This window comes from Ursus maritimus, unplaced genomic scaffold (assembly GCF_017311325.1).
Source record: "Ursus maritimus isolate PB19 unplaced genomic scaffold, ASM1731132v1 scaffold_4, whole genome shotgun sequence".
Taxonomy (NCBI): Eukaryota; Metazoa; Chordata; class Mammalia; order Carnivora; family Ursidae; genus Ursus; species Ursus maritimus.
The window spans coordinates 49,843,024-49,915,112 of NW_024426552.1; positions in this window are offsets into that span (position 1 = coordinate 49,843,024).

Genomic DNA, 72,089 nt, shown 5'->3' on the forward strand with positions numbered 1-72,089 from the left:
CTTAGCCAGGGAAAGAGTTTTTATAACTTGCCATAAAACCAATTTCTGGTTAACAAAATTTAAAATGGAAACATTTGGAAAATGTATAATAAAAAATAACTATTTTAACAAATGTTAATTCATAGAAAAAAATAATAGAAAGGCCCAGATTATCTAAACTATACATTGGATGCCAGGTAATTGCGGTTCCTGGCATTAAAAAAAAAAAAAAAATATATATATATATATATATTCCAATCAAAAATTGGCCCAACTTTTGAACACAAAGTTTCTGGAAATATATTGCATATTCATAGGACTGTCCAAAGGAAAATTAGACCTTTTCAGACAACATGCCAAAAGTGGAAGTGAGATTATTCTCTAATTTTTACATGATCTGTCCCAAACATACATTGAATAAAATTGTTAGTTAGATTCTTCTTGTTCAGCTAACTCTTATAGTCTAAACATTATTTTTAATTCAAAACTTTATAAACATAATCATAAGTTTAGTTCTAAATAACCAAGCACACTGAGGAATGAGCAGTGTTCTATAAACATTGAACATAAGCCTAAATATGTAGAAAAAAAATAGAAACATCACTACAGTGTGATTCTCATGCTAACTACAAATCACTTTTCCCTGGGCTTTGGTGGGAACCATTTGTCATGAGTGTCTGAGAAAGTCCTTTGTCCCTACCTTGCCAAGATGGTCTTCCTTTATTATCGTGATTGTGTTTCATTTGCTTTTATATACATTGATTCATGTTGGATGATAGCAGACCTCTTGCTTTCTTTATTCAGAGCCAGTATATTAATTTAAAAAATTATCTTTCTTCTGTCTGAAACTGAAGTTCAAAGTAGAAGAAATAGGGGCACCTGGGTTGCTCAGTCGTTAAGCGTCTGCCTTTGGCTCAGGGTGTGATCCCGGCGTTCTGGGATCGAGCCCCACATCAGGCTCCTCTGCTATGAGCCTGCTTCTTCCTCTCCCACTCCCCCTGCTTGTGTTTCCTCTCTCGCTGGCTGTCTCTCTCTGTCTAATAAATAAATAAATCTTTAAAAAAAAAAAAAGAATAAATTTAAAAATTACAAAGATGTAAACATTCTGAACACCACAATGAACAAAAAATGGAAATAAGAAGGAAATAACATTTAAAAATACTAGAGGGGCGCCTGGGTGGCACAGCGGTTAAGCGTCTGCCTTCGGCTCAGGGCGTGATCCCGGCGTTCTGGGATCGAGCCCCACGTCAGGCTCTTCCACTGGGAGCCTGCTTCTTCCTCTCCCACTCCCCCTGCTTGTGTTCCCTCTCTCGCTGGCTGTCTCTCTCTCTCTCTCTCTCAAATGAATAAATAAAATCTTTAAAAAAAAAAACAAAGTAGAAGAAATAGTTGATTACATAGATTTCATCAATCATTTCTCTTCTTCAAGCTATATTTATTACAATTTATATTTCTTACACCTGTGAAATGGCAAAGGTAGGGAAAGAAAATCTGTCAATATATTTTCAGAAGACCTTTTCAACAGAATGTCTTCCACAAAGCACTGTCTGTAAATTGTCTGTTTCATCTGTGGTGGGAATGAGTTTGTTTCCTTCCTTCTTTGTGGGAAAATATATCTTAGATGTTAAATGTTGCTTGCAACAATCACCTATGTTTCTCATCCTCTTTTCCCTTTCTGGTTAGGGAAATTCCAACTTCATTCCACCAAAACAGTGGCTGGGACTTCACCTTATCTGTCTGCTGTCTTCCAGGAGTTACTGTTAAAGTGTTTAATGCTCACCTACACATGGATTAAACAAACGCCTTTTCTCTCATGGACATACCACGCGTATCATCTGGTTGTCACCACATAATCTCCACAACTGGCATCTAGGAAAAGCAGTGAGGTAAAAACTCAGGGAAGAATATCTTACCAGGATTTTGAACCTGCCAATTTAGTTCTTTCAACCATGTCTCAGCAATGACTGTGGAAACACTCATTATAGGGTTTCTTTAGTGTGAAGGAAAAAAATGATTCTGTGTCATAAAGCCCTTGGCTTTCCCTCCTAAATTTTGCAAAGGAGACGTTCTCGTTTGGCTGCCATCATCTCCTGTGGATTGCAATTTGCCACATTGCAAAAGTACATTGTGACTTCTTGAAAGGCTTGTGCTTTCCCATGCTGTTCTGTGAATGGGTTCTCAACTATCAGCCTTGTACATGTGTGCTGATTTCACACCATGCACTACAAAAACCTTGTTACAAGTCACATCTTCAGGGATTTTGTGCAGTGTGTTTAGAGATGGTCTCATGGAGGAATAGGATCAATCTTTAAGTCAAAGAAAAGAAGGGCTATGGAGATTTTCTTTCGTACAATGCTAGCTTTGTGTGAAACAAATAGGCATAAGAATTTTATGAAATCTGGGTTACTGATTTGAAAGATTTTTTAGCATTGGTTTAAACTATAAAACTTGTGATGGTTTATTAAGGAAAGAAACTCTAAGATTGTTCCTCTTATATATTCTCATAACCTCAGTCAAGAAAACCAGCCACTTATTTTCTGGTATCTGTTCGTATTTAACAGTAATATATAATATATATGAATGTTTATACATGACATATATTAAATTTATGTAATATATAATATATTTCATATTTATATATTATATAGATATAAAATTTTTATCATATACTAATTATTGTAAAATTATTATACAAAATAAAATATAATATATAATATATAAAAATAATGTATAGTTCACTATTTCTTTGAACTACCCTTGGTGGAGGCATAATCTCAGCATTAAACCTGCTCATACCTGAAAAGGACTTCAATATTTTTCTTAACTTGAAAGGAAGTGCTGAATAATCAGCTGACTAAAGCTCATTTAGCAAATCCAATACCTGCATGATTTTACAACCCCTTGCACCAAATGCATGAATGTCCAGGCCATGCTATATATATATATATATATATATATATATATACACACACAAATATGCATATTTTAAGTAGGTTCCACTTAAACCCTTCCACTGAAGCCCAGCATGGAGCCCAACATAGAGCTTGAACTTACGACCCTGAGATCAAGACCTAGCTGAGATAGAGTGGGAAGCCCAACCTACTGAGCCACCCAGATGCCCCTCCATATATTTTTTTGAAAGAGTTAAAGTACAAAGCTGGAAAGTATAACTATATTAAAGTATATATCATGTTATGAATTTTCTGTACGAGACAGCTTCTATGAATGTCACTTGGGGGAGTGGGACAACCTTTCACACAGTCAGATTATTTTAAAAAAATGTGAATCTGAAGTAACATTTCCTATCAGAGACTGTAGATCCTGAGAAAAGCCAAGAAGAACACAGGGTGATGAGGAGGGTAATGTGGGGGGCAGTACAGGGAACAGTAGCAATTAAATCATGATGTAGGTATATGCCATGATAAAAACCTGTTAGAAAGTAGCTCCCAGAAGACCATCAGGATGAGAGCAATGGTAGACAAGATGTGTGGAGTCTAAAACTTCTCTGGTTACCTGAATAAAGGGTAAGGAAAGGATCACTAACTATCTACAATTGAAAAAAGGAAAGAAATAAAAATAATGGAGAATGGAAGAAGGATGATAAGTAGACTGGGGGGGAGGGGGACAAAACATTATAAAGTAAGAAGGAAAAAGAAAGAAAAAAGGTGCTATTTGCCAGGTTTCTTCCTTAAAAGACCATGCAGATGAGATTTGCCAAGGGGAACAGAGGAAAGTAAACTGCACAGAACCCTGATGGAAGAGGAGAGCAGAGATACTCCTGTGCAGGAAGACATTGTCAGTGCCATTTTTATAAATCTTAGCAATTTCCCAGGAAGAAACAATGTACTGTGTCACAAATATTCAATTTTAATGAATCTGAAACTGCTTCTACTAACACTATTCAATTGCTTAAGGGGTTAATGAAAGATTCATATTAGGAAACAAAAAAATCAAATAAAAATTTTATGATCGAAAAAAGGACTAGCTCACTATTAAGATTCAACTTAGTAAATCAAAATAAAAAAATGTTTCTTTTTTGTAATGAGACAGTGGACACAGGAAAGGTTGTGAACTAGTTTAGGCAAATTGGGATAAAAAATAATTACATATGAAAAATAATAATTACTAATGAGAGCATTTATTTACTAAGTGTTAATAATGTGTCAGACATTCAGCAAAGTGTTACAAATATCATTGCATTCACACTCGCACATACACAAGTTGTCATATGTACTAATAACATTACAAATGAAAAAACACAAGCTGAGAAAGGATAAATGAATTTCCTTGAGACCCCAACTCTGTAAGTGGGAAAACGTGGATTACAAATGAAGTTTGAATCCAAAGCCGGTGCTCTTAATACTCATTTAAACTGAATCTCAGTTCTTCCTCTCAAATTGGAAATGTCTGTAACTTTTGTGATTAAAAAAATATAGCTATTCACCTTACCCCAGAATCTCTCTTAATAAAGCTGGGTGGGCCAAGGGTGGCTAGTTTCCCTGGCTCAAGGAAAAAAACACACAGTAAATTTCTCAGTTCCTATCATCTGCAGGGAAGTCTTTGGGGGCTCTAGAAGATAAAGGAAATAAGAGAGGTTTTAAAAACAGATGTGAAAAATCAAGAAGATGGCTTTCATGTTGTGATGCGAAAAGATAAGAGACACCATGTAAAGCCGCTGAGCGCAAACTAGAGGTGCGGCAGGAAGAAGACAGCTCTTGCCGAGTAAGTGAGCTGGAGCATGTTTAATTTTGAGCGCTCAACTTTGTGTGAAGTCTAACTATGAGGGGAAAGGGGAATGGAGAAAGAAGACATTAATACAAACAAAGGGAAGATAAGCCAAAGAAAATGAAATGGGGGTCAACCAGAGATCGAAGCCGAGTTTCTGACACAGAATAAGAAACATAACTCAGAAATCGGGTAATAGAAAACAGCCACATTTGGAGAGCTGCAGGTGAAAAAGAACAGTCAGAAAACTACACGAAGTCACACACTTACAGGTCAAGTAGTTCTCGAAGTAGGATCATGTAACCTAAGCAACATAACCACAGAGAAGGCACACAGTTTATGGTGCTCTAAGAAAGGGAAAAAATAAAATGTCAGTACAAGAAAAATTCATATGAAAGAAAATACTATAAAGGAAGGAACTAATTTTGGAGTTCTTCAGAATGGTTAGTAAAGAGAAACACAAGCATAAAAAAGGGAAAATGGCATTTTACAACAATTGCTTGAATTAAATTTATCCCACAATGTGAATTTGTTAGAATGAGTATATTCATAACTATCACTAGCATGTTTTCCCAACCTATATATCACCCTAAATGAATGTTAAAGTGAAAATTTCTTAGAATAGGTTTTTTTTTGTGCACCTGTATAAGACATATGAATTGGGACATATTCAAACAGAAATTTAAAAAATGACTAGACTAAAAGTGACCTATGGAGAAATTATTTGATACCAGTTTCAATATAAATAAGTTAATAATTTACATGTTTGTCCATTCATTTATTTGATATAATTTCAAAAGCAATCTATATCCATTGTTAAAATTTTAGAAACCCTCTTCACGACAGCAGTGCAAGCCTACAGGTGTGACATGGTGTTCTCCGGACCATCTCTGCAAGTATCTCTATATATCCTTGCACACACTTTCAGTAGTTTGTCAAAATGGTGAGGATGCCCTTTTGGGTCATCATTTTGGGGAGGTGAACTAAATGCCTGTAGATCAATTTGCAGAAAATCCATTCACCAATAGCCATTCATCATAAGACCAATTTGCTGCATGACCAATTTGGCAAATTATTAACTCCCCCAAAATGTGTATCTACTCACTAGTTATGAAGCTGATAGCAATCTCTATTTCACCAAGACCACTCAATTTTCAATGTCAGTTTAGGTATTGCAATTTCTTTTGGACTTTGAATTTTAGATATAGAAGATACCATTTGTTTCTAAGAATTTTAAAGCTATAGATTGGGTCTCTTACAAAACATTTGCAATCAAGTCTACAACGAGTGAATGTAGAGACAGTGTCTGGGGAATTGTGAATCTTTATGTTATGTTCAGATAGCCATAAGAACTTAAACTAGATTCATATAAATGATAAAACTGATTTAAAATAAATTTATTTAAAATAAATCACAACCCAAAAGGAAATAGTCTATAAACATAAGGTTCCAGGCTCCTCGAGACATAGGAAACTAATGCTGTATATGTATTGTTATTCCTGCAACTAGAACTGTTTGATTTATATATATTTCCAAAAAATAGGAGTAATTGAGTTACATCAATTAGTAGTTATTTTTGGCAATAGTTGTCTACACAGAGAAAAGATATAGGGGTTGTACAATTCAAATTCTTGAGTACTCTTTAAATGTTTAGTGTTTTATATACAAACGGGTAGCTTTTCCCATAATTGCAATTTAGACTGACAAGGATATGTGAAAGTAGACACTCAGATGACATTTCAACTTGGTAGCTTAAAAAATAGTCTCTGTGCCCATCTTTCTTATTGTGTGTACTATTAAGTATGCACACATGAGGCACATTATTACTTATTGGCTCAGTAGTATTAACAAATTTCTATTATACATTGGATTTATTAGATCACATAGTTAGGGACTATTTTTAGAAAAAATATGGACAAATTGAGTATAATTATTAAAAATCTTTCAAATTTAAAAGTAACTATCATTATTTTGGAGGAAGGAGCAGAAATAGAGTAAGCACATAGTGGTTTTCGTCTCTCATCTTTCATAGCTTTATAAAGTCTCAATGAACTTTATAATTTTTTTAAATTATAAAGATAACTACACACAAAAACAAAAACAAAAAATTGAGAGTATAGAGCCCCTGAGAGCTGCAGACATTCAGATACAAGCCAGATATTGGGACTACCAGTCAGGGATTTAAAAACAACTATAATTAACATGGTAAAGGCTGTAGCAGAGAAAATGGGCAACACACATGAACAAATGGGGAATTTTAGCAAAAAGGAGGAAACTATAAGAAGTAACGAGAGAGAGAGAGAGACTTTTAAACTGGCTCATCAGTAGACTCAACGCCATCAAGAAAAGGGTCACTAAAGATTAGTAGAGATTATCCAAACTGAAAAAAAGGATAAAATGAGTTAAAAAGGAACAGAATATTCAAGACATGTGGGACAATATCAAAAGAGCTCACACACGTGTAACTGGGATCCCATAGTACAGAAAGAGAGAATGGGAAAGAAGAAATATTTCAGAAAAAAAAATTCCAAAAGCAATGGAAAATATCACACCACAGATCTAAGAAGCTCAGAGAATCTTAAAAAGGTAAATACTGTGCCCAAAAACTGTGTGTGTGTGCGTGTATGTAACCTTAACAGTTCTATACATCTGAAGATACCAAATTTAGAGTTAAAAACCTTACAACAACACCAAAACTCTAGGCGCATATGCTTCCCTGGCAAATCCTAACAAATACTTAAAAAGAAGAAAGTATACCAATTCTATACAAACTCTTCCAGTTTTTAAGTGGTAACATGTCCTAACTCCTGTAGTGAGGCAAAAATTGTTTTGATATCAACCAAAAACAAACGCTGCAAGAAAACTACAGTCCAAAATCCCTCTTGAACAAACGTGCTAAAGTCCTCAATAAAATATTAGCAGATCTAATCCAGCAATACAGAAAAAGATAAATATATCATGATCAAATGGGTAAATCCCAGAAATGCAGGGCTGGTCCAACATTCTAAAATCAGTCAATATATTTTCCCATTTCAATAGGTAAGGGAGCAAACCATCCCTATATGTGTAGATATAGATAATTATGAATATGAACAGTCTTTTACAAAACCCAAATAACTATATCCAACTTTCTATACCTTGCCTTTTTCTAATCATACATCTTAAAAATTGTTTCATAACATAACATGAATTTCTCTAAGAGCTACAGTGTATGTCATTGTTTAAATACACCATATAATTTTGCCTGATAAAATAATGTTTTTTAAACTTAGCTGATCAAATTAAAGTCATTTAATAAATGTAGCTGGTCAAACAAAAGTCATTTTGATCAATTTTAATAATTTGTTGTTAAAATTATGTAATCATTTTAGGATATCAGTTGCTCCAAAAATGCTATATAACAGACCACCTCCAAACCCAAAAGCCTAAAACAATGATTATTTAATACTGCTTATGAAAATATAGTTTAGATGAGCCAGTCTTCCAGCCTTGGCTAACCTCACTCACCTGTCTGCAATCAGTTGCAAGTTGAGGAGGCTGTTTTGTTCTTGTCTGAGTCCTCTGGTATGTTCTATGTGTCTGAGAGTTGGCGAGACTTTGTCTCATCTAATGTCCTTTGACTAGAATAGCTGGGATGACAGCAAAGATAAGGAAGTTCTCAACTTTCCTTCATGTGTCTCTCACACCACTTTCCATATTAAACAGTTTTACTTTTATGCAGTAAAGACCTATTGAATGTACTGGGGGACATTAATTGGAATTTGTTTTTATGTTTATAGTTACATTACCTTTTTCCCTACAGTCCATCCTTTGCTCATATTGGTGCTTTGCTTTTATGCTAGTGGTTTACTTAAAAGGCTGTGTCCTTGGTTATTCAGTTGCATTTATTAACCAAGGATTCTGTTAAAATAGGTAGCTGACAAAGGTTAATATTAGACAGGTTACAGGAGTGCTTTCCAAGCGAACATCTCTCTTGGATGAAGTGTGAACTACTTGTTTGTAACTGGAGCTGATATTTCAACGGGCAGTATTCACAAACCGGAATATGGGAGAAAACAAGCACAGTGAACATAGTATCTGACTGCCAACTAAATGAAGCTTTACTCTACAAAGATGAAACGATTCAGTTTATTCTATTGCTCTGCAAAATTGTCTCCCCTATTTTCCCACGTGTTTTTTCCTCCTTCTCTGTTGAAGCGTTTCAGTTGGTACCTTACTGTGTACACTGCTCTCTTAGGACACACACCTTCCTCATTTCCCATCTGTCTACTTATCTATCAAGTCATTGAACAATAGTCCCAAGGTTTGGGCCATGGGCAAGACTTACTGCTGTATTTACAGAGAGTAAAACAAAAGCCAAGTTATTTTAGTACAGTTCTTCAATGAATTAATCTGATGCTTCCCTTCTCTGCTACTTTTCACATTCTGCTTTGTTGACTCTTGACTTAAAAGTTCTCTGAGCTTCCTTGAGAAAAGCCTCACTTAACCTCCAAAGACTCAGGCCATTATTTCCTTTGCTCTGAGTCTCCCCTAACATTTATCTGCTATCAGTATTGCTAGAATCATGCAAAATTTCCTATGGCAATCTTTCTTATACTCTAATACTGCTATAGTTGAAATACTTTTATAATTGTAAGTAACACCATCTTTATGTAATTTCCATAATGATTTAGGATTGAGAGATGTTCTTGCTTTACCCTCAGGAGTTAGAAATATCTAATGAAATGATTTGAAGAGCAAAAAGGTTAATATAAAAGGAAACTTTTTTTTTTTAAGATTTTATTTATCTATTTGACAGAGAGAGAGAGAGACAGCCAGCAAGAGAGGGAACCACAAGTAGGGGAAGTGGGAGGGGAAGAAGCAGGTTCCCAGTGGAGCCTGAGGCGAGGTTCGATCCCAGAACCCTGGGATCACGCCCTGAGCCACCCAGGCGGCCCTATAAAAGGAAACTCTTACTGATTCCATGACAAACAATCCAGAATGTGCTTTTTAAAAGTAGAATACTTTACTGAAAACATATTTAATCAAATAACTGATTCTGAACAATAATTTTTCATTGGTATGTTTTCTAACAGGTAATCTGCTTTCTATCCTCCCATTTGTCAGTGGCAAATGAGATCTGCTATAATCTGTACTTTTCCATTAGAGAGCAAATAGATTCTAATTCTGCCAAATAATATTTTTAGGCAGAATTAAAGGAAGTGTAAAATATTATCTCAATTGCCTAAGATTCCCAAGTTTGGTGATATAAATTATGATCTAATTATAGACCTAGATTTGTTATACCTATAGAATGATAGAAATTACCTCTCCTATATGCATCTAATATACTTATATCTAAAAGTGCATCTTTCTTTAAGATAGATGCAAGTCTTTAGTCAGCTAACTCTTCGTACAGAGAAGCAAGCATTTAATTTTTCATCAATCAGATTCTCACAAAGGTAAGTATTGTTACCACTCTTCTTGGAAATGACCACTAAGACATAGCATGCCCCTATCTAATAAACTTGTAACAGATACAAAATTGCTTGTGGGAATTCTTCTTAGAAGTCCATATCTAAACTGGACAGCTGGTAAGAAAACATGTCTCTGTCATTTTAGAATAAATCATTTATTTTTCAGCCCTCTCAAGAGATTATACCTTTGGCAACCAAACAGTTTTTGCCATCTGCAGTATGTGGGAAACATGGATAGTTTGTGAAATTCTGGTCATTTCAGTGGTCAAAGTAAATATTTGCAGAAAAAAATATTTTTGTCTTTATGATAGAAATTTTATGTATTTTTAATAAATGCTCCTTCCCCTTGATCTCTGTCAGGATGTTGTCCCTTTTCCAAGGATATTACTGCTTTCCTTCCCAGAGATATCGAAGATGGTGTCAGGAATTAGTCATTTAATATAGTTATAAATCACCCAAGAGTTATTTAATAACCATATTTCAAACTGTGATTTCTGTTTTAAATTCCATTATTATCTTATACCAACTTAGTTAACATCCAAAGGAGTCAATGCTATTTCAAATTTCACCATTTTTTTCATCTGCCTCTCTGTTTTCTCACTCTGTTCAACTCTCAAGCCTATGTAAGCATTGTACAATATGCATACAAACTAGCAGGGACTCAAAATTATCATACAGTTTGGGTAATAATAATTTTTATGTTTTTCTGTTTCTCAAAGACTTCTACATCTTAATGCTACATTCAGGACTGTCCAAGTCTTATAATTTAAGCAAATGTATGAACAAAACTCCTCACCAATAAATATTGTAATGCATAAATATAGTTATCACATATTTCTATACATTTATAGTTATTATTTATATATTACATAATAAACTATATTATGGACTCTTTGAATTAGTACCTAATTACCTGCTCTCAAGATGAATGAATGAGGGATGCTTGGGTGGCTCAGTTGGTTAAGTGTCTGCTTTTGGCTTAGGTCATGATCCCCAGGTCCTGAGATGGAGCACCCTATTGGGCTCCCTGCTCAGTGTAGAGCCTGCTGCTCCCTTTCCCTCCACTGCTCCCCCTGCTTGTGCTCTCTCTCGATCAAATAAATAAATAAAATCTTTAAAAAAAGATGAGTGAATGATAAATATTATTCAGAAAGAATCTAGTTAACCATACAAATCAAAGTATTCTCAAGCAAGATAATTAAGGTCCCCTTTAAAACTGAGTCAGTGTCCAAAACATTAGAAGAAAATATGAGGATTTTCAACTATTCAAGCCATTCCTAAATTGATACAGCCTTTTATTCAAATGAAATATTGATTGGAATTTCAGAATGTAAAATAGGAAAAAGTTGAGTACTGTCATTGAGCAGGGTAAAATGGGAGGGCTTATGTTCAAACTTCTGTCCCTATTATCTCATTTTGTGGCATGATTCACTGCCTCTAAACTCTACAGAATTATAGGGTCTAGTTTAAAAACTTGTGTCTTATGGGAAAAATTAATTAATGCTAATTACTGTGGTATATATATATAGTTTACATTATATACGCTTGAGGAATAAAACTAAGGCAACATATATTACCTTGAAATTTTAAAATTTATTTTATGTTTGATCTGGAAAATATAATTCAATATGGAATAATTCTGGAAAACAAAAATGATATAGCTAAAAAGTTAAGCTTTTCAAACATTTTGGTTTATAGTAATTTTAGTTTATGAAAATGAAAAGTATGGAACTTATAAAATGGAAAAGGATGTCAGCACACTAACTTCTTTATAGGGACCAGCTAGCTGAGCTAGTGATGGATGAAAGGAAACAACCTATTACCAGTAAATCCTGGAAAGTGAGTACCCAATGAGTTAGTGAGCCCTAGAAATTCATTATCACTAAGGACATTTCCTCAACCCTGGCAGCCTGGTGTCACCAGGGTATTTCACAGGCCTTTTGGCAAGAAGATTGGTAGCAAATCATGGAGTCCAAGAGAAAGAGGCTAACTTCCACCCACATAAAGCTTGGATATAATTTAACACATCGTTGCGTAAGGAAAAACAAGAACAAAAGGCAAAATTCACCAGATATCAGAAGAGTCTCAGAATGATAACTATTTGTTAAACCCTTGTAGTTTTAAAGCCAGAATTTCTACCACTATGGGTACAAAAACTCCAAGTCATAAGGTTAAATGGTAAGTGGTCGAATTTTTAGGCAACTGATTGAAGCAAGCAGAAAAATTGTTTCTAGAACAGGGCACTTTAATATAATCCTCAAATAATTCAAACAAATAGAAGTCAGAGGAACAAGCACTTACAATTTTTTTTAAAAAAAATCAACAAACAAAAAGATCCACCACCATAAATGTCAGCAGAAAAAAATCCATGCAAATTAAGTCCTTGAAGTTCTCATATATTGAAATTGTAAGGTATAAAGTATAAAATAAATGTTTTTTACATATTTAAAGACATTGTTTAAAAATAAAGGGAACATTTAAATAGAAAAAAAAAATTGACCAAGCTTATTTTGGGAAACAACCAAATTTAATTTTTAGAAGTAAAAAAAAAACCCAATAATTGAAATTTGGGGGAAAAAGTGGTCTGATAAAACTAAAAATTACGCTCAAATAAAAGGGATTTGATAAAGTGAATAATATATATATATAAAGAAATTATATGAAATACGGCATAAAAAGATCTAGAGAAATAAATATAAAAGAAAAATTGAGTAAGCAGAGAAAAACAAACTGGAAATTAAATTTCTAGAAGCATTATAAAAAAGAAAACTGGAAAGAGACAATTATCAAAAGGAAATAGGCTAACAGTTTTCTAGAATTGAGCAAAGATAAAACCACAGATTTACATAGCTAAACAAAGTACAAGAAAAACAAGTAAGAAATGTCCCTGAGGATGGAATATGTGAAAAATGACAGAACACCAAAGAGAAAGTGAAAATTTTATAAGCAGTTAGAGATAAGATGGATTACCTACAACTAAATGACAATTAGTCCAACAGCTGCCTTCTCAATATTGTAATGGAAATACAAATACAGTTGATAATATATTCATAATAATTAGAGAAAATATCCATTGAATTAGAATTGTTTATCCATTAAATTATCTTTCAAGAAAGAGGTCAAAGTAAAAACCTTTTCAAAATAACGAAAGTTTATATTCTCTATCAAAAAAATATCACTAAGAGAATTTATAAAGCAGTGCTATCCAACAGAACTTTCTTCAATGATGGAAATATTCTACGTCTGTTCTGCCCAATATGGTAACCACAAGCCACATTTGATTTTGAATTCTTGAGATGTGGTTACTGTGACTGAGAATCTGAATTTTAAATTTTAATTTTAAGTAACATAAATTTAAACAGTCACATATGGCTATGGCTATGAATTAGATAGCCAGTTATAAAAATATGATTTAAGAAGGAATTATGTACAAAAATGATAGTAAAATTATATATAAATATTAAAATATATAAAACAATTAAAGTATCTTATTGTGCTGTGAAGAAAATAAGGAGAGAAAACTGTAATCATAGAGAGCAGTATGATCTGGGAAAGAGATAATTACAGTTAGAATATTTTAAAGTCCTTGTTTAGGAGATTAAAGCAATATTGATCTTTGATAAGCTAAAATAGTTCTAGCAAATTCTAGGAAGGCTAATAAGAGGAAAACACTAGATACGTAATTTCTAAACTAGGAAATACATGAAAAAGAATGGGGGAAGGGACAACAAAGTCAATCAACGTAAAATAAGGCAATGAGTGAGAAAAAAGACCCATATAATAGGCAGAAAGTAAAAGGGGCAAAATAAGATGAGTAATAGCCATAAATCTAAATCTATTGGTGATAATATTAAATGTAAAAAATATTTTTTTTCTACTTAAAAGATAAAGATTACCCAACTGTGTTAAAAAAAGACCTAGTTATATGCAGGAAGTATATAAGAATATAAAATTATCATAAGACAAAGTAAAGAAAAATCTATACCAGGCAAATATAAACCAATAGAAAATTGTTGTAGGCATATTAATATTAGAAAAAAGTAGGATTTAGGGCAAAAATTTACTATAAATAGACTTTTCTGTGTTAGTAAAATGTTTAATTCATGAGGATAGAAATTAAAATTCCTAAACTTATAAGCACATAATGAAATTGCTTCAAATACATAATAAATTTGAAAATATTATTAGGAGAAATTCACAAATCTGGCATTAGATTTATTTTCACACTTTTGCTCACAAAATTTGATAAGGGAAAAACTCAATAAACACATGGCAGTTAAAACAACATAATAACAAGAATGATCATAGAAATACATAAATACTGTCATCGATATAATCTTTTCATGCATACATATAAATTTTCATGGAAATTGAGTATGGTTGGAGCCACCAAACAAGTTATACCAAATTTCAAAAAAAGGGTATCAATAGTGTTATAGAGACTGTTAGGTGATCATCAAACCTATATCTTCATCTTTTGAGAAAACAGCTGGATTACATTTCCCAGATCTAATTTCAACTGAGGCAAAAAAGTGCATGCAGTGTATATTGCCACAGATGCCATTATATTCACTGAAATGTGAACAGAAATGATGTATGTTTCTTCCAAGCTAGTACTATAAACACCTCTCACAAATAATTCTACATGTTCATTCCCATACTACCTTCATAATGATGTGCACAGAGATATGGAAGCCCTTTGCAAAGATACAATAACCATGATATGAATGGAATCTTGAACCACTGCTTAGAGAAGAGCCTCTTTGTAAGCCAGAATGTGTATGTTGGAAGTTTCACATAAAAGAGAAATTAATTTATATTTTGTTAACTCACTGAGATTTTAGAACTTATCTCTTATAAAAACTAATGTTATTCTAATACAGAAATTGGTATCAGAAATGGTACACTATAGTAGAAAAAACCTAATATATATATTTATTATTTATCTTAGTAATTCAGCATTCAGTGGTGGTGAATTTCTTATTGAAGACCAAAGAGATGGGGAGCTATGGAATGGCTAGCAAAACACTTGGAGATATGTGACCTATGATAATTTGGGAGGCAGACTGTATATCTCTTGAGTCAGATGCTCTAAGTAAAAGGGTTGGAAAGAATCAGTATAATAGTGTATACCAGATTCTGATTTTGGTGAGGTATCACAGGATAGAGATGACTTCAATAAGCATTTTTCATTTTTTCACCAAAATTAAAAAAACATTAAAAAGAACTGGCAGAGAAATATTGGAAAAGTCAATTGTTGCTAGACCTCAAGCAGTAAGAGCTAAGTCTAAACCTATGAAGATTCAAATCTGTAAAGATCAGTGTATTCATTATCCATTATTACATAGTAAATTACCTTGGGTAGACATCAAATCTTTATCTATGGAACCCATGAATGTTACTTTATGTGATTTTTTTTTTCAGATGTGATTCAGTTAAGGATTTTGAGATAAGAAAATTATCTGGATTACCAGGTAGGTCCTAAGTACCATCACAAGTGTCCTTATAAGAGAGAGGCACAGAGAAATTAGAGACAAAGGAGTAAGGCCATATGAAGACAGAGGCAGAGATTGGAGTGATGCAGTTACAAACCAGTGAATGTGGCAACCAACAAAAGCTAGAAGAGACAAGAAACAGATTCTCCCTTAGAATCTCCAGAGGAAATGTGGCTTGGATGACACCTTGATTTTGACCCAGTACAATTGTTCTCAGATTTCTAAGACTCCACGACTCCACAAAAATTACATTTCTATTTTTTTTTTTTAAAGATTTTATTTATTTATTTTGACAGAGAGAGACAGCCAGCGAGAGAGGGAACACAAGCAGGGGGAGTGGGAGAGGAAGAAACAGGCTCCCAGCGGAGAAGCCCGATGTGGGACTCAATCCTGGAACACCAGGATCACACCCTAAGCCGAAGGCAGCCGCCTAACGACTGCGCTACCCAGGCGCCCCTACATTTCTATTGTTTTAAACTACTAAGTTGTTATTTGTTATAGCAGCCATAGGAAATTAATACACTCTAAAACTCAGCAGCTAAGAACATTTATTTTATCATTGTTTCTCTATGTCAGGAATTCAGGAGTGGCTCAGCTGGATTTTTCTGGCTCAATGTCCCTTACACATCTGTGATCTAGGTGTCTTAATCATCTCAAGTCTCAACTAGGGAAGATCCCTCTCCAAGCTCACTCCTATGAATCTTGGCAGATCTCAGATCTGCTTCTAAGCTCACTCATGCAGCACCTTCCACACAGATACATCATTCCATGGCAGTTGGCTTCCCCAGAAGGCAATCAGAGAGAGCTAGAGAAAATAACTAACTGGAAGCCACAATCTTATTCTAACTTAATCTTGAAAGTGAAATCCCATCACATATTAGAAGTGGGTCAGTGAGTCCAGCCTATATTCAAGGGGAGCATATTGCAAAAGGACATCATAGCGGGAGGTGGGATCACTGGGGGCCATGTTAGAGGCTACCAACTATAGAAGCATAGATTTTTGGGTAAATACTTAGAAACACTGAAGAAAATTTCTTTAATCTTAGACAAGAGATGGATGGAGTAAGAGGAGAGGATGTTTCTTATATTTAAGGTATAATTCTGGATATTCTAAAAGAGGCAAAACTATAAGAACAGAAACCAGATCATTGGTTGCCAGGGGCTAATGGTGGGATAATAGACAACTGACGAATAGCAGCTTGGTTGTGGTAAAATTATTCTATATTTTGATTGTGGTTGTAGTTACCACTGCCGTATATGTTTGTTTGAAGTCATCAAATTATATCCTACAATGGGTCTAGTTTAGAATACATACATTACATCACAATAAACCTAGCCAAAAAAAAAAAAAAAATCCTCAATGTTAACCAAGGACAACATTCAAGGAAGAGATAAATCTAATCATATACAAAAATTTCTGGGGAAAGAAAAATGAAAATACCCCTCAAATTATTTTATGATGTAGAATAACCTGAGTCCCCAAATCAGAAAAACACACTAAAACATCAGAAAATTAGAGGCCTATCTCAGTCATAAACAAGGACATAAAGCTTATAAGTGAAATGTTAGCAAAACAAGTATTTTAAAGTATAGAAACAATAATACATTGTGACAGAGTTGGATACATCCAAGGAATGCAAAATTAGTGTCTCAGTTAAAAAAAAATCAATTAATGTTATTCATCAAGATAATCTTAATAAGTAATGAAAATAATTCAATAAATTCCAATATCATTTACTTTTTTTTAAAAGTACCTCTCACAAAATTAGTAATAGGAAGAAATTTCCTGTTAGTGATCTGAAAAGATTGTAGTCACTGCTGCCAGTGTTTTGTAAGCAATAGCTGTCATGGATTTAAAAAGAAAAGAAAGCAAAACATTTTTCCAAACTCAGAATAGTAGGGTACTAATATGAACGAATTCATTCAATTTGCCAGATCTTTTTGGCTGTTTATTTATCTTGCTTTATTTCTCGTTAGTAGAATCCACTTTTGCTCAGAATTGCATTGGTGTCCTTCTCAGAGTTGCATTGGTGCTCTTCCACACATCGACAGGACAAAACCAATCTAAGCTGTCATGACAATTTTGCACTCCTTTGCCAGATATGAAATTTTCCAGCTTCCCACTGCTGCCAGTTATGTCCTGTGAAACCTTTCTGGCAAATGGAATGTAGACATGTCTACAATTTGATTGGAATTTCTTCTAGGAAAACTTATTTTCTATCAAAAAGGAGCATACACATGACAGCACCTTTCTTGCCCTGACACAAATATAACATCTAAAACCGAGGCAAGTCATTTTATACCCATGACACAGAAAGTAACTTGCTGAGGATGAAACACAGAAGAAAAGAGCCTACTTATTTGAAGACATTGTGAAGACCCTGTGAAGATATTATTAAGCCACTATGCCAATAACGTGTTCTTCTTTTTTAAAAGCTTATTTATTTTTTCAATATCTCAACACCCAACATGGGGCTTGAACTCCCAACCTTGAGATCAAGAGTTGCATGCTCTTCATGTCTAGACTTCTATACAAGGAGCCTTATTAATGCCCTTTTTTTTTTTTTTAAAGCAAATGTAAGTAAGGAATTTCGTACTTGGCAGCTGAAAGTACTCTAACAGATAAAATTCGTAATCACCCCAATTTTTCTTATAATTAAATTATCTTTTCTTCTAACTCATGAGAATGGAGATAGGATAGCTTGGTCCTTTTTCCTTGTAACAAAATTATTTGGTTCAAAAATCTTATACTTGAAAATAATGTATATTCTCAAAGAAACCATGCTTCAGTTATAGATTTCCCTGTAACAAGCTAATCCAAAATCTATTGACTTAAAACAGTAATGATTTATTATTTCTCATTATTTCTTATAACTTTGTAAGTTGGCTGACCTAGTTGGACTTTTTCTTCTTTACCATGTAATGTTGGCTGAGGATACAAAAGTGTGCTTATTTGGCTGTCTTTGGCTAGGAGCATGGCTGAGACAGCACATTCAAGATGGTTTTAGTCACACTCATGGCGCCTCCAGTGTGGTATCTGTAATGACTGGGGGCTGGCTGGCACTGTTTCTCTTTTATCACTCAGTAATCCTGCCACAGTTTTTGTACTTTTGGCTGGATCCCAAGAGAGTGAAATGAAGCTGCCAAGCTCTAGAACTCACACAGCATCACTTCTTCCTTATTCTCTTAGTCAAAACAAGTCATAGGGCCAGCAACAATTCAAGAGAGGAAAAATACCTTCATCTCTTGATGAAGGGGGTTGAAAGAATTGTTGGTGGCCATCTGCTGACAGGATAATCTACCTTTAAGCCCCTTGTAATAATATCTTTCTATTCCCATTATACTTTTATAACAACATGTGTCATCTTACTCAAGTGCTTAAAATAAAAGTGTATTCTATACAGTGAAAAATTGCTAAAAAAAAAGGTGGAAGATATTATATAGATTCAAATACATATTCTTCATTCTATACTAATTCAAACTAAGTTATGGTTCATTGCTACAGGAGAACAATTGGAAGTAACCAAATGACTAATAAAGGCAAAAGTCATAGTGTACTAAGATTTTTTCATATTTTTTCATGTACTATTTTTTCATATTATATATTTTCTCTGCATTTCTCCTCCCAGACATCTGACTTTATTTCAGAATGGAGATACAGTATGACATTATTTTGCATTTCTATCTTATGATGTAAACTTTCCATCATTTGAAATTTTTTAATATTTTCCATAAAAATATATAATATAGAGATGATTACAGAACATTTCTTTATTACCCAAAAAAAGAACTTAAAGAGGTAAAACTATAAGTTGTAAGACAGAGTCCAGAAATGTCAAGTATGATTACACATGCATAGATTACATTCATAAAAAAATCTGTATTTCTTTTCTTTTTAAAGAACTATTACCTACTTTAAAGTTTATTAAGGACTTACCTGTAGAACTGAAGTAAATTTATTGTTTGTTTTGTGTTTTAAGAAAGCTCCCTTATGTATGTATATATGTATACATATACACACAATGGAATATTATTCAGCCTTTAAATAGAAGAAATTCCTTTTAAAAGAAGAAAATCCAACAACATGGATGAACATGAGGGCATTAATGCTAAGTGAAACAAGCCAGACAGAGAAAGGCAAATACTGCACGGTGTCACTTATATGTAGAATCTAAAACGAAAAAGAAATGTCAAGCTCATAGAAAAAGAAAGGCTAAAAATGGTTGCCAGGAGCTAGGCAGTGGGGCAAGGAGGCAGGCGCTATGAGACTAGAAGAGGTTGGTAGAAGGGTACAAACTTTCAGTTATAAGATGAATAAGGTTGACGGCCGTTGTGTATAATATGGTGACTATAGTTGATAACACTGTATTCTATAATTGAAATTTGCTAAGAGAGTAGAACTTGAATTGTTTCATCAAAAAAATAGTGAATATGTGAAGTGATGGATGTGTTAGTTATTTTGATGATGAGAATACTTTCACAATGCATATATACATCATATGTACATCATAATATTGTGCACTTTAAGTGTCTTATAATTTGATTTGTGAACTATACCTTGATAATGCTGGGGGAGAAGAGAAAACATGGACGAATTATCTAAGGCATCATAACATGTAAATTCAAATATCTTTTAAAAGATATAACAGACAACTTTTATATGTGACAGAATTAATTTTCTCCAGTCCAGTTAATCTTAATTTTTCATTTGGTTACTTATTTTTTTAAAAATGCATAACTTTATTATTTATTTATTTATTTATTTATTTATTTATTATTTGTTTCAGGGGTACAGGTCTGGGATTTATCAGTCTCATATAATACTCAATGCTCATTACAACACATACCCTCCCCAATATCCATCACCCAGTTACCCCATCCTTTCACTCCTCTCCCCTCCAGCAACCCTCAGTTTGTTTCCTATGATTAAGAGTCTCTTGTGGTTTGTCTCCCTCTCTGGTTTCATCTTGTTTCATTTTTTCCTCTCATAGCTTCTTAAATCCAAATTATCAAAAATTAACATCACCTATAATAGATAATATCGTATTACATTTTATTGGTCCGTACTACATCAAATAAACCCTTAGTGTCCTCCTACATATGGACACACACATGTACTTATATACATACGTATATATATGAACACATACATATACACACACTCTAAATACACATAGAGAGAAATGTAAGAAAAAAAGAAAATTGAAAGACACAGGACTTAAAGAATTGCTATCACTACATCTAGTCAGAGAGTACAGCCAAGTTGGTAATTAAACAGCCACACTCCCACTGACAGGCCTGCAGCTATGTGGCACTCATCCCAAGAGTATGATGGATCTAGACTCATACTGAAAAATACCATTAAATAGACTTACTTCAGACAAGTTCAATCTTTCTGGTCAGAAAGTGCAAATTATGAAATTAGCAAATTATGAAATAGAGGAGTTGTGAAATACCCAGTCTCTCTTTTTTTTTTAAAGATTTTATTTATTTATTTGACAGAGATAGAGACAGCCAGCGAGAGAGGGAACACAAGCAGGGAGAGTGGGAGAGGAAGAAGCAGGCTCATAGCAGAGGAGCCTGATGTGGGGCTCGATCCCATAACGCCGGGATCACGCCCTGAGCCAAAGGCAGATGCTTAACTGCCGTGCCACCTAGGCGCCCCGAAATACCCAATCTTTATCAAGTAGTACATGTAGGATAGAAGCTGAAAGGATATTGTATATTTTAATGTGTTGACATTTCATAATGGTAATATTTGATGATATCTATTAATAATGTTCCAGCTGTATTTTCAGTGCAGGAGAAGTAAATCAGAATCAATTCCCTCAATCATTTCTAGAAAAAGTTTAAACTAAAATTCAAAATGACCAAAAATATTAGTGTATACACTGCTATTATCAATAAAAGTTCACTCCTTATAATCCCACTGAATTCTATACAGTTTCTAATAATAGCAATTATATTATAGCTCTTAAAACATAGATTTGCAAAGTGGTTATTTGTCCAAAGATTTTTTTTATAGATGTTATTCTGCTCTACATAACACATGTATGGGAGTAGGGAAAAGTAGCATTCCCATTTGGAATGGAAACTTATGCAAGCAGATGTAATTTTATACCTATCCCAAGATCAAAGAAAACTTTTTTTCTTTTGGTGAAATGACAGTCCTGAAATAGATGTCTCTTAAACTCCTGGCCAATGCCTCCACTCCAAGTATATTCTCACAAACTACCTTTATATTGAATATTCCTAAAATATTTCTGCATGGTTTGCTGCCACTCTGTTCTGTCCAGACAATAGATAGCTGTAAGCCAGTGGTCATATGTGAATTCAGCATAGCCAAATGAGTGCCAGAGGATGTATTACTAGTATATGACTGCCTTCAGCTGATTGGGTCTTAGCATGGTCTCCAAGTAATAATTTTGTTTCATGATTTTGAACTATAGGTAGTTCTTCTTGGGCCTCTGACCTATGAGATGAAGGACCACAAAACACAAATCACAGTGACATTTTACTCTATCACCTAAAATTCTTCCCTATTGACCTCTTTACCTCTCTTTCTATTTATAATCCTGTTGAGTTTTGGGCCTAAATGATCCCTGATGTAATAATAACAATTTCCTATTCTTCTTTCTCTAATGCCTTATTTTGATCCATAAACTTTCTCTGACTTATGATGCTATATATCAGGACTCATATTCTATGTCTGGATCTGACACCACTTTGGCAACAAGCTGTTGAAACTTCCCAGGCCAGACCACCCCTTCTGCCTCTCCCACTTGGCCTTTCATTGGCCCTTTTAGTCTCAACCTTCAGCAATCTGTATTTGCAAGTGAAATTTTGACACTATCAAGCAGTTAGTATCTTGACCTTTCCTTCTCACCACCAACACTTCTAATAACATGTTTACCATCACTTTCCTTACAATGCAGCTTGAATCTGTATATATGTTCCAATAAAGCACCCTCTTCAAATCCTGCTTTTGTTCTTGGCCTAATGAAGGTAAACTCTCTATAGGATGTATTTTCTATAATGGGGACTCAGTACCATATTTAATACTTGGATACATTTTGTTTAGTTGGCACACTGACAATAACAAAAAAATCAAACTTGGGGAGTAGCAGGAAGACCTCAGTCTTGCCTCATCCCTCAAACACAGCTAGATAAATATCAAATCATTCTGAATACCCAAGAAGTCTGAGGACTGACAGAACAAACTGCACAACTAGTGGGAGAGAAGAGGCCACGTTGTGGAAGGTAGGAGGTACAGAGATGTGATTTGGGAGAGAAAGGGATTGCAGGTGCAATGGAGGGGATGGAGCCGCGGTCAGACAGGAAGGTGTATGAGAGACAGAGAGGAGCGTATGGGGGAATACATAAAGAAAACACTTCTCCAAAGCCATTAACTGGGGAAATGAGAGGGGCTGAGTTTTACGAGTTTTTCCACCCAGTGAGGCTCAAAGACTGGAGTTTTAGAGATCTGTGGCATGGCTGGGCTGGAGCCTGGTGGGTGCTGCAGTACTCCTGTGGAGAAGGAGGACAGATAGCCCAGTAGCAGATGATGCAATCTGAGGATCCCCTGGGACACACTGGGAGAGACAATTCCCCTTTCTTGGACTGCATCTGGAAGAGGTGGCATTTCCTCTCCAGGTACAAAAGAGTCAGTGGGTGCCATCTCCCTCCCCAAACTCTCAGCATAGGTATAGAGACCCGCTGAGGGCTCCTAACCTGGACACTGGCTCTTTGCTGTGCTTTAGTCCAAACTCCACACGCTTGCACTTTGGTGCAACTGCCATTCTGGGACAAACCTGCATCAGTCCCAGCATGGTGAGATCGTCCCCCAGGAGACAAGCATGGGTCCACACCATGCCAGGTCCCTGAAGTCTGGAGTTTTAGAACTCACCAGCCTGCCTCGGATAGAACACAGGTGCGCTGTGCTTCCAGGTGGGCAGATGGCTGGGACACAGAGTGAAGGGACACAATCTGAGGGATGCCTGGGGCACAAAAGGGGACTGTTCACTCTTCTGGGAGGGCTTCCTAGACAGAGGCAGTGGGAACTCCCTTCAACAGGGCCCAGGAAGCTGGCTGAAGACATTTCCCCTCCCTGCACCTCAGCATAAAAGCTTCAGTAAGCAGCACAGTGCCGACAGTGGCAGGAGAAAGCACTTACATCAAACCTTATACCCCTGAGCTCAGCAGGTGCTGCTTTTCTGGACAAGTGACCCTGAGAACTACAGCAGCAGACCCCTCTCCCAGAAGACCAGCACAAACCCCCTCACATGCACATCTACTGACCATAAAGTTCTGCAAACTTCAGCTCTAGTGGAAATAGCATCAAGCAGACCAGAGCACGCCTAGTTAAAACTCATCATACTCTGGCCAAGGTCCAAACACACCCCACTACAGGCAAGGAGAAACTCTGCAGAGGACTTACCTGAGGGAAAGAGCAGCCAAAACACAGCCTCAGAGTGCACACAGCTTACACTTCCTGAAGTGCCAGACTCTGGACAGTATATGACCTACTCTTTATAAAGCCAGGAAACAGGAGCAGGAAACATAATAGTCTTTCTTAACACAGAGAAGAAGACAGAGACCCAGACAAAATATCAACACAAAGGAATTCATCCCAAAAGAAAGAACAAGAAAATGTCGTGGCCAGGGATCTAATCAAAACAGATATAAGTAATATGCCTGATCCAGATTTAAAGCAACAATTACAAGGATAGTAGCTGGGCTTGAGAAAAGCATAGAACACACCAGGGAGTCCCTTATCACAGAGATAAGACCTAAAATTGGTCAAATGAAAAATAAAATGCTACAACTGAGATGTAAAACCAACTGAATATAATCACTACAAAGGATGGAAGAAGCAGAGGAATGAATTAGTGACATAGAAGAATGTAGACTTAGGGAGATTTAGTGACCCATAAAGTGTAATAACATTCATATCAAAAGAGTCCCAGAAGAAGAAGAGGGGGTAAAAGGGGTGGAAGGCTTATTTGAGGAAATTATAGCTGAAAACTTCCCTAATCTGGGAAACAAACAGACATCCAGATCCAGGAGGGGCAGAGAACTCCCATCACAACCAACAAAAGCAGGCCCACACCAAGGCATATCATATTTAAATTCACAAAATATATAGATTAAAAAAATTCCTAACAGCAGCAAGACAACAAAAGTCCCTAAGTAAGGGAAGACAAATAGGTTAGCAGCAGATCTCTCCACAGAAACTTGACAGGCCGGAAGAGAGTGGAAGGATATATTCAACATACTGAATGGGAAAAATACACAGCCAATAACACTCTATCCAGCAAGGCTGTCATTCAGAATAGAAGTAGAGATAAGCACTTCCCCAGATGATCAAAAACTAAAGGATGTTGGGACCACTAAACCAGCCCTGCAAGAAATACTAAAAGAGGCTCTTTGAGTAGGAAGGAAAGACCAAAAATGACAAAGACTAGAAAGGAATAGAGAAAATCTCCAGAAACAATGATAAAACAAGTAATACAATGACACTAAATTCATAGCTATCAATAATCACTCTGAATGTAAATGGACTAAATGCTCCAATCAAAAGATATAGGTTATCAAATGGATTTAAAAAAAAGACCCATCAAAAACAAAACAAAAGAACAACAACAACAACAACAACAAAACAAGACCCATCTATATACTGTCTACAAGAGACTCATTTTAGACTTAACAACTATAGATTGAAAGTGAAGGGATGGAGGACCATCTATCATTCTAATGGATATCAAAAGAAAGCCAGAGTGACCATACTTATATCAGACAAACCAGATTTTAAAACAAAGACTGTAACAAGAGATGAAGAAGGACACTATATCATAATAAAAGGGTCTATCCAACAAGATCTAACAATTGCAAATAATTATGCCCCCAACTTGGGAGCACCCAAATTTGTAAAACAATTTATAACAAACATAAAGAAACTCATTGATAATGATACAAGAGTGGTCGGGGACTGTAACACCCCACTTACATCAATGGACAGATCATCTAAGTAGAAAATCAACAAGGAAACAAGGGCTTTGAATGACACATTGGACCAGATGGACTTAGATATATTCAGAACATTTCATCCTAAAGCAGCAGAGTATGCATTCTTTTTGAGTGCACATGGACATTCTCCAGAATAGATTACATACTGGGTCATAAATCAGCCCTCAACAAATACAAAAAGATCAAGAGCATACCACGCATATTTTCCAACCACAATACTATGAAACTTGAAGTCAACCGCAAGAAAAAGTTGGGAAGACCACAAATACATGAGGTTAAAGAACATCCTACTAAAGAATGAATGGATCAACCAAAAAATTAAAGAAGAAATAAAAAAATACATGGATAAATGAAAATGAAAACAATATTCAAAAACCTTTGGGATGCAGCAAATGCAGTCAAAAGAGGGAATTATATCAATACAGGCCTACCTGAAGAAGCAAGAAAAATCTCAAATATACAACCTAATCTGACATTCAAAGGAGCTAGAAAAAGAACAACAAATGAAGCCTAAAGCCAGCAGAAGGGCAATAATAAAGATTAGAGCAGAAATAAATGATATAGAACAAACAAATGAAATAGTAGAGCAGCTCAATGAAACGATATGGTTCTTTGAAAGAATTAATAAAATGGATAAACCCCTAGCTAGGCTTATCAAAAAGAAGACAGACTGGACCAAAATAAATAAGACCACAAATGAGAGAGAAGAACTAACAACCAATACCAGAGAAATATAAACAATTATAAGAATATTATGAAAAATTATATGCCAACAAATTGGGCCATCTGGAAGATATGGATAAATCTCTAGAAAAACATAAATACCAAAACTGAAACAGGAGGAAGAAGAAAACTTGAACAGGCCAATAACCAGCAAAGAAATTGAGTCAATAATAAAAAATATCCCAACAAACAAAAGTCTAGGGCCAGATGGCTTCCCAGGGGAACTCTACCAGATATTTATTTATTTATTTAAGACTTTATTTATCTATTTGACACAGAGAGAGAGACAGAGAGGAAACACAAGCAGGAGCAGAGGGAGAGGAAGAAGCAGTCTGTCTGCAGAGCAAGGAGCCTAATGTGGGGCTCGATCCCAGGACCCTGAGATCATGAACTGAGCCGAAGGCAGATGCTCAATGACAGAGCCATCCAGGTGCCCCTCTACCAGACATTTAAGGAAGAGTTAATACCTATTCACAAACTGTTCCAAAAAATAGAAATGGAAGGAAAACTTCCAAACTCATTCTACAAAGTCAGCATTACCTTGATTCTGAAACTGGATGATGACTACATTGAAAAAGAGAATTAAGGGCCAATAGCCTGATGAACATAGATGCAAAAATTCTCAACAAAATACAAGCAAATCGAATCCAACAGTACATTAAAAGAACCATTCCCCACAATCAAGTCGGATTTATTCTGGGCTGCAGGGGTGATTCAATATGTGCAAATCAATCAATGTGATACACCACATTAATAAAAAAAAGGATAAGAACTAAATGATCTGGAGCACCTGGTGGCTCAGTAGTTAAGAGAGCAATCTACATATTTAATGCAATCTACACATTTAATGCAATCCCTATTAAAATGCCACCAACATTTTTCACAGAGCTAGAACAAAGAACCCTAAATTTTGTATGTAATCACAAAAGACCCCAAATAGCCAAAGCGATTTTGGAAAAGAAAAGCAAAGTTGGAGGGATCAAAATTCCAGACTTCAAGCTATACTACAAAGCTGTAGTGATCAATACAGTATTGTACTGTTTTTAGACAGATAGATCAATGGACAGAATTGAAAACTTAGAAATGGACCCACGCTATATGGTCAACTAATCTTCAACAAAGAAGGAAAGAATGTCCGATGGGAAAAAGACAGTCTCTTCAACAAATGGTGTTGGGAAAACTGGACAGCAACATGCAAAAGAATAAAAAAATAAATTCAAAATGGACGAGAGACCTAAATGTGAGATGCTAAACCATCAAAATCCTAGAGGAGGACACAGGCAGCAACCTCTTTAACACTGGCCATAGCAACTTTTTACTGGACAGATCTCCAGAAGCAAGGGAAACAAAAGCAAAAATGAACTTTTGGTTCTTCACCAAGATAAAAAGCTTTTGCACAGCAAAGGAAACAATCAACAAAATGAAAAGGCAACCTTCATAATGGGAGAAGATATTTGTAAATGACATATCTGATAAAGGGTTAGTATCCAAAATCTATAAAGAACTTATCAAACTCAACACCCAAAAAACAAATAATCCAGTTAAGGAATGGACATGAATGGACATGAATAGACACTTTTCCAAAAAAGACATCCAGATCGCCAACAGACACATGAAAAGATGCTCAATGTCACTCACCATCAGGGAAATACAAATCAAAACCACAAGGAGATATTACCAACACTAGAAGCAACAGATGTTGGTGAGGATGTGGAGAAAGGGGAACACTTTTACACTGTAGGTGGGAATACAAACTGGTGCAGCCACTCTGGAAAACAGTATGTAGGTTCCTCAAAAAGTTAAAAATAGAACTACCCCATGATCTACAAATTGCACTACTGAGTTTTTACCCAAAGGAATCAAAAAATACTGATTCAAAGAGATGCATGCACCCTGATATTTATAGCAGCATTATCAACAATAGCCAAATTATGGAAAGAGCTCAATGTCCATCAACTGATAAATGGATAAAGAAGAGGTGGTATATATTTACAATGGAATACTACCCAATCATTAAAAAGAATGACATCCTGCCATTTGCAATGATGTGGATGGAGCTAGAGTGTTTTATGCTGAGTGAAATAAGTCAGAGAAAGACAAATACCATAAGATTTCACTCATATGTGGAATTTAAGAAACAAAACAGATGAACATAGAGGTAAAAAGAGAGAGGCAAACTGTAAAACAGACTCTTTAACTATAGAGAACAAACTGAGGGTTGCTGGAAGAGAGGTGGGCAGGGAGATGGGTTAAATGGGTGATAGGTATTAAGGAGGACATTTGTTGTGATGAGCACTGGGTGTTATATGTAAGTGATGAATCACTAAATTCTACTCCTGAAACTGATATTACACTATATGTTAACTAAATGAAATTTAAATAAAAACTTGAAACAAAAAAAAATCAAATTTGGATGCCTTTTGCCACTACTACTCACTATCACCTTTTGCTAAGCCCATTCACAAATTACATTATCCTTTGAATTTGCAATTTCTAGGCTAATGATGAAGATAAGAAAGAGTACCAAGCTCTTCCTTCACCTTCTCCACCCTCTTAAATTCAAACATATGCTAACAGTGTCCCAGGAAATACAGGCTTACAGTCAGGCTAGAAAATCTACCTTCCGACTTTGAAGGATTGGAATATTGAAAAAGAATCCTTGATTCCACAAGATCAGTGGAAATCAAGCAAACAGACAAAGTAAGAAGACATTACAGAGACCAACTGAATGAGCACTGAATGGTGAAGAAAGGAGCTTTCAACTCATTTCAGGACTTCTGTCATTATTGTAACCCCAGTACGTTCTGGAAAAAAAAAGTACCAATAAATATTTAATTGACCAGAACAAAAATATTATAATACATCTCCTTAGAAATTGGAGGGCTGCATATGCCTGCATCTCCCTCTGCTATTATTTTTTCAACTTTTTAAAAAGCAATGGAGCCATATTTCCTCAAAATTAATCTTACAGGTAATCCCAATATTAAGAAATGAAGTAGAGCTGTTCTGGTCAAGTGAAAGTGGAAGGAATTGAGTTTCTTCAGCCTCTTGCCTGACACTCTAAACCCCTAAAACCTTGTCATTTCCCCTGAGAAAAACTTGATTATCTCCACTTTCTTTGCCTTAATTTTTGGTCTTTACCAGCGCCTGATACCAGTCTACTGTCCTGATTTGCATCACACTTGCCTTACTTGGCTTCTTAAGCCATTCCATAACCCAGTTCTCAGTCTATTTTGGCTAACCAAAGTACTAGCTAATAAATATGGTCTTTAACTGTCACCCACCTTTACCATGGGTTAGAATTAAAATCCATTTTCTCATCACAATGACTCCCCTAATTTAACTTAACACGTGTGTGTGTGTGTGTGTGTGTGTTGGAAAGGATTCATTACAATCAGAGGGAAATTATGAGATTCAATTTAAATACAACTGAAAGCAATTGTACATTTACCCAATTCATGTTACTTCACTTAGGTTTAAAGCAGTGCTGCAGTCTCTACAATCAATTCCAAATTTTCCAGATGCTTCTGCTTGACCTTGCTACTAAGGATTGTGGTTCTATGGTCCACTGATTTCCATGTTTCCTCCCAACCCTTGCCACACTGAAATACACAACTACCTCATAATGAGCTGCTCAGAGCTCATCTATTCTCTTTTACCCCCATTTAGATTCGAAACCATCTTGCTTTACCACCTTCATTTATTGTTCTCAAATGTCATAGTGATTACCTCATTTTTCACCTAGATAATTAAATATCATATCTCTTACTTAGAATATTTTTCATGAGTTTTGTGAAGTATTCCCTTATCTCTCAAAATTCTGGTCTATGTGAATTTTTTTCTACTGAAAAATAAGCTCATAGGATTGTGGAATAGATTTAGGATTTCTCCAAAATCCATTTTCCTTATTCTCTTGTATTTCTTTTCTTTTATTTTTTAGCAGTGGAACCCCTAATTTTCAAGCAGACCCATAGCCTAAACTTGCACTAAGGCTGAATGACAAGATTCAGAAGATAAAATATGAACTGAAATAATGTGATCAGTTGCTGGGTCATGCTACTACAGGGCAGTGACATGCACTTTTTTTTTTTTCTTTTTCATCTTCTTATTGATTTTGTTCTTTACCTTTTTTGTGTTTTACCTTCCCCAAAATAAACTTTTTATTTTAGAACAGCTGGAGATTTACAGAAAAATTGTGAGCATAGGACAAAAACTGTCACACAGTTTCCACTGTTATTAATATCTTACATAATTATGATACTTTTGTCACAGTTAAGTAACTAATATTGATACATTATGATTAACTAAAGGCTATTATTTATTCATATATACTTAGTTTTTGCCTAATGTTCTTTTTCTCTCCAGGATTTCATTACAGATACCACATCACATTTACTACCCATGTCTTACTAAGTTTCTTTTGGCTGTGAGAGTCTTTTGGTGATCGTTACAGTTTTGAAAAGGACTGTTTGGTTATTTTGTAGTATGTCCCTCAATTGAGATTTATCTGATCTTTTATGTTTAAAATGGGGTTGTATGTTTTAGGGGGAAGAAAAAAGAGGTGAAGTGCCATTCTCACCATATCATTTCAGGAGTACATATTTTTAACATTACTTGTTAAGGTTTATGTTAAAATTAGCCACCTGGCCATAGTGATGCTGCTCAGGTTTATCCACTGAAAAGTTGCTTTTTACAATGTCCTTTTTAGTATGTCCTTTTATAGACTCTTTGGAAAGAAGTCACTTGTGCTACCCACACTTCAGTGAGAATGAAGTTCAAACTTTTACAAAGTGGAGTATCTACATATTTTTTTAAAAAAATTCATCTACACAGAAGTTTTATCTATTTTGCATTTATTCATGTATTCAATCATTTATTTATATAAGTTTGGACTTAAAATATTTATTTTATAAAATGCCACATTATCTTGTTGATAAAATTGTTCCATCTTTGGCCATTAGAAATTCTTTCAGTTGGCTTCCATGCATTACTGCAATAGCTAGGACTTCTAGTACAATGTTGAACTGGAATAGTGAAAGAGGGCACCCTTGCATTATTCCTGATCTTAGAGGAAATGTGTCCAATTTCTCTCCATTAATTGAGAACAATATTAATTGTAGATTTTTTGGGTAGATATTCTCTATAAATTTGAGGAAGTTCTATTTGAGGAAGTTCTCTAGTCCTAGTCTGTTCAAAGTTTTATTATGAATGAGTGGTCAATTTTGCTAAATTCTTCTGCATCAATTAATGTGATCATATGATTTTTTTGTCCTTAACCTATCAATATGGTGGACTACATTGACTGATTTTCTAATGTTGAATTAGCTTTGTGTATCCGGAGTAAGTCCCATTTGGTCTTTTTATACATTGTAGTATTTGAATTGCTAATGCGTGCTTACTAGAGATATTGTTCTGTAGTGATTTGTTCTTATAACATCTTCATTTGGTTTAGTTATAAGAGTAATTTTTAACCTCACAGAATGAGTTCAAAGTGTTATTTATGCTTCTATTTTCTGGAAGATATTTTGGAAAATTAGTATCATATTCCCCTTGAGTGTTTGATAGACTTCACTAGTCTATAATAATCTGAGCCTAGTGGTTTGCTTGTTTGGACAATTATTGATAATTGACTCAATTCATTGAAGAGATATAGGGTTATTCAAGTTATTTATTTCTCCTTGTATGAGTTTCAGTAATTTGTGTGTTTCAAGGAATTGATCCATTTCATCTAAGTCATCAAATTAGTAGATATAGAGTTATTTATAGTATCATTTTATAACCCTTTTTATGTCCATGAGATCAGTAGTGATGACCTCTCATTCATTTATAATTTTATTAATTTGTATCTTCTCTTTTGTTTTTTCTTGGTTTACATGGGTAAAGTTTGTAAATTTAATTATCTTTTCAAAAAACTAGCCTTTAGTTTTGCTTGTTTTTTTTTTCTATTTGTTTTCCTGTTTTGAATTGCATTGATTTTTAGTCTTTTATTTTCATTGATTTTTGCTCTTTTATTTTTTTTCTCTTTCCTTTAGATAGACTTAAACTATTCTTTCTCTTGCTTCCTGATGCAGAAGCTGAAGCTACTGACTTTTAGATCTTTTTTCCCCCATAATATACACACTTAATGCTATACGTTTTCCTCCAAGCCTCTTTTGCTACATCCTACAAATTTTGATAGGTTGTCTTTTAATTTTCATTGAATCCAAAACACTTATTAATTTCTGAGACACCTCTCTTAACTCATGTGTTATCTAGAAATGTGTTGTTTAATTTCCAAATCTTTGGAGATTTTTCAGCTACGTTTCTGTTGTTGATTTCTAGCTCAATTCCATTGTGGTTTGAGAACATATTTTAATGACTTCAATGCTTTCCAACTTGTAAAGTGTTATTCGCTTCCTGCAATAGTATAATCAAAAGGCAAAAATAGATTCCATCTCCCCAGTGTTCCATTTTCCCCATGGAATGTGATATGTAGCTCAGGTAGGGGGAATCATCTCACTACCAAGGAGCCTGGTAGGGGAAGAGAAAGGTTCTGATTCCAGCAGAAAAGTACCGGTTTGGAGTGGGGGAAAGTGCCTCAGCTAAGGTCTTGCGATAAGGAGGTGTTAGAGAAGGCACCTGAGACGTACTCAGTTAAGGCTCCAATAAGGAAGCCTCCAAATGGAGGTGCCTAGGCTAGAAATGCAGGAAGTGAGTGAGTGTTCTAAGTGCCTGACTGCAACTCCTTCTAGAGAAATACAATTCACTGACTGTGGACAAAGTCTGGTATAGAGAGAGCTGCTGCTGCTTCTTCCTTACCCTGACAAACCTGCCAGGGAAACTTGTAATTGACTACGGCTGGGCCCAAATGATCACACCCAGAATACTGGCCTGGAGTCAGATGCATCAATACTTTATAATCTTTTGTTGAAAATTAGACACCTTATTTTCAATAATAGAAATTGAGCTAAGTAGACCTTTCATATAAGGATTTATGTTAATTCAGTTAGGAGTTGGGCTATGTTTAATATTTGCTCTAGCTATAGGTACCAAAGTCTTCACATTCCTCTAGTGTCCTTGCCTTTGTATCCCCTTTTGATTTGGGCTTTCTTAAAGTGCTTCTCAGAAAGATACTGTTTTGTAGCTCTTTCAGCTCTAATCAGCCATACTGGGTCTCTCAGTGTGATGATAAATCTTTTGGTGTGATGGTTAGCAAGCCACCAAATATCTCTCTGTTAATACTTCTGCTTCTCTGTTTACTACTGACATTATGCCAATTTAGACCACAAAATGAAAGTCATATCTGGAACTGACAGTGTACTTCAGGACATTCATCCTAAAGGGAAATGACTATGTGTGGCAGCCAACCAAATCCTAGCTCAATATGTGTGGATTCTTTGGAGAGTATGAATAGGGGACTTCTTACTGCAGTTTCCTGATATAGAAGAACTCCACTCCACCGCTTCTTATTGCTGGGTACCATCAATCTGTAGGTATCCTTGGGTGGGATATTGAGAAGACAGACCCCAACAGTCTTCCATCCACTTATTTGACTCAGATCTTCATCTATCCAACTTTCAAGGGCAAATGTGAGGAAGAGTATAGGTTCCTTTGCTCTTGATTCCAGTACCTCTTTTCTAGTTCTTTTCCTCTGTGTAACTAACATAGGAGCAGGCCAGCAAGTTTGCTTGCTAAATAAATACGTCTCTTGAGGTCTTCCTCATTCTGTCACCTTGAATTCTGCATGCCTCAAACGCTGTAGGCTCCTAACTCTCCAGGTGTCCTTTCACACTGATTTGTGTTTGGAGTGATGTTGAGGGTCTTTACGCCAATTCTGGTGACTTTAAGGCCAAAAGGAAATGGAGAAGTGCTTGGTTCCAACTGCTAAGGCCTCTCTCAACTTAGGATATTGGAAAACTTAGTGCCTTTCAGTGTTCAGCTTTGGTTTTTAATTGTAATTCAAGGAGAAACAGAACATATTAATCTTATTATGATTTTTCAATAAAGAGCTGTGCTGGTAGTTGATGTTTTCCATTTAAACAATTTTCTCATTCTTTAGGTATATATAATAAAGGATTCTCTTTACAACAAATTCCCAAATGCCTCTGAAATATGATTCCTCTTCCAAACTCAGAGCATCTATAATTTGACCTCCCCTTTTTCATAAGATAGCATTTAACTTTATCTTACTAATAGTCTAGAATTGAGAGTCTACATTTGTTAAGGGTCTGAAAATATTTGGCTTAATTTCAAAGACATGTCTTCTAACTCCTTTCAAATCTCAAAAGCTTTTCAATAGTAATTATTCACTGACAGATCAACATTCTGTAATCATCTCTTTCAGAGTATGGGATGCAGATCCGGATCCAATTGGTTGTAAAAATACTTAGTAACTTATGACCTGTGCAGAAAATAAACCATGGACATTCAGTCCGTCAGTAGTCTGGGTAAAAGAGTAGCCTAATAAACCACACACACTGCCTGGAGTTTTACCTTCTCTAATAGGTGAAGTGACCTTGTAGATACAGTCTTCATATCCATTTTCTCATATATCAAATGACCAAATTCTACTGGACAAGAAAGGGGAACTATCCAGAAAACAATATAAAATCATTGTAACTCACCAAAATATAAAGCTGTGTTAAAATCATAACTAAAAAGCAGGGTATAGGTAGTAAAGTCTTGATCTTGATCACTTTTTCTTTTTTTATTGATCACTTTTTCTATGTGAAAATCAAATTTCATATAGATAACATATATTCATTTTAAAAAGTCAAATTATAAAAATGGTTATAAATTTGACCCTTAAACATTTCATGTATTTACCAAAACCAAAATAACTTATTTTTTTTCAAAATAAGATAATTTAAACATCAATCTTTACGGTTATATTTAAAATGACTTTGTATTTTTTAATAGTGCATTACATATAAAGAAGGCTCATTTATATATAATGTCTAAATCATAGAGAGAATCTGATACTTTGGGATCACTTTACAGAATCTTAGCTCTCTCTTACAGTAAATGAAGCTCCATTTGTCCATTTAAAATGCTGAATTTTTAATATGTTTCTCTGCTCTTCCTCTGTCTCCTCTTCCCTTCAGTCCAGAAAACCCAGTTCACATCTTAAAAACCCATTAACTTCACAACATGCCACAGGATAAGAATGATATGGGGGATAAAAAGGAGCTTCTTGACCTACCACTAACCTTTGTGTCAGATGTAAAATAACCTTGCAATTTTTTCTTTGTTCATCATGTACATGTTACATGATCTAAGTTCACTAGTATGTCACCTTTACCTTTTCCAAATAAAGATTTGAGTTTGACCTGAACTGTTTGCCATAGACACAAACTTTCTTGCAGTAGTAATTTAGGACAACTATCTATCAGCTAAAAACTTGAGGAAGGCTGTTAGGGAGAATTTGGGAACTTAAATCCAAACATAGTAGTGTTTTTAACGAGAAATATGAAGTAATTTCTTCAGAGATTTTTAAAGTTAGTTACATAAAACTATTCAATTTTTAATGGATAATTTGAAACACACATTCTTTTATATAGTATTAATCATGCAAACATTTTCCCCACCAATGCATATAAAATTTTATTTTAAAATAATTGAGACAAGCATAATAAAGTATGAAGAGTAATAATGGATATTATGTAATTAGCACTTACTACATGATGGTTCCTCCTAAAATTTTACATATTTTAAACGTTGTTTAATCCTGACAATGACAGAAAATGGTAGTTACCATTGTCCTAATTTCTAGATGTTAAGAAGGAAGCTTGAGCAGTGCTTGGTGGCTCAGTAACTTAAAACATCCGATTCTTCATTTTGGCTAAGGTCCAGATCACAGGATCAGAAGATTGAGCCCCACATCATGCTCTGTGCTCAGTGTAGCATCTTCTTGAGATGCTCTCTGTCCCTCTCCCTCTTCCCCTCCCCTAACTCACTAAGTATATAAATAGATAGGTAGATAGATAAATTCTTAAAAAAAATAATAAAAAAAAAGAAGCATGAAAAGACCAAGTAATCTGGTAATAAATAGCAGACCAGGAATCCAACCTACTTATGCTTAGCTCCTAACTGCTCCCCTAATGTGTTTATAAGTAAGTGTGGCTTGTAAGCAAATTACAGGAGCACAAATGTTCATAAAGGGAAATTTTAAGATTTTAAATGGTTCTCTTAAATACTTAAAATTTAGTTTAGGTAACGCAAAACGAGAGTATTTTCTAAACATACATGGCCAAAGCAAAGTTTGTTTTGGTCAAGACCTCAAAAATACTCTGCAGCCTGATTTTCTTCTTATTGATAGAATTCCACACTCAACCCTCAATCTCTCTCTCTCTTTTTTTTAATTTAAATTTTAGTTAGTTAACTTACAGTGCAATATTGATTTTGGGAGTAGAATTTAGTGGTTCATCACCTACATACAACACCCAGTGTTCATCAAAACAAGTGCCCTCCTTAATACCCATCACCCATCTAGCCCATCCCCCATTCACCTCCCTCCATTAACCCTCAGTTTGTTCTCTATGTTTAAGAGTTTCTTATGGTTTGTTTCCCTCTCTCCTTTTGCTCTTTTCCCCCTTCCCATACATTCATCTGTTTTCTTTTTTAAATCCCACTATGAGTGAGAGCATATGGTATTTGTCTTTCTCTGACCGACTTATTTCACTTAGCATAATACAATCTAGCTCCAATCATGTCATTGTAAATGGTGAGATTTCATTCTTTTTGATGGCTGAGTGTTATTTTATTGTATTTATATACCACCTCTTCTTTATCTATTCATCAGTTGATGGATATTTGGGCTTCTCCAGTTCGGCTATTGTTGATAATGCTCCTATAAACATCACGGTGCATGTGTCCCTTCGAATCAGTATTTTTGTATCCTTTGGGTAAATACCTAGTAGTGCAATTGCTGGATCATAGGGTAGTTCTATTTGTAACTTTTTGACGAACCTCCATACCGTTCTCCAGAGGCGCTGCACCAGTTTGAATTCTCAACAGTGTAAGAGGTTCCCCATTCTCAGCATCCTTACCAAAACCTGTTATTTCCTTTGTTGTTAATTTTAGCCATTGTGACAGGTGTGAGGCAGTATCTCATTGTGGTTTTGATTTGTATTTCCATGATGATGAGTGACGTTGAGCATCTTTTTCTGTATCTGTTAGCCATCTGGATGTCTTTGGAAAAGTTTATATTCATGTCTTCTGCCCATTTCTTTACTGGATCATTTGTTTTTTGTGTGTTGACTTTGATAAGTTCTTTATAGATTTTGGATACTAACTCTTTATCACATATTATCATTAGCAAATATATTCTTCCTTTCTGTAGTTTGCCTTTTACTTTTGCTGATTGTTTCCTTCACTATACAGAAGATTTTTATCTTGATAAAATCCCAGAAGTTCATTTTTGCTTTTGTTTTTCTTGCCTCCAGAGATGTGTCTAGTAAGAAGTTGCTATGGCCAATGTCAAGGAGGTTGCTGCTTGTGTTCTCCTCCAGGATTTTGATGGTTTCCTGTCCCATATTTAGGTCTTTAATCCATTTTTATTTGTTTTTGTGTATGGTGTAAGAAAATGGTCGAGTTTCATTTTTCTGTATGTTGCTGTCCGGTTTTTCCAACATCATTTGTTGAAGAGACTGTCTTTTTTCTATCGGATAGTCTTTCCTGCTTTATCAAAGATTAGTTGACCATAGAGTTGTGGGTCCAATTCTGGATTCTTTATTCTGTTCCATTGATCTATGTGTCTGTTTTTGTTCCAGTACCATTCTGTCTTGATCATTACAGCTTTGTAACATAACTTGAAATCTGGCATCATTATGCCTCCAGTTTTGTTTTTCTTTTTCAGGATTGCTTTGGCTGCTCAGAGTCTTTTGTTGTTCCATACAAATTTTAGGATTCTTTGTTCTGGCTCTGTGAAAAATGCTGGTGGTATTTTGATAGGGATTGCATTAAATGTGTAGATTGCTTTGGGTGGTATAAATATTTTAACAATGTTTGTTCTTCCAATCCATGACATGGAAAGCTTTTCCATTTCTTTGTGTCCTCTTCAATTTCTTTCATAAGTAACCTATAGTTTTCAGAATACAATTTATTTCTTTAGTTAGGTTTGTTCCTAGCCACTGTGAAAAACAATATGGAGGTTCCACAAAAATTAAAAGCAGAACTACTCTATGATCCAATAATTGCACTGTTTGGTTTACCTAAAGTTTGTTTACCTAAAGAATACAAAAATATGAATTCAAAGTTGTGCATGTATCCTTAGGTTTATAGCAGCATTGCCTACAATAGCCAAATTAATGAAATAGCCCAAGTGTCCATCGATTGATGAATGGATAAAGAAGATGTGTTAGATTTATAAAATGGAGTATTACTCAGCTATAAAAAAGAATGAAATCTTGCCATTTGCAATGACATGGGTGAAGCTAGAGAAAATAATGCTAAGTGAAATAAGTCAGTCAAAAAGACAAATACTATATGATTTCACTCATATGTGGAATTTAAGAAACAAAACGAATGAGAAAAGGGGAAAAGAGAGAGAGACAGAAGCAAACCAAGAAACAGACTCTGAAGTAAGGAGAGAACTATGGTAGTTGATGGTTATCATCAGGGAGGTGGGTGGGGGATGGTGTAAAGAGGTGATGGGGATTAAAAAGTGCATTGTTATGATGAGACTGGGTGATGTATGGAAATTTTGAATCACTATATTATATACCTGGAATTAATATTACGCTATATGTTAACTAACTGGGATTTAAATAAAATCTTTAAAAACATCTTTATCTCACAAAAACTCTGCTGTATTCATATCAATTACCTGCCTGAAACACTCATGTAATACCCATTTTCATATATATTTTTTAGCAATGTGTCCTTTGATTACCTTCACATTCCAACAATTCTGTAATGACATTTTTTTTGTAGAAAAATACTTCAGCTTTTATCACAGTTTAACAAAAAAAAACCCACATTATCATTTACAAAGTTTCTTCAGCTTCACACATTCTGTTAAATTTTAAAGATCATTTTGACTTTGGGGAAATTTCTCAGGTTTTCTTTTTGTATGAGCCATCAGATGTTGAAGTTTTATCAAATTTCTGAATCTGTATATTACAAACCTTGCTCCTTCTTCCACTACTCACATGCTTCTGGTGCCAGTAATAGCATGGAAACACTCAAGTCACAATGTGATGTGTGGCTCTACTCTTTTATGTAATGGTATTAAATGAGTCTGTGCACTGGGCAGCAGAGGGATTGCTGGGAACCATTGCTATACCTGCATAGCCAGCAATACGTAAACTATTCATAGAAGTGATTAAGAGCATAAATATATTCCACAGAATCCAAGTGACAGTAGCCAACTCAACTTCTCTGCGGCTGGATCCTAAAAGTATCCATGACTACATCAAATCCATGATTGGAAGGCACGAATGATGAGGAGAAGTCAGGGTGGAATGAAACAGCCATACATATGATGATTAAAATATAATTTACAAAATTTATAAAACCAATGACCATGCCACCACATTGCTAGAGCTGACTCCAGCCTTGTGGCATCAAGGGCCTGAAGCCTGATGTGTATTTCAGTAAATCCACCTCTGCTCTTCGTTTTGATAGTCCTACAGGTGGTGTCCTGGGACCAATTTATAGACTTGAGGGGCACAATTGTACATCTCTTTCCAACTCTGTTTTCAGTGACCTCATGTTGAGGGATAGAAATTAGTCATGGTGGGAGAACTACACCACAGAAAAGGGCAAATGACACAAATAAAGGCCTTTATTGGGGGGTGAGGGGGGTAGGGGAGCTGTTCTTTACCAGTAGAACATTTGTCCTGTTGTCATTTTAAGTAACACATGTAAAATGTAGAATGAGAGTTCAAGATAATAATCAATATTCAAAACTTGAATTAACATTAAATATTCTTCCCTCCTCAGACTTCAACCTTTTTCAGACTAGAAACTTATCCTGGGAATGGGTTTAGAACTTAGGATAGTTCTCTCTTTTTCAATTCTACTTCTCCAGTTTCCAACAGCTGTAAACTGTGTGAATAAGAAGTCAAAATGAAGCAGAAAGATCTATTTTCTGGTAGTTTTGCATTATTTGGACTTAGATTTTAAACTAATCCTTTTTTATAGGTATTTTAAGGTTTTTATTTTGTTTTATATCTTGTTTGCATATTCCTATCTCACTCATTTCTCTGCTTCAGTTCCTTTGATTTGAGCTGATGAGTGTGATGTCTATTTCTAGAGACCTATTTTCAAATTCTTCCAAAGCCCCTAGTAATGTCAGAGTTTGCCTCCAGTCCTCTGCTACTAGGGCCCTCCACCTCTTAGGTACTCTCTTGAATAGAACGCCAATAACCTCATACTGTTTCTCTCTCCCATGTGGTCCCTTTCTCATTCATAGAAAATAAGGATACATCCTTTCCCCAGAAAAAAAATTTTATATCTTAAATGCATAGGTCACATGGTTTTCTGAGCCTTGAGTCATCTATAAGCCCTCTGTGTTCATCTTCCAACTTCAGAGAATGCATTTTTTAACATACTAAGCAGTTTTGTGGAAATCCCTCTCCCTTACCTGGAGGAGAAGATTACAGCCACCTACTCCACTGTGCTTGACTAGGAGTTTGTAATGGGCTATTCATGGGAATGGGAATTCATATGTGGAATACATTCCCCCAAAATTCGTATGTTGAAGTCCTAACTACCAATACCTCAGAATATGACTATATTTGGAGATAGGGCCTTTAAAGTGGTGATTAAGTTAGAATGAGCCCATTAGGATGGGCCTAGTCTCTTGACTGATAACCTTACAAGAAGAAATTTGGATACATAGACTATGAACACCCAGACGAAAGACCATATAGGGACACAGGGAGAAGGTGGCTTGTCTGCAAACTGAGGGGAAGCCTCTGGAGAAATTACACCTGCTGATACTGATTTTGGACTTCTAGCCTTCAGATCTGTGAGAAAATAATCTAGAGATTAGGATATGGATATCCTGGGGAGGAAGTGGCATTATATTACCTACCAGATAGGCCATCAACATGCTCAACAATGTCATAGTTAAGAGTCTGGATTTTCTATTTATACTGATATTTGTTTGAATTACAGTTTGGTAACAAAACATCATCCGTGACCTTTAGTAAATTGCTTAATCTAAGTCCAAGTGTCCTTTTAATGGGAAACTAATAGTGTCTAGTAGACACTATTGTTGGAGTTACATAAGAAAATGTTTATAATATTATTAGCATAGGGTCTGGCACATAGTAAATGCTCAACAAAATTCAGCTAATATAATATTTATTGTCAGTAACTGAATAAAATGGACTTACCTCATATCTTCAACCATTTTATAATCAATGTTTAAATATCGTTAGACATCAATTTTCTCTGTGCACCAGAGTAGGCCACGTCATACTCTAGACTTTCCTCAAAGCATTCACATGAGTGTCCAACTGCCTTGGAGTTTCTGATTAGACATCTCACAAAACAATGCATATGTTCTAATTTATTCAGGTGATAAATGTTCCTTCAGAATTCTTAAACATTATAAAATGTCAACCATGATAGACAAAAATATGAATTTCCTACCCATTTCTAATCTCAGCCAAATAAGCCTGTTAAGCAAATATCTTCAGAAGCAGTTCTGGTTAAGCACCCTTTTCACCTTCTCTAGGATGAGGTCAGCCTATTGCCTTTTGTCCATCTGTTTTCTAACAGCATATCAGAGCTCCCTTCACATCTTTCTTATCTATCATTAATGAAGTCATTCATCCACTACTTTCCCCTAAAACACACACACACACACACACACACACACACACACACACAGGTGTGCTGCCCCTTAACCACCCTAGTGAGAGTGATGGCACCTATTACACTCAGTAATAGACTGTTGGAATAATGTGAACACATTCTGAAAACTACAGTGCTCTACAAGTGTAAGACATCACATTGTTCATTAGTGATTCTTGTCTTTATAATGGAGACATTCGACATGTTGAAGTGGTTAAGTATGACTGTCTTACCACATGTATACACACCTCTTTAAAACTTTGCTAGCTACTCTTCCTTTAATGACTAAAAGGGATGATCTATTGTTTTCCTGGAAAAAGATCAGCTTGGTTATCATTTGAAGTAAAATAAAAATTAAAAAGGTCCTTGAAGTGATATTATACTTAAACCCAGGGCATTCCTCCTGTGACTATTGCCTCCATAGAAGTTAAAAGAAATCAATAATAATGTATGCTTTTTGGCCTATATATCTATTGTTACAATATTTCATTGTTCATTCTTATTCAAAATTAAATATGAAACTAAATAGAGGTACTACGCTTCTCTGCTTGTCCTTCCTCTTAAAATATCCCTCCCATGTTTCTATCTTGTCAACACAACTATCATATATAAGACTACCTTCTTTGTAGGATAGCTTGTCTGATTTCCTTGGGTAATGAGTTTAGAAAAATATTTACTAATGCTAAGTGCTACTATGTTCCCGCCCTGGTAGGAAATAAAACAGATAATGTTCCCATAATGCTTGCATGTCAGTGTGGATATAAATAGTGTAAGAATAAAGTTTTTGTGTGCATTACATATATGCATGTACATGAATATGTGTATAACACTAAATGCATCAAGTATACTTGTATATATGGAAGTACTGTCCAAAAAGGGGGGGGGGGGAAAATAGGAGCTATAATCCCAGACAGTATTAAGGAAGTATTCTCAGTGGTAGTGGTAGTTGAGAATAGGCCTAAGGGAAGATTGGAAAGAGTCAAGTAATAAACTGAGGAGGAAGATGCTCCAGGGGTGGTGAGGGGAGACCAATGGCCTCAAGTGGACAGGGAATATATTAGGTATGGATGAGGGGTAGCAAGGAAGCCAGTGTAAGTGAATGAGGGCAAAAATGGTTGAAACTAAGTTGAAGAGGTAGTCAAGGTTTAGATATAGAGTTTTATTCTGACCACAACTGAATTCTGAATGTGACACAATGACATGATCATACCTACATTTTTAAAGTGTCACTGAGGCTGTTTTGTGTAAATAGCAACTGGTGAGGAGTGCAAAAGTTGAATTAGGGAAACTCGATAGAATTTTATTGTAAGAGCTCTGATGGAAGATGATGGCAACTTTGTCTTTAGTTTTAGCAAGCAGTAACAAGTGGTCAGTTTCTGTATTTAATTAATTAGTTTGTTTGTTTGTTTGTTAGAGGTAGAGAGGAGCTGTGGGGAGGGGGAGAGGGAGAGAAAGACTCTTAAGCAGGCTCACACTCAGTGTAGAGCCTAACATGGGGCTTGATCTCACAGCCCTGAGATCATGACCTGAAATCAAGAGTCAGACACTTAACCAACTGAGCCACCCAGGTGTCTCCTGTATTTATTTAAAAAATAGATCCAAGAGTATGTGCTCTCAGATCAGATATGAGGTATGAGAGAATTGTCAAGGATAATTCCAAGGTTTTGGTCTATACAACTGAAAAGATGACTTGCCATTTGCTGTGATAAGAAGTCCACAGGAGGTAGATAAATGGTTTTCTGAGTTAAAATAAAGAATGAGTCAGGTTTGGAGTAGATACATTGCTTCAGACAGTCTGGAGTTGCCATTTGCCAAGATGGGGAAGACTTCTGGGTAAACAGGAGTTTACTCTGGATACTAAAAGCTTGAAATTCTAATAGATGCTCAGTTGGAGGCAACAATTAGAAGCAGATTAAATACACAGAACTGGATTTGAGGAGAAAAAAAGTTCTGTGTTGGAATTACACATTTGAAAGTTGTCAGTGCAATTATGGTATTTAAAGCCATATGACTGCATGAAATCATCTAGAACACAAATGTAAACAAAGAAGAGAAAATGTTCAAGGACTGAGCCAATTTATTTTGATGAGTATATTGAAGCACAGACTAATTAAGGGATTTCCTCTAGTTTAGCTAATGATCTCCAGGGCCAGGATTAGAAATGCAATCTCCTTAATCTCTAGCCAGTGCTCTTTCCAATAAATTTGCCTCTACCTTGGGTTAAAATGTAAATATATATTTCCTATGTAGCCACATATTAACACACCCAGGATAAATAAATTCTAAACCATGCTTATAGCTTTGAATATATCCATGTATGTGGATTCCCAAAGGTGTTCGTCACCTCAGAGCACCATATAACCAACAATCATTGTGTAGAGCTGATCAACACACTCTAAGACAAGGTCCCTTCATCATATTGCAACTGCTACCAAAAGAAAAGTGCAATCATCCACTTCAGCTTCAAAATAAAAATCCTTCAAAGAAAGGCTTAGTTTATGGCATCACGGAAATCAAATAATCTTACTTGTATCTTTTTCAATGGAATGATCAATTACCCCTTGTAGTACAGTGAAATTAACCATATGTATCACCCACCAGATAAGGAATTCCTGAGTGGCAAGGATCTTTTGTTATAGGTATTTGTACTCTCTTGGTTATAGAAACTGGTACCTGGCAGGTTTTCAACAAATGGTTTTTGAGGGAAAAAATGAAAGAACGAAGGAAGAAAAAAAGATTAAAATACTGTGCTATTAACATTAAGAAACATAAGAACTGAAAGAATTTGTTAATTGACAGTCATTAGTCCTGAGAGAACAATTCCAGTCAAGTAGAGGAACAGGAAAAGGTAACCCTAAGAAATAGAAGGGAAAAAAGAGGATTATGGAAGAAAGGGCAAGATCAGGAAAAGGAGAGCCCAGAACCTTATTAAAAACAAGAACAAAATAAACAAACAAACAAATAAGCACCTCTCGTGAAATAACTTACTTTATCCTCTACCAAATTCTATGAGATAGAATCTGTTAACTTCTCCATTTTAGTCATGACTAACTGAGGCACAGAAGTAGGCCAAACTTTAAGCTGGAGTTCAGATGCCATGGTCTTAGACACAGAATGATGACTGAGTGACCAAAATTAAATAAATGTGTGTTCGTATGAAGCCTTTCCTTTTCTTATCAGTCCTGTGGTGGCAAGAAAAATGAAAGAGCTAAATCAAAAGCAGATCAAAGCTGGATGACTATAAGACAAAGAAATGAAATGAGACAGCAGTGTTCTGAAAAATGGAAAATTTCAAGTAAGAAAAACACACATAATGATTTAAGAGAAGAAAAATCCAGAAATATGTGGGGTCAATGTATTTCACCTGGTTAAAACAATATCTTTGGTAAAGGGAATCTTTGGGAAAGAGTTTTATTTGAAATAATAATGTCCATTAAAGTTCACAATATAGAAATTTTAATCGGGTTAAAAGTGAACCTCTTCCAGAATTATGAAGGGATATGTATGAACTGGAAAATAACTCATTAAAGAATACTATATATTTTTTATATCTTGGAATACTTTGAGAGAAGTTCATCTATTCATTCATTCCTTTAATTCACTTAACACCTATGTTTGTGCTTAGAATTATGTAGTGGCAATTTAATTGTGGGGTAGTTAGGAAATGAACGTAGACAATTTTTGTTTATTGATTTTAGATGGCATCTGCATAACTTCATCAGGGAAACATTTTGGCTAAAGAAAAAGTCTGTCAGTTGTTAAAATAGGAAAATGGGGAAATTTCTACCATAATAGGTAAGAAAGAATGTTTAAGAATACAGTTCCCTTGGCTTAGGCTCTGGAGACCTGTGTCTAGTGGGTCTCTGCCACCTGCTAGCACATGACTTTGTGCAGGTTGCTTATAGCCTCTTTGGGCCCCGGTTCTCTCATCTGTAGAGAAAGAGTTGATCTTTCAGGACTTTTCTGGCTCTACAGTCAATGAGTATCTAATATAAAGATTTCAACCCCAAACACAAAGAATATAGTGATGACTCACTGATGACAAGGACTCCCTTCTTGAACAAACTTCATTAGGGCCTATCTTTGGGCTGTTGACCCCATTTTGTATGGAAACCCTACACTTGATATCTAATCAAGTTCTTCATCTTCCCCATCTTGATAACTAACCAAGTTCCTGTGATAATTTTCTACTTCCTTTCTCACTCAGTACATTGACCATAAATCCCCAGCTATCTTTGCTGTATCAGAAATTGAGCTCAGTTCTATACTGAAGTCTCTCTCCTATTGAAATAGCTCAAGACAATCTCACCTGGTGTTTTTTGTTTTTGTTTTGTTTTTTAAGATTTTATTTATTTATTTGACAGAGAGAGAGAGAGAGCCAGCAAGAGAGGGAACACAGCAGGGGGAGTGGGAGAGGAAGAAGCAGGCTCCCAGCGGAGCAGCGAGCCCAATGCGGGGCTGGATCCCAGGATGCCGGGATCATGACCTGAGCCGAAGTCAGATGCTTAACGACTGATCCACCCAGGTACCCACTGAGCCACCCAGCTGCCCCTCTCTTGGTGTTTTTAACAAATGTCCAGTGCAAATTCTTTTTGACACTGAAGATACCAGAAACTGATCTTTACATCTACTGTATGTAGAAATTCAAGAAGAACATAAAGACAAAGATAGAAAATACATGGAATCTGATTTCTTAATATTAACAAGCAGATTTCAAAAGTAATATTTGTGTGGGGGGGTGGTTGTGGATGTGTGCAGAGTGAGAAAGAGACAGAGAGAAACAGAGAGAGATTTTAACAAAGAGTTATTGTGCACATCTTTTTGGAACAAAGGTACGGGCTTATCTGTTTTTCTGAAAGATTTTGTGTCCTGGCCATTGTAGAGAGTTCCATTTTTCTGCTTTAAAATGAGATTAAATTGTGTCCCTGTTTTAGTTTCTGTTGGGTAAATGGTATGTTCATTTTCCTTATTTGAAATATCGTAAGAATTAGATGAAGTGTTGTGCGGATTGTGGAATCCTAGAGCATATTTCTTTCCTTCTTTGTTATTTCCTAACTTAGCCATTTAAATTAACATGAAAACAATACATTTAAATGTTTAAACATTATTTATACTAGCCCAAGATGCCATGTTTAAATATCCCTAATAGTATTTAGCTCCCCTGTCCCAAGTGGAATAACCTGTTCTGGCTTCAGTGAGATTTTATTAATTATATTTATTGTAAAAATATATGTTTGAAAATAAGACACTTGTGCTTTCATTTATGATCTTAGAAGAAATATTTGTTGTTATGGAGAATGTTTTCAAACACATGCATGGAAAATAAACTCAATACCTAAAAATATTTTGTGCTAAGAAACCATCTGAGAAAGGCTGCACATGCATGGAGACTATTTCACAGGTATGTTGGTAAAAATTGCCCTGGTGACTACAGAGGTCTTAATTATGGAAGAAAGACTTTTACTTTCCATGAGCAAATTCTCATATATTCATTTTGGACAATAACTTACAATAACTTTTTTTTATATTCTTATACAGCCCAATCATAATTTAAGAATTTAAGAGGGGCACCTGGGTGGCACAGCGATTAAGCGTCTGCCTTCGGCTCAGGGCATGATCCCGGCGTTATGGGATCGAGCCCCACATCGGGCTCCTCCACTGTGAGCCTGCTTCTTCCTCTCCCACTCCCCCTGCTTGTGTTCCCTCTCTCGCTGGCTGTCTCTATCTCTGTCAAATAAATAAATAAAATCTTAAAAAAAAAAAAGAATCTAAAAAAAAAAAAAAAAAAAATTAAAAAAAAAAAAAAGAATCTAAAAAAAAAAAAAAAAGAATTTAAGAACACCAAAAAACGTTTTCATGTATTAAGAATATTGACAAAAAATATGAACGTGCACTTCTCAAAATATCTGGAGCTCATCCAAGCTGTCACCTTGGTTAACTTATTCATGATTTAAAATGATATGGAGGGATAAGTGGAAAGAAAATCTAATTCACATTGGAAAGGAAGACTAGAAATTCAAATGGCAACTAAAATAGATTTATCACAGGATATTCAGTAAGTGAAGAAACAAAAGAAATGCATATAAAATCATAAAGAAATATTTAGAATACAAAGCAGCATGCTTAAAATGTTTATATATAGCACTTATATATTTAAAATTCATACATTCGTTCTTTGATATTGAAATAACCCGAGTAACTTGTAGAAAAAAGGTACACATACATATAGATAGAATATGACATATAAGAAAACATCAGTGTCTAATAGGTGAAATATAGCTAACTCAACAATTACGAGCAAGGTGACTTTCACTCATTTTAAAAGTACAATGATCATTAGTACTTTGGCTTTACTTAGTCCTGGGTCAAGTTTCAAAGTATAACAGGTCTGAATTTGGTTCACTAACAGTTTCCTTTCAACAGCTTTTTTCTCTTTCTAATACTTATTCTTTTCCTAAACAATTCTCTATTCTGCATCCTAAAAGCAAGCTAGCCTGATTGTAGTTTGTTGTCAACACATCCCTGCTAAGCTTATTATATCTCCCAGGAGAGTTGCAATTTTAATAAGATTTCATATTATAAAAAATTTTGTCTCTTTACACAAACTATTATTAAAATAATATAATAAAAGAGAAATTTTGAAAATAAAACCAACTAAATAATAATACCAACACAATCGGCCAATGGTGTGTTTGTAATTTGTGCTACCCTTTAGTCTTTGACAGTATACAAACCTAATGTTCATATGATTTTTGACTCTGCTTCTTTTTTTTTCTTATTTAATATTAAATTGTAAAACTGCGTATCATTAAATCATTTTCCACTGTCTGGGTAATTTTTTAAAGTGCAGAATAAAACATCTTAGAGATGAAAAGTTTTGTTTTGCTTTTGTGGTTTTTTTTTTAATTCATTAAAGGCTGAATTTAAGAAATCAATGTGTAGGAACAATTTTCAAGGTCTCTAGAACAGTGATATTGCTTTTCAAAAGCTTTGTACCAATTTACAGTGCTACCAGTTAATGTATAAATGTACCAGTTTTACCCCAACCTCATTAGCATTGGGTATTATGTTCTTTAATTTAATAGCTTTTAAATGTACCTTTTCATTGTTTTAATTTGCAAGTCTTTAATTACTAGAGAACTTATTCATGTTACCAGATGTTTATTTTCTACCTGGATTTTTTTTTTTAATTAATTATCTACTCTTGTTATAGATTCACTTACCTAACAGTATCTTGATGTTTCCTAACTTTGAAAATGTACTCTGTATTTTAAACAGTATCTATTTTTAATGTTTGATGCATTTTTCATCTACTTCTTATTTTCTCTATTGCTTAAATTTATTTGTGTACATTTAGATGAGATTCCTAGTGGCTTTAAACTTTTTTGGCCATGGTAATGTAAGCACTGAGTGATATTTTGAAAGGCATCCGGATTTTGCCAGCACTGTTCAAAACATACCAAATGGGCATGCTTCATTAACATCATGAGCATTACAGATTCCAGTAATGAGTTCTTTTATGCAGGTCTATGCTACATGAAGATTCCTCGTAATGAAATGCATTCTAATAGGAATATGTATTTAAATTAATAAAGGTACTGAGATAATGCAGCAAAATGGCTAGGCTGAAAGGATTGAGAAGGAAAGTAATGGTAAAGCTATAAAACATATAGCTTCCCAAATTGGATAAAATCAGACAAAGGCAAGTAATATTCTGATGTTCAGAGAATGTAAGCAAAATATAAAGGAATAATATAACTATAGTAATGAGATGAGAAGAAAAAGTAAGCAAATATCAAATATTTTTTAGTGAGTTCATATGTATTATGTATGCCTACAATAGCTATGACTGACGTTTTGTTTGTTTCTCCAAGCTTTTATGAATAGAGAGGAAAACAGAAGATGCGGTAACTAGCTCATTAAAGTTCACAGCGCAAGACAGTGACTAAATCAACACCTAGTCCGCAAATCCATTATGTTTCTTTCGCTTTCAACCTTGGTTCCAGGATTTCCCTCACATTATATTATATTGGACAGATGCAGAGAGGCAGGGAGTAATAACAAGCAAATAAAAAGAAACAATAAACAGTGCGAAACGTTCTTGCAGTGGTTTTGATGGTTTGGCTAATGAGAGGAAGGAGTGTGGTGGAACCTGTTTCAGTGCACCTGGCACATCCCACGCACACCTCCAACCCCACTGCCAAAAAAATCATGTTAGTTTTATTTCTTCATTGTCTTCATCTGATGTAGGATTCATCGTGATAACGTCCAGATTTATTGTGAAGTATTAATTAGTGAAATTGTACTGACTTCACCGGTGTTGTAAGGTTTTCATTTTTTTTGTTTCTGACATGTTTACATAAAGTTGCTATATGATAAATACACTATTTGCAAGTTCTTGAAGAGCCACAGACTTAATGTGACATCTGACTAACCTACATTTCGTGGAACTCTGGGCTTAAACTGAATTGATTTCTGACTTACTTGCTAATGAGCTCTCTGACAGTATTCATAAGGTATGTTTTTGCTCTAAATTCTCCCATATTTGTTCACTATACTTTTTAAAAAAATTTCCTAGCAGCTTCAACTTTTCTGATTGAATTTGTACTATTTAGTCTGTCATAAAATTTCCAGCAGCCCAGAATATATTTTTGAAAACAATATGCATTTTATATCTTAGCTCTCCTTCAAACACTGTGAAGGTGACTCCACTGCAGATAACCTAGAGCTGAGTGGAGACAAGCTTCAGAGAACTGGAACAGAACTGAGGGAGCGCCAAAGGGGGATGAAATGAAGTGGGTGCAAAAGGAAAACCAATCTGGGACATCTCTTGAAGAGAGAGGCAGAGAGAGACAGAGAGAGACAGAAAGAGGGAGAAGTAGTACTTTCTAATTGCTCGGACTCAATTCTTTATCCTCAAATGCAAATTCCACAGAAATATTTTAGTTTCATCTTTATATTCTCTCCCAATTTTCTTAAGGAATGTAAATGGCAGAGTACTCCTAAAAACCTAAAGTAAATATGTCATTGTTTTTCAGACAAGAATATTACTTATTTTGGACCATACAAAAGTTTGGCAACACCTGTGGTCTCCCACAACAGATTCCAAATTAGATCCAGAGGTTGAAGTTCTAGATCTTGGATTCTGAAGGATATGATATCAAGAAATGTTGGGTACCAATTCTAAAATTAAAAGAAATACCTAAGAAAAGGAAAAGCATGTCAAACCTAGCCCATCAAAGAACTGAAAATAGAAAAAAAAAAGATAAAATAATTGAAATAATAATAAAATTGAAGGAAGTAATTTGTTCAGGAAAGGAGATTAAAATTGGCTTAAAAAAGAAAGCAAAAACCCCAAGACCCCAAAGATACAAATATGTTAAGGCATAAAAAGCAGCAGAATGATTTTTAAGTAACTGAGTGTTACAACCCAAGAAAATTAAAAAAAATACTGGGGAGTAAAGAGATTTAATATACTTAAGCATTTGTTCTTTCACACACTAGGGAAATAAATTAACAACACATCAAATAGTCCCCATGGGTTCTCTTTTCTTTGCAAGCAACTAATCATTTTCACTTTTGCCTGGGGTTCTGAAACCTCCAGAATGAACTTAGAGCAGGTTATCAGTGCCTGTTTTTGGTTGCCTGATTGAGTCAAAAGGGTGAAAGAAAATAGTTAATGGACAATTAAGATATCTGCCAGTCCAGGGCCACAGATTAGTTTTTATTCTAATGTCTCTCAATTAGCTGCTGAAAATTCAGTACAAAACAGGCTTAATATGTAGAGAGTCATTAGCACTTTCATACAAACATGGATTAGGGGCAACCTTGATGTTAGCAGGAAATTGGATGCTAGTAAAAGGTAGCTTAAAGGAATAGTAGAGATGCAAAACCTGTGTAGATTTGCTATGCCACAGTCTTGACAGTGCTACTATCTATAGCCCAAATGAGAAGTTACTAAACTCAAACTTTCTAACTACTTTGCAGCAATGCAAGGTCTTCCTGGCTGATGTAATAACAAATAAACACACAAACCAAAAACCAAAGCAAAACAAACAAACAAACAAACAAACAAACAAAACCTAGAACTGTCTTTTGAAATGAACTTGAAACAATCAGTGGAATTTCTGTGGTAAGAGCAAAGCTAATTACAAATAGCAATAATGATCCCAACTCTAGGAAAATAAAATTCTACCATCATCTCACCCTGTAGCTTTCCAGCATTGTACTAAATCCACAGGAAACTCACTTGTCTCACCTAACAGTTGAAAGCTTGGACATGATAGACACTAAGATCTAGTGAAGATCTGAATTCCCATGATTCTGTAACTGAGGTTCTCAACCCTTTCATGAACATTGCTTTTATCTGTTCCACTGGAAAGACTTACACTATAAAATTATCAAATATTTAATACTCAAATCAAGGTATAGACCATCTAGTCTGGTGTATTACATGACACTTATGAAACACTCAAGAATAAGAGTGACGAACAGATCCTCAAAAAAAAAAAATGATGAGCAATAAACCAGACTATATTCCCAAATTAGAGGTCATTTAAGAATGATTTCTGGGTTATATATATATTTTTAAGATTTTATTTATTTTAGAGAGAAGGAGAGAAAAAGAGCGGGGGGTCAGGGGGAGGAGGAGCAGAAAGGGAAGGAGAGGGAGTGGGAAAGAACCTCAAGCAGATTCCTCACTGAGTGCAGAGTCCCAGGTGGGGCTCGATTGCACAACCCTGAGACCATGACCAGAGCAGAACCCAAGAGTTGGGCGTTCAACTGACTGAGCCACCCAGGTGCCCCTGATTTCATTTTTTTGATGTGTAAATATACTTGTCTAACAAGTATGGTAAATAGAAATATTTTAATTTAAAATATAGTAAAATATATTTATAATATGGCATCAGGAAAGCCAATTAAAATCATGTTTTTCCTGATGGGTTCTAGATACAATAATTTATGATACAATAAAAATTGAGACAGAACATTTCAAGCAGCATACCAACTGAGCATAATAATCATTCAATGACTTTTTATACCTTTTATAAACTCATTTAATTATTCATTCATCCATTTTATTGATTTAATGGGTATTTACTAGGGGCCAACAACTATTCGAGGTATGGATTGGGGATACTCAACTGCAAAGACCATTATTCTTGACTTCAATAATCTTAGTATTTAACTAACTTTAATAAATAAAGTATAAATCTTTTGGAGAAAACTCAATCATTTTAGCTTTTTTACCTGTAGTAGTAGACTTCTTTCTTTCTTTAGAAACAACAGAAGTGATGATACCGCTTCCACTCAGACAGCATTCTTTTATATTGTTTCCACTACTCATTTCTCTCAGCAATCTTTCAGGCCAATTTTATCATCAAAACTCATATATCAACAAAACAATGTTATTTTGACTGAGGAGAAACCACATATCCTTCACCTTTTATTGATCAATTGTTAAGAGAGGAAATGCTGGTAGGTATAATAAATACACATTTTAATTTGTGAGTAAAGACACTTACATGGATGTGTAAAATAAAGAATTACATTAGATAGATAGATGCAAAAATCAAGAGAGAGCATGCCCATTAGAAGATAGAAAATCAGAGAACAAAGAATAAAAGACAATACAAAACAAGGGCAATATTAAAAAATAAATACATAACATAGCATAACATGGGCCCAACTTCTATTGGAAATATGCCAAAAACCTACTCTTGTGTCTCTGAGTAGCAACAGATGAAGCAGCTTGATGAATATTGCTCCGGGCCCGGGCTTCATCCACAGAGGTCACTGAGGCTTATTGATGATCCAGGAGGGATAAAAGGGTTGGGAAGAAGAATTATAGCACCAGGAGTGACAGACTCAATCCGATTACAGAATCTAAGTCTCTATCATTCACTGGATTAATATTGAATTATAGCTATAATGACCTTACTTAATATCATTGAGTTATTAATTTAATTGTATAGAAAAGAAAAAATAACAAAAGAAAATAAAGTACCTATAATCTCGAAAGATACAGAGGGGGGAATCAGTAGATAGAATTTTGTTTACTTGGACAGAGCTCCTGGACAGCTTTTCCAAAACTTGAACCAATGTCCTAGAAACTTCAGGGGAACTAATGAAGGGCCATGTATCCATGTTTGATTTTCCATGAGCTTTATGGGTTCTCCATAGCTGCTTCAGCTACTGAGTATAAGAAATGAAAAAGTAAGCATGAGTTGTAGTAACATTTATTTTGACCAGTATAAGTGCCATTAAGCAGTACAGATGCATTTTTTTAATGGAGAAGGATATTATATGTTAAACTTCTTCAAGAAGGCAATGACTTTTTTTAAATTCCAAGATGTCTTTTACTTTTTCTTTTTATCTGTGTTTCATACGTTCCAAAGATTGAATTTGCTAGTTAAGATTACCAAAAGTCAGGAGAAAATATGTATAAAAATTAGATAATTTTATCCGTATAATATTAACATTGCCACTATTTATGTTTTTTGAGTTATTTTCAGAAACTGTATCAATACAACTAAAGTACAACATCAGGAAAGTAAAGTAAAACATCATATTATACAAAATTATGAAAAATGCAGCAAAGGGAATATAGACAATAATATTGTAAAAATAAAAATTATAATTTTAAATACTATTTCTTTTTTTTTTTTTAAAGATTTTATTTATTTATTTGACAGAGATAGAGACAGCCAGCGAGAGAGGGAACACAAGCAGGGGGAGGGGGAGAGGAAGAAGCAGCTCCCAGCGGAGGAGCCTGATGTGGGGCTCGATCCCAGAACACAGGGATCATGCCCTGAGCCGAAGGCAGACGCTTAACGACTGCGCCACCCAGGCGCCCCTTAAATACTATTTCAAATCTCAGTATTTGCATGATCTCAAAGGGTAAAGTATGGGCAATCCCAATTCCGTGTTAATCGTAGAGTGGAAAGGCACCATAGACATTGTACATTTCAATTTCCCATTTTCTTTAATATCTCTGGACAATGAGGATCAAGCTAATATTTGCTTCTAGTGTGGACAGTATGAATAGTGGTTAAAAACTTAGGCTCTGGACTAAGGCTGTGGTAAGTCCTGCCTTTCTCACCTTGGACAACACACTAAATCTACTTTTGCAATACGGGACAAATCAGTCATTTTTTGTGGTCCCCTGTTACCTCAGTTTAAAAGCAGTCGTCATAATAATACCTACCTCATTGAGTCAATAAGGGCATTAAATGAGTAAAGCACTTAAAACAGTGCCTGACTCATAGAGGAGGTCTCTAAAATCTTCAGCCATTATTAGGAGTGTACCTTGTGATTGCCCTATCCTTTGTTGGGTCATTTTTAAAAATTTATTTATTTTAAAGATTTTATTTACTTATTTGGGGGGGCAGGAGCACAAGCTGGGGGCAGGGGGCAGAGGGAGAAGCAGACACCCCGCTGAGCAAGGATCCCGATGAGGGGCCCTATCCTAGGACCCTGGGATCATGACCTGAGCAGAAGGCAGATGTTTAACTGACTGAGCCACCCAGGCCCCACCCCATAAGATAATTTCTTAATATAGAAAAGTATTCCATATATCGAATCAAACCTGTCTGCCTGAAACTTGGTGCCATCTTTCCCTTCTCGGGCCCTCCTTTCCAAAAGAAGAAATTTAGTAGTTCTTTTACTTAATAGTTATTCATAATTAGAAAGCATTGCTCATGTCCCTTCCTTCCTCCCTGCCTTCCTTCCTTTTGTTCTTTTGTTCTTTTTGGGGGTGAAACACACCCAGTTTCTTCACACATCATTTTTCCAAAGTCTCTGCCATCTAACTTCCTTCCTCTTAGAATTCCAATTCAGTAATGTCATACTTCCAACATAACATTTAGGGAATTACATGAAAATCCAGTTACATACACATTTATCATTATTTCACATTAGAAATCTTGTTTCTTTCAATCCAATACAGTTTCAGATTGCATTATTTTCTATCTAGAGCATCAGATTTTTGTTTTTTGATTTACTCATAAAATGACAGAAAAATAGAAATATCAGAGTTAGAAAAGAATTTTAAAAATCAAATAGTCCAAAGCCCTTTTTTACATGTGAGGAAATCGTAACTGAATACTAGAGAGGGGAAACAATTTTACTAAGGTCCCCAAGCTTATTTTCCTAGTATCAGTGGAACCAGGACCTGGCCCAGAATCCAAGACCCGTAGGTCAATATTTTAACTCCAGCGCCAACTCTAATCGATTACTAGTCATCTTGATGGGGAAGATCTAAAATTTTAACCTGGCTCCAAGAGTAAGAGTGCTATTAGAAGTGTCTGCCTTAGCAAAGGAATGGGAAATTGTACATTCTTACCATATATTTCCTGTTTTTAATCTAAAATTCTCTTAGTCCAGATCACTCCGATACTGATTAACCAATCGATTTTTCTGAATCCAAGTGAGAAATTTCACATTTATATTTATCAGATTATTAATTATTATTTTGAGTCCATTCTAGTCTGTCAACCTGTTCTCAAATCTAGATTCTGATATGAAATATATTTGCTTTTCTTTATGAGACACACCAAATCTGATAAGCACAACTATATCTTTATCAAAATCATTCATTAAAATGTAGAACAAGGTATTTTTAATACTTCCATAATATCTGTCTCACCTATTTCCTAAACCAGAACTGAAAGCAAATATTCCACCTGCCGAGGGTCTATCTAAGAGCAATCTGGGAGCAGATCTAATGAACAGGTCATATTCCAGCTACTCCAATTTCCTTTTTAATATGATTTCATGGGAATGTGAGCGTGAGGAGAATAACGACACATACTTACCTTGAAAATGCTATTGTTTGTTGGCTATAAAGGAGTAAAAGGAAGGATGAGTAAGCAGCCTAGGGGGAGGGTACATGGGAAAAAACTGCTAAGGGCAGACAGCAGCAGGGAGAAGATGAGATACATTTCCAGGAAGGTCATTTAAAAAGTCAAATTAAAAAAAAAATTAGTTCAAGTATTTTATAGATCAAAGCAGGAACATCAGACCAGAAAACTAAATTGCCACTCTGAAAAGGACTTCCCATTTTCCTTCAGCATGAGGCAGGACAATGCCTAAAGCATTCAGGCAGCCTCTAGTTTTGAAGTAGAGCAGGGCACAACAATCCCCAGTAGTTACTGGCCAGTTTAAAACGTTTCACTCCTGGGACCAATAAAGGAGTAAGTTGTGGATATTGAAGCACTAGCCAGCGTGACACCTGGCTGCCCAGGAAACATTTCATTCACTGTGCCTTAAAGGCAGCTTGCTTATGGGTCTTTAAAAATCTGCCCTGGCATCTCATAGCAATGAGGACGCCAGTAAGAGGACACAGCACACAAAATTAAATTAAATTTTAGCTTCTTTCTCCAGTCACCACAGAGTCACATACTGGGACTCTTTTTACTGTATCTGTATTACGATCTGGGTTCTTACTATTCCCTGTCTTCCTGTCCCAAAACTACAAAACGAAAATGAAAAAACCAAGAAAACAAAACAAAACGTAAGTAATCAAGAAATATGCTTCATGCTGTAGGAGGACTGGTGACGGCAGCCAGCACCTGGGTGTATATATGTACACAAGGGGCCATTGCGCTTGTGTGCTTTCTACTGCTCAGTCAAGGCAAACAGCAACCAGCTGGCTGTGAGGAGCTCAGGCTAATCAGCATGAAATCAACAGAGGCGGATCCGGGCTGAAATCAGCATCTGTTAGGCCATTGTCTCTGCTGCGATAGACAGCCTGCTATGGGGCAGAAGGCAAGATGAGGAGCCCCTAACCACCTGCCAAGTGCTTGGTAGAGGAGCAAGGGTAGGGAGGAGAGGCAGCCAAACCAGCAGAGAGGGCGCCTCATCCAACCTGTAAACTCTGTGCCCTTCTCCAGTTAGACTTTGCCCTAGCGCACTGCTTTTACCCAGTTTTAAACAAAAGACAGTGGAAAAGAGCCATTAATGAGTCAGGAATTAGTATTAAAGATCAGGGGATGTAATATCATTTCGTGCTTCATTACACTTAGCAGAGAGAGCCAGACGAACAAACGACAGACCTTGTATCCCTGCAACAAACCGTGAGGTTTTCCTCTGATCCGAGGAAGTAATACTGAAAAATAAGGTGTTTATTCTCACATCAGATACGTGGAAGAATTCACTTCTCACCTGTGGTTTCCTCATTTTGCTGGGATTTCTGCTTCTAGCTCAGCTCTGTCGCCCGGGCATATCTGCCACTTCCTATGACCTCAGAAGCACTCAGGACCTTACGATTATGCTCAGATTCTCCCAATGCTTGAGCTCCACAAAGTAAACTCTTCATCTCTCTTGGCGGGACAGCCTCTTGAATCAAAACTTAAAGGCCAAGGCAGAAAACTGAAGAGACAAACAAGTGGTGTCCTTTCCAGTTCCTCTTGTCTAGTATGCCAGATTGGATGTTGGCAAATAATTATTTCCTCTTACTATTCCTCGAATAAAAACAAACTGAAAATCACTTGACACTTTTTTAATAGGGTAGGATCCTCAGATTTCTGCAGAGCATTTTCAAAATTGGACGAGTATGAATATGGAGGCTTAGTGTGGTAAAAAGCTGTGTTTTAAAAGTACGAGCTAGAGGGGTGTACATGATTGGCATGGAAGGGGGCAGAAGACACCACCCCAAAATATGCCACTTTGGTATATTGATTATTTTGAGCTGCAGGCTCTTGAAAAGCAGCAAATGTGGGGAAGCTTCCTCTGAACTCCCCTTATCTGCCTAAGACAGATCTTCCAAAAAGAGTTCAGTTGTCATAAATCCCCTCCTCAGGGGTTCAATCAACCAGGGAGGACGGACTCATCACAGGAGAGGAGAGTAGAAGTCAGTGTCACATCCAGAGAAACTTTGTCACAAACTATCATACTCATCTCTTTTGCTAAGTGTCCATTCAGCTTTCCTAAAAATCATTTAGTCTCCCCTATGAGGCCAACATCTCCCCTCACCTTTCCCTTTTAATATGGGATTTTTTTTAAATAAAGATTACTTGAGAGAGAGAGAGGGAGAGAGAGAGAGAGAGAGAGAGAGAGAGAGAGTGTGTGTGTGTGTGTGTGTGTGTGTGTGTGTGTACACACGTGCAGGGCAAGGGGCAGAGGGAGAAGCAAACTCCCTGCTAAGCAGGGAGCCCAATGACGCAGGGCTTGATCCTAGGACCCTGAGATCATGACCAGAGCCGAAGGCAGCCGCTTAACTGACTGAGCCACCCAGGTGCCCCTGAAGATGGGATTTAATCCTAAATTCTAACCCACCTTGAGGACTTACTCATTTTTCCCTGTATACCTTTCTCTCATGTATACAAGAGGTATATATGTTAATAAACTTGTTTGTTTTTCTCTTATTAATGTGTTTTATTACAGGGGTTTCAGCTTAGAACTCAGAAGAGTAGAGGGAATATTACTTTTTGTCCCTAACAGTATGCAAACATTCAAAAATTTGTGTGGTGAATAAAGAGTACATATTATGAGTCTTTTTAAAAGTGAAGAGAAACTGCTGTTTTGGTTCACTAGGAGACATTAAGATAATATCAAGGAGAAGCAGAAGAGATCAGAGACATAGAATTTGCACTGTTTAGTATAAATGCAAAGAAAGAGGTGGTTTTTGAATGAAATGTGACAATTCGTAAACTGTGAATCAACGTGGAAAGAAAAAGAAGATTGATGTTGCAAATTGGCTTGGCATTTTTGTTTTCTTATTTTTCAGAAAGCTAACATAAAACACATTTAAAAAATCAGAAACTTGTAGATCAATGCTTTTCCATTTTCTTTGTGAATCAAAATTAGCTAGCAAAAAAACCCAAAAGAACAAAAAAACAAAAAAGAAAACCCAAATTTTATTCCCGTCTTCCTCTTAGCCTATAGTTCAAGTTTAATGTAGTGGTGGAGCCCGAGAGAAATAGATTTGGGGCACCACATAAAGTCACCTTTACAGGATTTCAGAAATCATGTGTGTGTGGTTCTGGGAAGTTTTCAGTAGATGATGGTCGTATAGAGCAGACCCCAGTCTCTTCAGTTACTTGAACTTGAGATACCAAGCTTTTATAAGACCAAATAGAAAGTAAATCTCAATCAGAATTGTAACTATGTGTGGTGATGGATGTTAACTAGACTTTTTATGGTGATCATTTCACAATGTGTACAGATATTGAATTATTACGTCATAAACCTGAAACTAACATAATGTTATATATGTCAACTATATCTGAATTTTTAAAAAAATACATAAAGTTGAATGAAAAAAAGGAAGGGACAGTAAAAAAACAAAGAGAAAAGGGAAAGTTTATTGCCATTGGCTAAACAACAGAGTTTACACTTAAAGAAGTCCTGTAGTAAATTAGTTTAATAGCCTGGCCTTTGAAGTCAAGCAGATCTGGGTTCAAAATCTTTATGTGTTACTTTCAATATAATAGTAGAAAATTGCCCAATCTGTAAACCTATTGTGATAATCTCTTATTAAGAATAATAAAACTTAACTTATGAAATTGTTCCAAGCATTAAATTAGATAAGGGAATATTTAAAACTTTTCCTTGCTTAAGGAAATTTGCATTAAACAAACAAAATGGCTTAAAATGATATATTTTTCCATCTTCTCTGTTTTTATTTTTTTCACATATTATGCTAAATGCTAAAAATAATTAGTTGACTGATAAGAACATGATCTCTGCTTCTACAGGACATATTTGAATTTATGAATTAGATCTTAATGACAAAGTCATACCAGCTGCCTCAGAATCTCCAGTATGGAACCTCACCTCCATATGCTTCATTTGACCAGCTAAGCAATGGAAGGACCTAAAACAATCTCTCAAACTAGAAAATCCATGATCATCAAGAGCATCTCACTCTTTGGAAATGGATGCTGCCATTATTGGAAAGGTCAGTTCTTCAGACAAGCTTTAGATGGAGAGTGTTTTGGAGGGGCTAACATATTGGACTAATACCTGGCAGTAGTCAATGATTATATGACATTATCAAGCTAGGCATATATTAAATGCTCTAATATTGGCTAAATGAGGTTATGTGCTCCAGTTTTAATTAGTCTATATTTATTGAAATTTTGTGGATCTAAAACTATTTCAGAGCATTAAATTCATAAATAAGTGAACACATTCTTTTACAGTGTCTAACTACCAAACTTAAGATTTGAGTTTCTCACCCACTAGTCACCAATATCCAAGAAGAAATATAGAGGTTGAGAAGTTTATGTGTGTATTACTGTTGTCCTCAAGCTCTCTGTATCTGTGTCTCTCTCTCATTAGAAACTTCAATAACAGTGTTTTACAACAGCCCAACACAGAGTCAATTTTAGGAAAGGTTTTACTGAACAGAATAGATTTGTTTTACTTATACACATAGGAGGCATGGTTAAACTTCAACAGCATGCTTATATATTGCAAAACAAAAATAAGCTTTTAGAAGATCAGGAACTGTGTTAGCTGACACTAACAACAACAACAACAACAACACAAAAAACCCACACCTTTGTCCCTATTCAGTAAAGACTAGGTCTACAATATTTCAGCTTCTGAAATGATCCAAAGTTGAACAAAAAATAAGCATCTAGTAATACTGTATAAAGCAGTTTTGAAAAGCTGTTAGACTTGAGCGGGTCCTTTGTTAACACATTTAAACAAAACAAAGAAGATAGAAACAAAAAAAATTTTTAAAAACAAAATAAGTAAAGAAGAGAAATAAGAAATGCTATACTAGATAAAGTAGCATTTAAATAAATATAGAATATTAACTTCAAGAGAACTTGTTCAGATTACTTAGGTCAAAGTCACACACAGGTAACTTGAACATTTTATTAGAAATGGTAAAACTAATTTTCAGTGAACCAAAAATATGTTTAATCATTTAAAATGTATTCATTAGATAAATATTTATAGAACACATTCATCAGACATCAGATACAAAGATGAAAAAAACAGTCATAACCCTCAAATAACCCACACTTAATTATGAAAAGAAAACAACATGCACAATGCAGGAGGAAATAACATTTAGTAGAAACCTTTTCAGATGTGGCTTTTATTCAAATTTTGAAGGATGACTACAAGAGGATTAATTAAAGAAGATGGCAGGGGAATCTCATCCTAGAGAGACGAAAAAGCACAATTGTAAAAAGATACAAAACTGTGGCATGTACTTGAGTAAAAATAAGTGATTGTATGTAGTCTCCTGATGTCATTAGCACTAGTCTTCCAGTGGCAGTCTGATTTCTCAATCCTACCAGCCACTTGAAGGGAAATGTCATTCTTTGCAGTCACGACATCTTCTCTCTCCCAGATCAATGTGTGCATCGTGAAATATGGCCACTTTGGCTCCTCACTCTGGTCTCCCAGAGAGAGGTTAATGTTTCAACTTAATGGTCATAGTAAAGATTACCAGAAAATTTCAACCAATTTCAAGTGGCCAAGAGGCGAAGAGGCTTGCTTTACTAATTGCACTTTTGTTCTCTCTCTACATCTTGTCCCACTCATCTGCATATTTTCAGCTCCATATGACCTAAAATCAGACAATACAATGCCCCTAACCTCCATGTGACCTGCCAGCAATGACTTATACTTAGTTTTTTAAAAATTTACGTCTTAAAAAGTTTACCCATTCTATTTTACATTTTCTTAAGTGAAATTATTAGAAATTATTAGAGTGTCATTAGTGTTGACTTTGAATGGCATTCTCATAAGCCATGATGAACAATGAATTATTTCATAGGTCCAGAATGTTTAATTTTTTAAAGATTTTATTTATTTATTTGAGAGAGAGAGCACGAGCAAGGGCAGGGTAGGGGGAGGGGCAGAGGGAGACAGAGAAGTAGACTCCCCACTGAGCAGTGAGGCCTGATGTGGCAGTTGGGAAGCTGGGATCATGACCTGAGCCAAAGGCAGATGCTTAACCAACTGAACCATCCAGGTGCCCCAGAATGTTTAAATTTTGTTGCAAGTTCTTATCTGTGCTTCATGGTTTGGGAAGAAGTCATACAATGTCCCTCTTTATTTTACTAGATTTCTGAAAGTTGCAAAGAGGGAATTCTTATTCTCTTTGTTTTACTATCTTAAGTCTGTTCAATAGGCAAATGGAGTGAGTCTCTCCTGTCAATCAAAAGATTAATAGAACATTGTGTTAAAGTTGGGGTATACAAATAAGTACTACATTACATATAGTACTGAACTTCACAAGAAGTGTAAGAAGGCAGCCCATAATTAATTTTTCATTAGTTCTGTGAGTTTAATGGAGGATGAGATCATAGCAGAGAATTTTTAAACAATGGAATGAAATGAAGTGATGTGAATTACAGGAGGTAAAGTGAATTCAGGAGCTCTTGTTAGGTAGTTTGGATCAGCAGTGTCTTTATGTTTCTTCCTGCCTCTGAAGTAGAGGCAACTCACTAAAAGAGCCACTCATGTATCTATGAGTTATTTTCAGAAGGAATAAAATGTTAGAGGAAAGTCTCATGTTTCATTGCTATAGTAAGATTTTCAGGATTAAAAGTCAATTTCTAAGCAGGACCAGCTTCATTCAGGGAGAAATTTATCTAATCTAATCATCATGATTTGAAACAAGTTCTGGATAGTAGGTGGGTTTTTGTTTTTTGGGTTTTTTTGCCTACCACATGTTACTTCACAAGAGATCCCTGCTTCTGGATTTTAAAGGATTTTATTCTCAAGAATTTCCTATTATAATGCAAATTGTACTTAACTGACACTTTAGGTTCATTAAATTATTTTCACAATTAGTTGGTAGTGTGGTTTGAATAAGATTGATGGAAATGAAGCTCAGAATAATTTTTGAGTTCTGGAGAGTTAGAGACCTTTGGGAGAGGGAAGAGTTTGAGGCCATTAATGTAGTCTGAATATAGAGGACATCCAGTGGTCAAACAGAAAAAGCCTGACATGTTTTGGTCAGAAAAATCAGTCATTAGAGAAAACTCAGGGAAATCCTTGAAATAGATAGATGATTGTAGCTTAGAAATAAGAAATTTCATTTCTTATTGAATAAGTGCAATGAAGCTTCAGCCTACCTGTCTGACAGAGCAGATCACATGGTATTCAGGAACCAATCATTTTTATAGTGGATGACAGTAGTTGGCATAACTAGTGGGCTAAACTCCTGATTTTTCAAGTCAGACCATCAGGATTCCAATTTTTGCTTGATTACTACCAAGCTAGGTGGCCTTAGGCAAATTTCTTAATCTCTCCGATTGTCAACGTAAATTTGGGATGTTGCAGGGTGTCAGAAAGGAAACAAACCTGTAGTAAATACAATGACTGCTTTGATGGAAATAGAGTAGCATAGGAAAAGAAGCAACTGAGTTTGCTTAGGGGAGTTGGAGAAGGCTTCTCAGAAGAGGTAAACTGAGCTAAGATCTAAATCATATGTAGGAATTTGCTGTATTTGAGTTGTGAATTTCATGCAGTGAAAACATCATGCAAAGGCAAGAAGGTACAAGAGAGCATGGAGCCAACAAGGAATTTAATACGGCTGGAGTATAAAAAGCAAGAGGAACATAATATAAACAAAGAGGCAACGAGGAACCACAAATTATTCAGAGCAGGAGAGTAACACTATTAGATTTTCTTGTTGGAAAGGTCACTCCGGTGACACTCTGAATGAAGTCAAAATAATGTTACAAAATTCTAACTGAGCATTGATAAAAACCTGAATCAAGGCAGAAGATAGAAAACAACAGGCAGGAAATTTTGTAAATATTGATAAAACGCAAAAATAATAGGATGGAAAAGAGGGAGAAGGAAGCATTCTGGAATGATTTCTATGTTTCAGTTGGAGCATCGGGGTGGGTAGTGGTGAGCGTCACTGAAGTTTAGGACCACAGCTGGGGTGCAGCAGACTGACCCCACGTAGCCAAGAGGAAACGGAACTGAAATATGCTTCCCTTCTTAAGGCCATGAGCAGCTATCGCAAGCATTTCTATGAAAAAGAACTAAAAGAAAGCAAATCTCCGATAATGAAAAAATAGCACCTAACAAGTAGCAACAATAAAAGTTAGAATTATACAAATACAGCTGTGCCGAAGTGTGCATTTTGAGCAGTTGTAGAGCAAAAGTCTCACATTTCTGTAATCAACATGAATGTGGATAGAGAGAAAGGCATTAGCCTCAGGAACTAAAGATGGTCAGGCAAAGAAGGGAATACAGCCACCATGATGACTGAGATAATCCCCTCAGCTCCATCAAATTGAAAAGTTCAATTCATGGTAGAGGGATGAAAAACTGAGAGCTGCCTAATTCTTAGTGTTATTTGTAGTATGTTATTTATAACCAAATGCAGTTTATCGCTCAGTAAAATCTACATAGTTACCATTCTGTAGTGTAGATTAAAATATTCTTAACAAAGGTGGTTTTCTTTATGGAAAACAAAACATATTAAACATTTCAGACATCTTGAAGACAGTTATGTGGCTGAGAAGTTAATTGGCAAATTTTCCCCAACCTAGAGAGACCAGGCCGGTAACTCCTCCCAGCAATTTTAAAAGCCATTCTAAATAAGGATATTTCTTCCTTGGTAGGCTGAAGTGGAGGTGGAGAGTTACCAAAACTAAGGCTGTTTGTTTGTTTGTTTGTTTGTTTGTTTTAATCCCAATACCATGCCTAGGACTTGCCCTATTCTTTGAATGTAAGACTAGAGTGTTTTTCTACAGATCTGTGGACAATTCCCAGTAGAAGTCCTATATCAGCCTGATAGTGACCAGAAACATTTTTTTTTTTAACTGGAGAATGATCACATGAAACCAGAGCTTGACAGGATAAATCTCTCAGTTAGTTGTAGTGGCTGTTGGGTTACATGTGTAGTTTTCAAGAGAGTGTCCTCAGTAGTTTGATGCCTCAATGACTCCAACTACAACATTGTGTCTAATAAGTCTGACTGCCCTCTGTGAGAAAGTAGAAGGTCATCAGATGTGCTATCTCTTTTCTGGCATTAACACAGCGGTGCAAATGTAACAGGAAAGGACCAATATAATTTATCCTTAGCCTGAAATCTCCTGATAATAAGGTACATTTCGATTAGTTCTGCTTTTTGAATTAACACCAAAGGATAGCAAACAAATCCAGTACGTAACAAGCAAGGAAATCATCTTTACCTTTGCAGTTTCTCATTGCACTTTATTTCCCTGTAGTGGGCACAGATTTACTAGACCACAGATGTGAACATACTGAAATTTCACTTACTTTTTTTACAACTAAACTAAAATGTCTATTCTGAGCGTCCATTCCGTCTGATACAGAAACCTTAATCTAGATGCTTACAGACAGCTCTCTTAAGTTAATGATTTAACAGTTATCTCACTCAGGCTTAAAACTCAGTCACTTCTGGTGTGTTCTTTCTCTCTTTGCTAGAGCTGGTTCTAAACACCCTGGCTTATTTAGTGGAGTAATTGCCAAACCATCATCTCTCTTCCACATTCCATCCCAAAGCGGCAAGAGAACATACAGACATTCTCTAATATTATTACGATAAATTACTGGAGAAGTCAGAAGGTTTGCGGAAATCTTTCGTGCTTAGACAAGTCTCAGGGACCCTCCACAGGGCTCGCCATCAACTTAGATGTCAACCAAGAGTCAAGTATAGGTAAATAATGCTGCTATGAATATGGATACACATTACCTATTTGAGACCCTTCAGTTCTTTTGAGTATATGCCCAGAAATGGAATTTCTGGATTATACAGTAATTTTATGTTTAATTTTTTCCGGAACCACTATCATGTTTTCCATAGCAACTTCCATTAATTCACATACCTACCAACAGTGCGCAAGGGTTCCAACTGCTCCACATCCTTATCAACACTCATTATTTTCTGTTGTTTTTCACACCAGCTATCCTAATAGGTATAAATTGATATTTCGTTGTAGTTTTTGTTTGTATCTCCCCAATAATTAGTGATATTCAAAAACTTTTCATGTGACTTTATTGGTCATTTTTGTATCTTCTTTGGAGAAATATCTATTCAAATTCTTTGCTCATTTTTTAATCAGGTGGCTTATTTTTCCTATTTTTGAGTTTTAGGGGTTCTCCATATATTTTAGATATTAATCCCTTGTTAGATAGATGATTTGCAAATATTTTCTCTTATTTTGTGACTGCCTATTCTGTCAATAGTGTCATTTGATGCACAAAACTTAAAAATTTTCATGAAGTCCAATTTGTCTATTTTCCCCAGCACCATGGTTGAAAACATTGTCCTTTGTCCTAAATGGTCTTTGTACTCTTGTCAAAAACCATTTGACCATAGATATGAAGGTTTATCTCTGGACTTTCTTCTATTACATTGGTCTAGATGTCCATCTTTATGACAAGCACACTGTTTTTATTACTGTAGTTTTCTAGTAAGTTTTGAAATCAAGAAGTGTGAGTCCTTCAGGCTTTGTTCTTATTTTTCAGAATTATTTGTCTATTCAGGATCACATGAGATTCCATGTGAATTTGAGGATGGGTTTTTCTATTTCTGAAAAAAAAATGTTATTGGGATTTTGACAAAAATTGCATTGAATCTGTTGATCATTTTGGGTAGTATTGACATCTTAGCAATGCAAAAGTCTTCCAGTCCGTGAACATGGAATGTCTTTCCATTTACTTTTGTCTCTTTTAATTTCTTTAGAAATGTTCCACAATTTTTGTTGTACTAGTCTTTCACCTCTTGGTAAGTTAATTTCTAAGATTGTAAATCTTTTTTGATGCTATTGTTGTCTTAATTTTCTTTTCAAATTGTTCACTGTTACTGTATACAAATGTGACTGATTTTTGTGTGTTGGTTTTGTACCCTGCCACTTTATTGAATTCATGTATTCGTTCTAACAGATTTTTTCTGGACATGGTAGAGTTTCTAACATGTAAAATCATATCATCTATGTTCACAGGTAATTTACTTCTTCTTTCCAAAATGGATGCACTTACTTCTTTTCCTTGCCTGATTGCTCTGACTAGTTCTTCCAATACTATGTTAATAGAAGTAAAGAAAGCAGGCATCCTTTAAAAACTTTTAGTCTATTTTATGATGTGTGCTGTGGGTTTTTGTATTATTGTATTGAGGTAGTTTCCATCTATTCCTTGTTTGTTGAATGTTTTTAATCATGAAATGGTGTTGAATTTTATCAAATACTTTTTCTCTGTATCAAATGGGATGATCATGTGGCTCCCCCCCCCATATTCTGTTGATATGGTGTATTATACTGATTGATTTGAATATGTTGAACCATCCTTGCATTCCAGGAATAGATGCTACTTGGTCCTGGTATATAACTCTTAATATGCTTCTGAATTTGGTTAGCTAGTATTTTGTGAGGATTTTTCTATCAATTTTCATTAGGGATATTGGTCTATGGTTTTCTTTTCATATGCTGTCTTTCTATGGTTTTATTTTTGCTTCTTTAAATGAGCCCTGCTTTCTTATTTCCTTGTATTCCTTGTGATTTTTTGTTGAAAACTGAATATTTGAAACTAATAATGGAGTAACTCTGCACATTAGATTCTCCCCTTCCCCATGGTTTGCTGTTGTTGTTGTTTTTAATTGTATATTACCTCTGTGCCTGAGGTATAAACTTGAGGCCTTCACACTTCTTTTATGAGCCTATAATTTTCCCTAGGTATGTTCAGTGTCTTTCTAATTTCCCCTATTTTTGCAGGGGAAATTCTTCTTGAATGAAGTCACTTCAGCCCAAGAGAAGGGTACTTGCAACAATGGCAAAGGCAGGACAGCAATAGTTGCTGACTCATTGTCTGGTTCTCTGTGATCAGAAGCAGCAATCAGTGATCAGAAGATAGATACCTGATATTTGGAGGACAAGATCCTTTCTGCCCACTCTGGCTCCATAAACTGTGTATAAGCTGCTCTAAGAGCACATGCATAGTTGCCTAACAAGGGGCTAATGATTGGGGAATTGGGTAGCTAGCTACTGCTGTGCTAAGGCTGAAACTGACCAAAATTAGCCACAATTTATCGTTCATGCCTTTTCCTGGGAGTTGCGAACCATTAATAGACTCCTGAATTCTAAAATAGTTACATCAGACAGATTCTTCCAATAAAATTTTTGCATTGGTGGGGAGACAGATTTCTGGTTCTTCCTATACTGCCACCTTCCCAGAAATGAAATTCAATTTTTTACTATTGCTTTTGCATTTATTAAAGGAAAGGTATAAGAAACAGCTGTAAGAAAGCTATAAGAAAGACAATGTCTAGCTTTTTCAGAACTTTCTACTATGTTACTCAATAACTACTATAGAGAAAAGTATATAATAAATTTTTACTATTTTATTTGTTCACAAACAGCTTTATTTCTCCTGAAGTATAGGTATGTTTTCTGTGATCGGAGGAGTGCTTGCAACCTATCTTGTCTTACCTGTGTATTCATTGCCAGGAAGCCTTCGAGCTAAAATGATTACATAATTGTTTCATTTTTAAATCACTGTTTAATATCATCCCTTTTATTCTTTTAATGGAATAAAAATATCTTTATTCTCTAACAAGATGGGGGGTTTGTTTTTGTTTTTGTTTAAGATTTTATTTATTTGAGAGAGAGATTGAGTGAGAGAGCACAAGCAGGGGGAGCAGGAGAGGGAGAAGGAGAAGCAAGCTATCCACTGATACACAGTGTTATCAACTTTAATTACCATATTAAACATAAAATCCTCAGACCTTATTCATTTTATAACTTAAAGTTTGTACCCTTTTCCATCTTCTCCCTATTTCATTTACCACCCTGTCCCTGGCAACCCCACTTTTCTACTTTTCATTTCTATAAGTTTGACTTTTTAAAAAAATTCCATATGTAAGTAATATCATGCAGTATTTGTCTTTCTCTGTTTGGCTTATTTCACTTAGCATAATGTCCTTCCATTTCATCTATGTTGTCACAAATAACAAGATTTGCTTAAAAAAATAAAAGGAATAGTGTGTGTGTGTGTGTGTGTGTGTATGTGTGTTTGTGTGTGTATCACATTTTCTTTATTCATTCACCATTGAAAGACATTTAGGTTGTTATTATAAATCATCTCTTTCTTTACATGGCTTACATTTTTAGGTTTTATCTTTATTTTAAATACCTGGATATGTCTTGAAAGACAACCCAACCCCTTCTGGAATATCAAAGTTTATAAACTATAAACAAGAAAACTTACCATGAGCATAGCAATATGCATCAGTGCATCAATGTTAGCTTTATCAAATGTAAACTTAAATGATATCTTGGGGAGGATTTATAACCTATTATAATCATCTTATCACAGTGCATTCAGTATTAGTTTTATTCTCAATCATTTTAAAAATTAAAATTACAGTAAAAATTTAATTCATCAATCAGCCTGTTTGAGAGCTGATCGTTAGTATACTATATTAGCAAGTGTCATCATGCTTGCTCATTTAATCCTTAGCTGCTAAGCTTCAATATATTCTCTTGTTTGTATCTTCCATTAATTCCAAAGTTCCCCTTACTTATCTATACCTCACAGGAAGACAGTTCTCTTTTATTATACAAATGTTGCTTTACTTTATATAATGATGTCTTTCTGAAACTTCAGATATAAGCCAATCTTTTAAGATTCAATTATATTTAAATACATAAATTTTGTATTTTTAAAGCATTGAGCAGAAAATACCGTGTGTGTGCGTGTATATGTGTGTGAATTGAATCATCATTTTGTAAGGTTTCTTAATTTACTAGTTTGTAATGGAGTTCAAGAATTTTTAATTTTATCTGTACTTTTAATTTATGTTAGGTTATTATTATTACTATCTTTGTTGCATTTGTTTCAAACACAAAGTATTCATTATCCTGATTGTTTCATTCTAAGAAACTCTAATAGATGGTCTGTATTTCATGATGGTTCCAGCAGTTTAGGAGTGAACTTGAGAAGGTTGAATTAACGTTGACCTTAACTATTAACATTTACCTGAGCACGTCAGAACAAGCAATTTGGGATTCATTTGGTGGGTGATGTTGGAAGGCAAAAGATGGATAGAGAACTGGTTATTTATTGGAGAACTAAAATGTAGCTTCAGAGTTTGAAGAGACTGGAAAGAGAGGAATCTGATGTTTTGTTGTATGCTGGCATTGGCTGGCATCAATCTGTACAGCTAAGAAACACATTTTATGAGAGTTCAGGAAGTAGACTATTAAATGGCTCCATGAATATATACCAGAATCATAAATAACATCATTGGCTACTAAAGTTGGAAAGGATTTTTGAGACTATCTAATACTTTCATATTTTTGATTAGAAAATAACAGACATAAAAATGAAGTGATTTCTCCAGGGATAAGTGTATTTGTAGCAATGTTTGAATAAGAATTTCACTTAGCTTTGTCCAAATATTAAACATATCTCTCTTTTAAACTCAAAACATAAAAGCTTTGCTCCAAATCCTCCTACTTAACATCCCACTGTTTTATGATATACTTCTCGCTTTCACTAAACATCTCAGAAAGAATGTCAAGATGATACCAGTAAAGATGTCCACACTTGCCATTTCCAAGAACTGAAATCAGTTTCAAAATAGAGAATGTATGAGAGAAACTGGCTAGAACTTTTGGTAATCTTGAACTTTTATTTTCCCTTGGAGTTATTGTCCCTCATATTTTCCTTTCAATTTATACATTTACTCAAACATATTTTGTATCCAGTCTTCTGAGAAAATTTTCCTAGTTTCTTTATTCTTTACTAGGACTGAGTGATGTTTTATCAATGATTGAATTTCCCATAGGCAAGTTGTTTATAGTTCTATAATTATAATTTGTCAGTCGAAGAACAAATCAACTACACTTTTGCTACCAAAATATGTTCCATAGATAGCAGCAGTGACATCATTTGGAAACTTGTTAAAAATGCAGATTCTCAGGTCCTGTTCCAGACTTTTAGA